The sequence below is a fragment of the Marmota flaviventris genome, chromosome 19 (genome assembly GCF_047511675.1).
Source record: "Marmota flaviventris isolate mMarFla1 chromosome 19, mMarFla1.hap1, whole genome shotgun sequence".
Taxonomy (NCBI): Eukaryota; Metazoa; Chordata; class Mammalia; order Rodentia; family Sciuridae; genus Marmota; species Marmota flaviventris.
The window spans coordinates 8006587-8073883 of NC_092516.1; the positions used below are offsets into that span (position 1 = coordinate 8006587).

General features: G+C 59.1%; 4 protein-coding genes and 1 pseudogene across 7 annotated transcripts; 4 read left to right on the forward strand and 1 right to left on the reverse strand.

The window, feature by feature from the left end:
* Positions 1–3056: 3056 nt before the first annotated feature.
* On the forward strand, positions 3057–5224 carry LOC114083942 (serine protease 29-like). Its single transcript, XM_027925220.2, has 6 exons — positions 3057–3097; positions 3194–3254; positions 3409–3589; positions 3765–4030; positions 4503–4669; positions 4743–5224. The coding sequence occupies exons 2-6, from the start codon at positions 3194–3196 to the stop codon at positions 4905–4907; spliced, it is 840 nt and encodes a 279-aa protein (XP_027781021.1). The 5' UTR covers positions 3057–3097; the 3' UTR covers positions 4908–5224.
* A 5613-nt stretch (positions 5225–10837) lies between these two features.
* On the forward strand, positions 10838–13075 carry LOC114097018 (serine protease 29-like). Its single transcript, XM_027940752.3, has 6 exons — positions 10838–10897; positions 10994–11054; positions 11209–11389; positions 11566–11831; positions 12354–12520; positions 12594–13075. Exons 2-6 carry the CDS (start codon positions 10994–10996, stop codon positions 12756–12758), a joined length of 840 nt encoding a protein of 279 aa, XP_027796553.1. The 5' UTR covers positions 10838–10897; the 3' UTR covers positions 12759–13075.
* Positions 13076–28002: 14927 nt separating this feature from the next.
* On the forward strand, positions 28003–29797 carry LOC114096902 (tryptase beta-2-like). The gene is made up of 6 exons (XM_027940594.2): positions 28003–28092; positions 28272–28332; positions 28496–28667; positions 28789–29054; positions 29197–29360; positions 29428–29797. Exons 1-6 carry the CDS (start codon positions 28048–28050, stop codon positions 29590–29592), a joined length of 873 nt encoding a protein of 290 aa, XP_027796395.1. The 5' UTR covers positions 28003–28047; the 3' UTR covers positions 29593–29797.
* Positions 29798–33453: 3656 nt separating this feature from the next.
* LOC139702965 (tryptase gamma-like) lies at positions 33454–36999 on the forward strand (annotated as a pseudogene).
* A 143-nt stretch (positions 37000–37142) lies between these two features.
* Cacna1h (calcium voltage-gated channel subunit alpha1 H) lies at positions 37143–59108 on the reverse strand. 4 transcript variants are annotated; one of them, XM_071605833.1, is made up of 33 exons: positions 59002–59108; positions 58782–58915; positions 58524–58621; positions 56749–56908; positions 55424–55733; positions 55214–55306; positions 54308–55097; positions 52475–52917; positions 51051–51202; positions 50180–50365; positions 49586–49703; positions 49343–49498; positions 49121–49211; positions 48804–49012; positions 47494–47916; positions 47004–47104; positions 46795–46918; positions 46649–46717; positions 46366–46550; positions 46050–46176; positions 45846–45971; positions 45678–45767; positions 45378–45570; positions 44763–44780; positions 43498–43649; positions 42788–42897; positions 42498–42631; positions 42197–42271; positions 40917–40991; positions 40308–40429; positions 39814–40237; positions 39529–39689; positions 37143–38882 (listed from the first exon to the last, which is right to left on the reverse strand). In XM_071605833.1, the coding sequence occupies exons 1-33, from the start codon at positions 59092–59094 to the stop codon at positions 37836–37838; spliced, it is 6789 nt and encodes a 2262-aa protein (XP_071461934.1). In that variant the 5' UTR covers positions 59095–59108; the 3' UTR covers positions 37143–37835. The 4 variants fall into 4 exon arrangements, with proteins under 4 accessions (XP_071461934.1, XP_071461933.1, XP_071461935.1 ...); XM_071605832.1 differs by lacking the exon at positions 44763–44780 and having other exon boundaries at positions 45351–45570; XM_071605834.1 differs by lacking the exon at positions 44763–44780 and having other exon boundaries at positions 37144–38882.
* Between the last annotated feature and the right edge of the window lie 8189 nt (positions 59109–67297).

Genomic DNA, 67297 nt, shown 5'->3' on the forward strand with positions numbered 1-67297 from the left:
CAAAAAATAATTTTTTTGGTTTGTTTTCAGTGTTGGGGATCAGACCCAAGACCTTGCGCATGGTAGGCAAGCAATGCAATGCTGAATTACATCCCTAGATTGTTTTAAAAAGAGCACAAAAACCTAGGCCAGCAGGGTGGCTTAGTGGTAGAGCATTTGCCTGGCATGTGTGAGATCCTGAGTTCAATCTTCAGCACTGGAAAGAAAATAAAAAATAAATAAAAAAGAGAAACTTAAAATCCAAAAATGATAAAAGGACAGCAGCGGCAAGGCCCCAAGCAATGCAGTGAGTCCCTGTCTCTAATTGAAAAACAAAACAGGGCTGGGGATGTGGCTCAGTGGCCGAGGGTCCCTGGGTTCAATCTCTGGTACCAAAAAAACAAAAACAAAAACAAACAAACAAACAAAAAAACAGATAAAAGGAAAGAATTGGTGGTTTTAACCACCTTTAAATCTAAAACTGAAAGACAAAGACTCACGTAGGGATGAGCCATACGTGGGAAGGAACATAGTGTCCAGAATATATAAAGAGTTCAGGTATTCAATAAGGGAGCAGCCGACAGGAGAAGTGCGCTGGCCACTCGGGGCTCCTAATGCCCTCTGTCCTGTGGAGGCAGGAATGTGGAAACCTCCTTTCCCAGGGTGCCCTAGCCGCAGGGCTCTGATGAGAAAGGGGCCCATCAAACACGTGTGTGGAGTGAGATTGGCAGGTGAAAGAGGCGTGGCCTCTCTCTGTACTTCTGCCGGAGATGAGGCTGGCTTTCCTGAAAAGTCCAGGGTACAAGAGAAGGAGACAATGCCCACAGTCACAGATCGCAGAGATTGTACAGAGCAGAACCCTGAGGGACAGGCTTACAGGTCCTGGCTCCATAGCAGTTACAGCGCCCAGGGAGCTGGCTGGCTCTGGGAGAGGCCCAGGCTGTCAGGAGCACACCCTGTCCCTGCCTCCACTAACTCCCCACCTGGCCCTTCTGCCTGTGGTGGGCCTCCTCAGAGCCTGGGCGGCATCTCTACGCCAGCTCCAGCACCTGCAGCCACCCCCAACTCCCTGCATCCTGTCGTCCCCATCTGAGGGGCACCAGAGGGGCAGTGGATACCACCCACCCTGACTTGTCACACCATGTGCAACAGAAAATGGTCCCAAGGATCCCAGAAACACTGGGGACAGTCTCTCGGGTCCTGGGAAGCCCCAGCCCCAGTCAAGGAAGCTGGTTTATCCTGATGGGGTTGAACTGGCCTCCAAGGCTGGGCTCCAGGCCGTTCCTCCCTGGGTTCCATGACCTTAGGCCTTCAGAGCCCTCGGCTCAGAGACACTGGTGCCCCTGTGCTGGATCCCTCTGTCCAGCCTTCTGCCCAAGCACCCCTCTTGCGACACTGCCCGGGTGGCCACATCCTTCACCTGGCCACAGCCGCTCTGGCCCCAGTCCTAACGGTCACACAACCGGAGCCCCCAGGTCCCTGGTTCTTTCTCTGATGCTATCGCTGAATGTGCTCATGGTGGCCTGGTCCTGACCCTATCAGGGTGACCAGATATCCTGTCCCAGTCCTCGATTCTTAACCATTGTCTTGTTCAAGTAGTGGGGGCCGCAGGTGGACCCCTCCATGCTGAGGGGCTCAGGCCCCATGCTTGGCATAGAAGCAGGATGTATAGTGTTTTTCTGGGGAGATGGCCCTGGTGTCACTGTCTACAGGGACCACACTGTTTCAGGAGGGCACCAAGGGCATATCCCTGGCCCCATTTCCTTCTCCACTGGTGGCAGCTGCCCTTATGGAGGGCCTGGGTGGCTGGGTGCTCCCTCCAGGTCTCTCCTGAGGCCCCAACATGTGCCCCTCTCCCTCCTCTGCTCTTGCCAGCTGGTTCTGATAGCCTGTGGGGCTCAGCCACACTGGACACCCCAGGGCTCCACCTCCTTGATGCCAGAACTCCATTGCCCCAATTCCAGCAGAGACCCTACCTGGACACAGCATGGTTCTACCGTGCTCAGTTTGGGTTTCTGCAAGCCAAGACCCAGAGCCCCCAGGCCCAGGTCATGGGGCTCTGGGGGATCACCCAGTCCTGTGCAGGGCTCTCTGCCTGCCTCAGGCCCTCAGTCCTCTGCCTCCTGGTAAGGTGGCCCTTGGTCCAGCTGTGGATCTCCACGGTCCCCTCTGCAACTGTCCCTGTTCCCAAGGCACTGCCGGCCCTGTCACTCACAGCCACTGTGACCTGCATCACCAGCCACCCTAGAGGTCTGCCTGCACCTGGAGCTCAAGGCCAGCGAGTCATGAGAGGGACAGGAATCTCTGTCCCAGGGGGGAGCAAGGAGGAGCTGGTTCCTGCTGGATGCAGAGGCCTGAGGGCCTGGGTGAGATGGCCAGAGAGGAGGTGGCCAGCTTGCTGGCTCTCCACAGAGTGGAACTGCCCACTCAGAGAGAGGTCCAGTCTGTCATGGAGTATGCAGGGGGATGGTGCATGGGGGCCTCAGGACTGACCCTGAATGTGGGGCTGTCCCTCAGGGGCCTCGGGCAGTGCACCTGCTGGGCTTTCCTATGGCCAGCAGGAAAGATTGGTGGTAAGACATTGGTCTGCACTAGCCCAGACAGAAGCAGAGCCTGGCCTGGCACAGAAGGTGCCAGAAGACAGAGGCCCAGCAGAGGAGCCTGAGCAGCAGCTCCCCAGGACGTGGTTCCTGTGCCCAGATGCTCCCAGCACAGGGAGCTTGGCCACCTGGTAGTGAGCACCTCTGTGTCTGGGGAAGGCTGCTGACCTACCCTGTCCCCTGCCAGGATGCTGAAAGACCTCAGGAGGTGCTGGCTGGCCCTTCTTTCAGCACCAACCTGAGCCAAACAGCCCTTCTCCCACCCCAGCCTCTAGTGACATTTTTCCAAGAACATGGTGAGGTCCGAGTAATCCTGACTCTGGCTGATCCAGACCCTGGCAAGGACCTAGAACCCCGTGTTTGGGTCACCAGCCCCTTTTGCATCTCAGGCCAAATGCCACTTCCTCTCTACCCCTCCTCCAAGCACAGCGCTGGACAAGCCCCCTGCCCACTTCCTGTGGCTGGAGGATAAAGGATAGAGAGGCCCAGGGAGAAGGGAGCCCAGGAGCCCTGGCAAGGTAGGGTGCTGTCCCTGCAGACTGCTGTGGCTGGCTCTGGCCTGCTCTACCCCTGGCCTCAGGTAGCCCAGCACCCTCTGTGTCTGTCCTCTGCAGATGCTGAGCCTGTGGTTTGTGACCCTTCTCTTGGTGGGGACCTCCAGTGCTGGGACCCCGGGTGAGTCCTGACCCATTTGACCCTGTCCCTTCCCCAAGGCTCCTGTGAGCAATGTCCCCATGATCTGGGGACATGTGCACGGCCTGTTTGGGCCCGAGTTGGGGATCTTGGCCTGTGTGCGCCAGGCTCCCTGACCTTCACCTGTTGCTTCTAGCACCTGTTTCTCAGAACGACCTGGTGGGCATTGTGGGTGGCCACAGTGCCCCCCAGGGGAGGTGGCCGTGGCAGGTCAGCTTGAGGGTCTACAGCTACCACTGGGCTGCATGGGTGCACATCTGTGGGGGCTCCCTCATCCACCCACAGTGGGTGCTGACTGCTGCCCACTGCATTGGCCGGTGAGTCTCCTCCCTTCTGCCCGGCTCTGGGTTGGATATGGGGGCTAAACCAGGGGGTGTGGGCAGGGCCTGGGCTGCACACATGGGGCCACTTGTTTTTCCTAGGCCTGCTGGCCTTCTGCAATGTCCAGGGGACCTAGAGTGAGTTGCCACCATGGTTTCTTTCCGACTCCAGGAAAGATGCTGACCCATCAACCTACCGAGTCCAGGCTGGAAACGTTTTCCTCTATGGGGACACGAAGCTGCTGCGTGTGAACCGAGTCATCGTCCACCCTGACTATGTGGATGCCCATTTGGGCTCAGACGTGGCCTTGCTGCGTCTGGCAAAACCTGCAGTGTGCTCTGCCAACATCAAGCCCGTCAGGCTCTACTCTCTCTCTGATAGTGTCACCCCGAGGGACCAGTGCTGGGTGACTGGCTGGGGTGCTATCAGCATGTTTGGTACATACAGAGGGTGTGGCTGGAAGGGTCTCTGTGTGGGACCTACACTTGCTCTGAGAACTACTGGAGGCCGGGTGGTGCTGGGTTTCTGGGTTGCAGCTTCAGAGGGAATCCAGGGAATGGCCGAGGAACCCAGGGCACTCCCACCTCGTCTCCCACCCACTGTGGTCTCCATGGGAGCCTCAGCACCTGCACAGGGAAAGCCTGAGCCCAGAGCTCAGTGCTCTGAGCGGGGAAACGTTTGGTTTTGAAACACCAGAAGAACACGTTGCTCATTGTCTCTCTGGTGCCCCAACTACAGGCCTGTAGAGTGCCTGTGTGGAGTGCCAAGGTTCAGGTGGACATGGTCCCTGTGAGCTGCGTTCCCACACAGTGTGTGACAGGAGGGAGCTGAGGCCAGGGATGTAGAGGGGCTTGGGCAAGGGTGGGGTTTAGCCACACCTGTGCTGCCACACCCCCTTTCCTCTCCCAGGCTTCCTGCCCCCACCCTTCCGCCTGCAGCAGGTGGAGGTGCAGGTGGTGGAGAATGCAGTCTGCGAGCAACAGTACCACAATGCTAGCAGGCACCGCCACAGGGACCGGAGGATCATCTTGGACGACATGCTGTGTGCGGGCAGTGAGGGTCGGGATTCCTGCTATGTGAGTCCTTTTCCACCTGCTCACCCCCATTTCACTTTTGGGGCCAATACCCAGTGACTCCTTTTCTTCCTAGGGTGACTCTGGAGGGCCCCTGGTGTGCAAGGTGACAGGCTCCTGGAGCTTGGTGGGAGTGGTCAGCTGGGGCATCGGCTGTGCCCTCCGCGACATTCCTGGGGTCTATGCTCGGGTCCAATCCTTTGTGCCATGGATCCAGCAGCAGATGAGGAGGTACGCCTGAGGGCAGACCACTGGCCTTCTGCTTCTGTTGGCCAAGCCATCCAAGGAGAGAGAAGCCAGCTCACCTCCCAAGCGTGCTGCTCTGGCCTCAGTCCCCACCCCTGAGCCTATGGTGCCCAGGTCCACTCTGACCCCTGGTAGCAAGCGGTTGATGGGCAGGGTGGGGCCTGGGCTTGCTGTGCAGTGTCTCTAATGAGAAGACCTGGGGAGGGGCTTGTGTTCCAGGGCACAGGTGCCCATTTTGCTTAGTGTCCAGCAGTTGAAGGACATTCGAGCTGTTTGCGCTTTGTGGCCACGATGAATAAAATGCTATATGAACATTTGCTGTCAGGGTTTTGTGTGAGCGTAATTCCTCTTTTTCTGGGAGAAATCCTCAGTGGATGTTTTGCCAAGGAGACAATGCTTGTACTTTCCCAGTGGGGCTTCGATGCCCTAGGTCTGCACACTCCAGACCTGGTGCTCCAAACTTGTCCTCGACTCTGGGCTCCTTTCATCTTGTCACTCTGTCCCCTCATGTGCAGAGCCTTCCAACTGTGTCCTGGAGCCCAGATAGGCCATGATGCACAGGGTGGGGTGGGGTGGACATGCTGAGTCTGAGCCATGTGGTGGTAAGAGATTGGCCCTCTCCAGAATCAACCAGGGACAGTGAGCTGAGGGCCAGCTCAGACCAGAACTTCCCTGTCTTCTGTCCCCCATGTTTATTCTGCTTGGGGCCTGGGACGGCTCAGCACCCAGATCATGTACTTAAGGTTATTCCTGAAGCCTTGTGGTTACCTTGAATTCCCACCAACCATCCCTTTGCCTAATGTCCTAGGGGAAGGCTGATGAAGTATGGCCTTCCCTCACTTAGGGCAATCCTGACCCTGGGCGTGCTGTGGAGGGCGGGGCTGGCCACGCTGTGCAGAACCTGGAGAGTAGGGGCTGGGTGGGAGCACCTGCATCCTTGGCCAGTCATGCAGCCCCTCCTGCAGATTCCAAGCTGGCCTGGTGAGAGAGGCAGAGGAGGCAGGCCAGCCTGCAGGACCCACTTCTTGGTCACTGCCAGGAAATGGAGTCTCTTGAAGAAGAAACTCAAGGCACAGGGGCAGTGACCATGGCGCATGCTCTATGGCATGCAGGGATCCTGTGGTCTTTGGGCCTGTCAGGAGCTAAACTAATACCAGAAGAGATTTATCCCAGGCTGCTGGGTGGGGTAAGTTGGGCCTCATGAGAGGAAGCAGCATTGGAAGGGGAGGCCTGAGTCTGGAGGGCTTCTGGCCTGCTGTGGAGGCAGGAGAGAGCTGGCCTTTCTTATCTGCAGCTGGGCAGGGCTGTGAGGGAGAAGAGGGCATTCCAGGGAGGTGGGCAGTCACCCAGTCAATGTGGCAGTCTGCCTGAACCTGGAGAACCCATGGTCCTGTCCACCTACCTGCAGGCTACCTGCACGCCCTCCATCCACAGGCAGGCTCCACCCCAGCCCAGCCCTCTCCAGCCCCAGGCTCCAGGATCCTGGCAGGACAGGTAGGGTGGGAAGCCAAGGGGAAGTCTTTATGGGAGCCCAATCCTGTGATGGCAGGCCAGGTCAGATGGCATGATGTCATCGGCAAAGGGAGGAAGCGAAGCCCCAGAGTCCTATGGGTCCCGGGGTGCTGCGGCTTTGCAGATCCTGCCCTTTCTCTCCCCATGGGTGTGATTCCCTCGATGCTTTTCATATCCCCTTCTTGGGAGAAAGGGGTGAATCCTCTGGTCCCTGACCTTCTGCGCCGTCTTGCACCCCTGGAGGAGTGACCACAGCACCTCTGTCTGGTGTCCCCAACTCCTTTGCTCCAAGGTCCCTCAGGGCTCCTTTAATAGCCCTCTCCCTGAGTTTTATGCCAGTCAGATTCTGTGAGCAAGGTCTGGGGGGGAGGGACCAAGTTCAATCCAATCTGTCTCTGAGCTCAAGACCTACCCTGCGGGACTTCTATGTGGGGCTGGCCTCGAGGCGCCTGGGATGGCATTCCAAGTCCTTCCTCTTGAAGCATTGGGCTCTCGGGCTCAGGATGAAACCTAGACACAGGACAGAGAGACAAGATTCACCAGCACGCCCAACATGCCAGAAATGGTGCTCTTGGTATGCTGCTCCTCAGAATGACAGCCAGGGACACATCCTGCCAGATGCCAGCAAGAAGACTGACTGGAGCTACTATTACAGGTGGCTGCTTAGTCCAAATTCATTCCAAGTTAACCAAAGTTAAAACTTCAGTTGCTCAGTCCCATGAGCTGCATTTCCAACAGTCAAAATCTATGTAACAGGGGTTCACTTGATGCTTTGAAACTTACAAGTTTTTTTTTCTTTTTCCCAATCTTTCTTTCCCTAAACTTCTCCTCCCTGATCTTCTCCTTCCTCATCTCTTCTCCTTAATCTCATTTTCTCTGAATCACCTCTATAAAAACACCTTGTTCCTGATGATGGACAGAATCACAGCCTTTAGGACAGGAGTCCCCTGTGTTTCTCCTTGGCTAGCAAAGCAATAAAGCTTCTTTTTCCTTTTTCTCAAAACCATGTCCTCATTATTGGATTGACAACGCGGACAAGGACTGAGATTTCCGCAACATCTACATGCTGCGGTGGCGACAAGCCTGCACAGCAGTTAAGAATGTTGCCTGTTATTGTAGAAAGTTCCACAGGGCAGCACTGGCCCAGGGATTCCAAAATATGATCCCAGTGGATAGATCTAGAGATGTAGGTGGGAGGGGATCCCCCTCCCATCCAGCCCTGGGCCCTTCATCGACAAGACGGCACCAGATTCCAGAAAAGGGGCACCAAGGTGGGCGTGCCTTGCTGGGCTGCCCACCACCTTCTGCCCTTCACCCTTCTAACGTTGCCACCATCTCTACAGCAGTGAGAGGCTGTGTTCCCAGTTCCCAAAGCCCACAGTACAGGGGCCCGGCGGCCACCCCTCATGACCCATGAGAGGATGGCACATCACCTGCAGAGTGCAGGGCCAGTGTGTCCACAGAAGCAGTTTCACCAGCCAACACTGAGTGCTGACTGGTGTCCACAGGGTCCCCAGGTGGGTCCTGCTACCCATAGGCTGGGAGGCCCAGGCTGCCCACTTCTGTAGGGCAGTGGAATGGGAAAGAGAATTTGCGGCAGGGAAGGGCCTCCAACCACACAGCCTTATGGGCTTACAACTGCCTGACAGGCACCCACTCCTACAAGCTGGGGGGGTGGTCATACCAGCTCTCCAAGGAAGGTCCAGCACTGCTCAAATCCTTTGGATTAGGGAAGAAGATGGGTTTTACTATTGGAAAATCATTGAAAATAGAAAAAAATCTAAAGAGCAAATGATTTAGAAAACACTGGAAAGGTAGAGGAGAGAAACCATCACAATTGAAAGGTGAATTCTACTTGGAGGCCCTCCACAGCCCAGAATGGCCATTCTCAGCCTAAGCCGTCCTGCCAGCCTTCCTTAGCAGAAGCAATAAGGAATACATAACTGGCTGGTCCCAAGAGCCACCTGATTCACCCTGTCCCACTCCTGTTGGTGCCAAATCCTTTGTGGCATGTTCTTGGTAGATGAGAGATGGTGACCACCACCCCTGGGGACTTCCTAGGGGTAGGCGTCATTCCAGGCACACTGGGTAGATTACTCCCTTCTCCTGGGGAGGCACCAGCATCCCACTTTCCAGCTGAGGAAAGTGGGGCAAAGAGAATGACCATCTTCCTGAGGTGGTGCCCTCAGCAGGCTGAGGAGCAGCTGTGAAGGTAACTACCCCCTACCTGTTGCTCCGCTCTCCACCTGCAGACCCCCTAAATGACAGGCGCACAGGCCCTGGCTCCACAGCAGTTACAGCACCCAGGGAGCTGGCTGGCTCTGGGAGAGGCCCAGGCTGTCAGGAGCACACCCTGTCCCTGCCTCCACTAACTCCCCACCTGGCCCTTCTGCCTGTGGTGGGCCTCCTCAGAGCCTGGGCGGCATCTCTACGCCAGCTCCAGCACCTGCAGCCACCCCCAACTCCCTGCATCCTGTCGTCCCCATCTGAGGGGCACCAGAGGGGCAGTGGATACCACCCACCCTGACTTGTCACACCATGTGCAACAGAAAATGGTCCCAAGGATCCCAGAAACACTGGGGACAGTCTCTCGGGTCCTGGGAAGCCCCAGCCCCAGTCAAGGAAGCTGGTTTATCCTGATGGGGTTGAACTGGCCTCCAAGGCTGGGCTCCAGGCCATTCCTCCCTGGGTTCCATGACCTTAGGCCTTCAGAGCCCTCGGCTCAGAGACACTGGTGCCCCTGTGCTGGATCCCTCTGTCCAGCCTTCTGCCCAAGCAGCCCTCTTGCGACACTGCCTGGGTGGCCACATCCTTCACCTGAGCCCAGGCATCCTGGCCACAGCCGCTCTGGCCCCAGTCCTAACGGTCACACAACCGGAGCCCCCAGGTCCCTGGTTCTTTCTCTGATGCTATCGCTGAATGTGCTCATGGTGGCCTGGTCCTGACCCTATCAGGGTGACCAGATATCCTGTCCCAGTCCTCGATTCTTAACCATTGTCTTGTTCAAGTAGTGGGGGCCGCAGGTGGACCCTTCCACGCTGAGCGGCCCAGGCCCTGTACCTGGCATAGATGCAGGAGGTGCAGTGTTTCTCTGGGGGAGATGGCTCTGGTGTTGCTGCCTAGGGAGCCACACTGTTTCAGGAGGGCACCAAGGACATATCCCTGGCCCCACTTCCTTCTCCACTGATGGCAGCTGCCCTTATGGAGGGCTTGGGTGGCTGGGTGCTCCCTCCAGGTCTCTCCTGCGGCTTTCCCCAACACGTGCCCCTCTCCCTCCTCTGCTCTTGCCAGCTGGTTCTGACAGCCTGTGGAGCTCAGCCTCCCTGTACACCCCAGGGCCCCACCTCCTCAATGCCAGGACTCCATTCCCCAAATTCCAGCAGAGACCCTGCCTGGACATTGTCCAGTTCTACCGTGCTCAGTGTAGGTCTCTGCAAGTCAAGATCCAGGCCCCTCAGGCCCAGGTCATTGGGCCCCTGGGGATCATCCAGTCCTGTGCAGGGCCCTCTGCCTGCCTCAGGCCTTCAGTCCTCTGCCTCCTGGTAAGGTGGCCCTTGGTCCAGCTGTGGGTCTCCACAGTCCCTTCTGCAACTGTCCCTGTTCCCCAGGCATTGCAAGCCTTGTCACTCACAGACGCTGTGACCTGCATCACCAGCCATCCTAGAGGCCTACCTGCACCTGGAGCTCGGGGCCAGCCTGTCATGAGAGGGACAGGAATCTCTGTCCCAGTCACCTAAGGGCCCATGAGATAGCCAGAGAGCAGGTGGCCAGCTTGATGGCTCCCCATGGAGTAGGACTTCCCACTCAGAGAGGGGTAGAGTCTGTGCATGGGGGCCTCAGGACTGACCCTGAATGTGGGGCTGTCCCTCAGGGGCCTCGGGCAGTGCACCTGCTGGGCTTTCCTGTGGCCAGCAGGAAAGATTGGTGGTAAGACATTGGTCTGCACTAGCCCAGACAGGAGCAGAGCCTGGCCTGGCACAGAAGGTGCTGGAAAACAGAGGCCCAGCAGAGGAGCCTGAGCAGCCACTCCCCAGGACGTGGTTCCTGTGCCCAGATGCTCCCAGCACAGGGAGCTTGGCCACCTGGTAGTGAGCACCTCTGTGTCTGGGGAAGGCTGCTGACCTACCCTGTCCCCTGCCAGGATGCTGAAAGACCTCAGGAGGTGCTGGCTGGCCCTTCTTTCAGCACCAACCCTGAGCCAACCAGCCCTTCTCCCACTCCATCCTCTAGGGATACTCTTCCAAGATCATGGTGAGGTCCGAGTAATCCTGACTCTGGCTGATCCAGACCCTGGCAAGGACCTAGAACCCCGTGTTTGGGTCACCAGCCCCTTTTGCATCTCAGGCCAAATGCCACTTCCTCTCTACCCCTCCTCCAAGCACAGCGCTGGACAAGCCCCCTGCCCACTTCCTGTGGCTGGAGGATAAAGGATAGAGAGGCCCAGGGAGAAGGGAGCCCAGGAGCCCTGGCAAGGTAGGGTGCTGTCCCTGCAGACTGCTGTGGCTGGCCCTGGCCCACTCTACCCCTGGCCTCAGGTAGCCCAGCACCCTCTGTGTCTGTCCTCTGCAGATGCTGAGCCTGTGGTTTGTGACCCTTCTCTTGGTGGGGACCTCCAGTGCTGGGACCCCGGGTGAGTCCTGACCCATTTGACCCTGTCCCTTCCCCAAGGCTCCTGTGAGCAATGTCCCCATGATCTGGGGACATGTGCACGGCCTGTTCGGGCCCGAGTTGGGGATCTTGGCCTGTGTGCGCCAGGCTCCCTGACCTTCACCTGTTGCTTCTAGCACCTGTCTCACAGAACGACCTGGTGGGCATCGTGGGTGGCCACAGTGCCCCCCAGGGGAGGTGGCCATGGCAGATCAGCTTGAGGGTCTACAGTTACCGCTGGGCTGCATGGGTGCACATCTGTGGGGGTTCCCTCATCCACCCACAGTGGGTGCTGACTGCTGCCCACTGCATTGGCCGGTGAGTCCCCTCCCTTCTGCCCGACTCTGGGTTGGATGTGGGGGCTAAGTCAGGGAGTATGGGCAAGGCCTGGGCTGCACATGTGGGGCCATTTTGTCTTCCTAGGCCTGCTGGCCTTCTGCAATGCCCCGAGGGACCTAGAGTGAGTTGCTTCCATGGTTTCTTTCCGACTCCAGGAAAGATGCTGACCCATCAGCCTACCGGGTCCAGGCTGGGAACGTTTTCCTCTATGGGGACACGAAGCTGTTGCATGTGAACCGGGTCATCGTCCACCCTGACTATGTGAATGCCTTCTTGGGCTCAGACGTGGCCTTGCTGCGTCTGGCGAAACCTGCAGTGTGCTCTGCCAACATCAAGCCCGTCAGGCTCTCCTCCCTGTCTGATAGTGTCACCCCAAGGGACCAGTGCTGGGTGACTGGCTGGGGCGCCATCAGCATGTTTGGTACTTACAGAGGGTGTGGCTGGAAGGGTTTCTGCGTGGGACCTACACTTGCTCTGAGAACTATTGGAGGCTGGGTGGTGCTGGGTTTCTGGGTTGCAGCTTCAGAGGGAATCCAGGGAATGGCCAAGGAACCCAGGGCACTCCCACCTCGTCTCCCACCCACTGCGGTCTCCATGGGAGCCTCAGCACCTGCACAGGGAAAGCCTGAGCCCAGAGCTCAGTGCTCTGAGCGGGGAAACGCTTGCTCCTCTAGTTTCTAACCTTAAAAAATGTGTTTTTGAGACACCAGAAGAACACATTGTTCATTGTCTCTCTGGTGCCCCAATTGCAGGCCTGTAGAGTGCCTGTGTGGAGTGCCAGGGTTCAGGTGGACATGGTCCCTATGAGCTGTGTCTCCACACAGTGTGTGACAGGAGGGAGCTGAGGCCAGGGATGCAGAGGGGAGGTGGCCGTGGCAGGTCAGCTTGGGCGAGGGTAGGGTCTAACCACACCTGTGCTGCTAGCCCCCCTTTTCTCCCCTAGGCTCCCTGCCTCCACCCTTCCGCCTGCAGCAGGTGGAGGTGCAGGTGGTGGAGAATGCAGTCTGCGAGCAACAGTACCACAACGCCAGCAGGCACCGCCACAGGGACCGGAGGATCATCTTGGATGACATGCTGTGTGCGGGCAGCGAGGGCCGCAGTGCCTGCTATGTAAGTCCTTTTCCACCTGCCCACCCCCATTTCACCTTTGGGGCCAATATCCAATGACTCCTTTTCCTCCTAGGGTGACTCTGGAGGGCCCCTAGTGTGCAAAGTGACAGGCTCCTGGAGGTTGGTGGGAGTGGTCAGCTGGGGCATCGGCTGTGCTCTCCGCGACATTCCTGGGGTCTATGCTCGGGTCCAGTCTTTCATGCCATGGATCCAGCAGCAGATGAGGAGGTACACCTGAGAGCAGACCACTGGCCTTCTGCTGGTCAGCCAAGCCAGCCAAGGAGAAGCCAGCTCACCTCCCAAGTGTGCTGCTTTGGCCTCAGTCCCCACCCCTGAGTCTATGGTGCCCAGGTCCTCCCTGACTCCTATCAGCAAGCAGAGTGATGGGCAGGATGGGGCCCGGGCTTGCTGTGCAGTCTCTCTAATGAGAGGACCTGAGGAGGGGCTTGTGCTCCAGGGCACAGGTGTCCATTCTGCTTAGTGTCCAGCAGTTGAAGGACATTCGAGCTTTTTGCGCTTTGTGGCCACGATGAATAAAGATACTATGAAAATTTGTATTCTGGATTTTGTGAGAGCAAAAAGTCTCCCTTTCTCTCAAGTTATCCCAATCCAGCTCTTTCTCAAGAAGAAAAGTGCCCAAGTCCTCTGAATTAGGGAAGAAGATTTTATTATTGGATAATCACTGAAACTAGTAAAAACTTTAAAGAGCAAAATGTCTTAGAACACACTGGAAAGGTAAAGGAGAGAAACCATCACAATTGAAAGGTGAATTCTACTTGGAGGCCCTCCACAGCCCAGGATGGCCATTCTCAGCCTGAGCCGTACTGCCAGCCTCCCTTAGTAGAAGCAATAAGGAATACATAACTGGCTCGTCCTAAGAGCCACCTGATTCACCCTGTCCCACTCCTGTTGGTGCCAAATCCTTTGTGGCATGTTCTTGGTAGATGAGAGATGGTGACCACCACCCCTGGGGGCTCCCTAGGGGTAGGCGTCATTCAAGGCACACTGGGTAGATTACTTCCTTCTCCTGGGGAGGCACCAGCACCCTACTTTCCAGCTGAGGAAAGTGGGGCAAAGAGAATGACCATCTTCCTGAGGTGGTGCCCTCAGCAGGCTGAATAGCCGCTGTGCAGGTGCCCACCCCCTCCACCTTCTCTCTCTGCTTGGAAGTCTGTCTCTTTGACCACATTGGGTTCTTCATGGACAAGGCTCCCAGATGAGATGGACCCACCATGTTCCAGTGATAGATACTTATCCGTGGGTTGGGCAGCATACAGGCTCCTGTAGATGAAGGCTCTGGGGTGAGCTCTCCTCTCCCTGCACAGCTTTGCTGTCCTCACTGCCCCAAGACCTGGCCTCCTCCACAGCCCAGTCAACCTCCAGACCTGTGTAATCAGCTGGGAGTGTCTATCCTGTGCCACAGTCCTCAAAGCTCCCTCTGTGTGACTGTCAGCAGCCATCTTACAACAGAGACTCATCCCAGGCGGAGGCTGTGGTGCTGTTGAGCTAGGCACCTGTGCTCTTCTCCTGTACCAGCATGCTCACCGCTCTGGCCGTGAAGGGGTCTTTCTTCCCCTTGGTCATCCCCTACTGGGTGACGTTTGTGGGACATCAGGCAGAATGGTAGGTGAGAGGCAAGGGGCTAGGGCCAGAGGGACTCACCCCAAAGTAAAGCAGAGAACACCCCAGCCTTCTCTCTGTTCTGAACTCCTCCAGTGTCCTCGTCCAGCCAATCCAGGCTACCAGTCCTCAGTATCCTCCTTACCAGGACCCTCAGCTGCAGGTCCCTGGGGAGGCGACCCACTGGGAAGGTACAGCCAGCTGCTTTCCAAAGCAGGCTCTGGTTGCTTCTGTGATGCTGACTCTGTGCTGTAGAGGCTCTGCCTGAGCCCCACAGGCTGTAGGAAGTAGATGTGCACATCATTGCCTGCAGGTGTAGACTTATGTCTGTGAGCCCATAGCCAAGGAGATGCTGTGTGCTAGCTACTTCCATGGCCATAAGGCTTTTGCAAGGGCAGCACCCTGCCCACCAAGCCCCCAATCCACAGTGGGGCCAGGGAGAGTTACTGAAACTTTAAGGCCAGTGGGGATGTGGAAGCAGAGAATTGGTGATGAACCTTTGCCATGGTTGGCCAAGCCCATCTCCTAATCCTCAGTGACCTGAGAGGCTTTAGTTTTCAGCTGGGGGGCGTGGTCTGGCTCAGGGAGGGTGCAGACTCTGCCTGTCACCTTGGTAACCTGGTGCCTAGGACTGTCTGACTGCAGCTGGTATCCATAAGTGCTGTAAGGATGAACCTAGAATTCTGAGCCAGCCGTGGGGGAGTGTGAGGAGGTGCTGCTAGGTACAGAGGAACATGGGTGACTCCCAAAGGGTGTAGCACACACCACCAAGCAAGGACAGAGCCCTGGCCTGTTCGTCACACACAACTGGAACTCCAAAGGGGTCCCCATGCATCACATTCCCTGGTGTCCAGCCCTCCCGGCTCCCTGCCCACCTCAGCCTCAGTCTGAGAGCACCTTATTCTGTAGCCTTCACCTGAGCCCTGTTCTTCCTTATTCTTCTTCTAGGATGATGATGGGGGCCTCTGGTCTGTTGACTCAGGGACAGGTGCAGGGCACAGGTGGTGATGCTGAGCTTTAGCCAGGGATGTCCAAGTCTCAGTGTCCTGGAGTGTATGCCAGGTCACTGCCTACCTGCTCTGAGTCCACATCGTGTGCTTCTGCCTCACCACTTCTCTGGGGGCTGATCCCTCCCAAACCTCCCAAACCTCTCATCTCTGGGGCTCCTTCTCTGCTCTGTCCTGCTGGGTGTCGACCCCACCGTTCCTTTCCTGTGTGGCCAGTAGATTGCTTTAGGGCAAAGGGCAGAAAAGTAAAGTTTCTGGGACTCCTGCTGAGCAAAGAGCTGGGCTAGAATGGAAGCACAATTGGGGGTTCTGAGAAGAGTAAATGCTTGGGAAACGCTTCTGGCCTGTTCACTGGATCGAGAGCAGGGGCTGCAGGACCAGAGGGGTGCGCTGTTGGTCTGGTGTGCACAGGGCCCGCTCCTCAAGCCTCTGCTGCCCTAGGCAGGATGGGCTAAGAAATTTGCATGCCACTCCTTAAAGGGCAAAAAGCTGCCTCCTCCCCTGCTTTTAAATTTTTTTTTTTTTTGGAGTCAGGACAACCTCCCGAGCAACTGGAGTAGCTGAGACTAACAGGCTTGCGCCGGCTCTTCGGGGTAGCTCTTTCCGTGGTGTTTTGCTATTTTAATGCCCATCATTCTTGGACACTGGACTCCCCCAGTTTGTGCCCCGTGCGGAGGGGCGGGAGTGGGCGCGGCAGTGGGGAGAGGAGCTCAGAGGAGCCAGACCCTTCCGCGGGAAGGTGCGGGAGGCGGCCATGCACCGCCTTGCCCAAACACCCCCGACACCGCCAAGCCGCGGAACTTCACTTACAGATGACCATGAACTCCACGACAGCGCCAAGCGCGGTCGCGCAGCCCCAGGGTCTCCAGGACCACCCCGGCAGCCAGCGCGCACCGGTCAGCGGGGGCGGACCCCACCCACCTGAGGCCCACACGACCCGCGCACACCTGGCCGCTCTTGATTGGCTGGTGGCATCAACCGGGGTGCCCACGATCGGCCGCAGGCCCTATGGCGTTAGGGGGGCGTGACCGGCAGTTCCCGGGGCCAAGCTGCAGGGTCCGCACCGCGCAGTGACCAGTCTCCTCGCCCTCCTGTCTTCCTGCAGATGCGGACCCGGAGAAGGACCCGGAGACCCCTGTGAAGGTGGGACTCCCGGCTCTCCGCATGCGGTTCCCTGCCTACGGGTAGCCCTGGGCCACCACTGGCTTGCGGGCTTCACTCCTGCGCACTGCTTCTGAGCTTGTGCGCCTTGTGCAGGAGTTCCTGGCCCTTGGGTTGTGGCAGAGTGCTGTTCCACCGAAAGGGTCGCCAGGATTTGCTGATCCATTCACAAGCGGATGAACATCTGGCTTGTTTCCACTTCAGGCTCTTATGAATAAAGTTTCTGTAAACATTTTTGTGGGAACATAAGTTTTTAATTATCTTGGGTAAACATCGAATGGAATTGCGAAGGCATACAGCAGGTTTGCATTTATGTGGTTTCCGAATTATCCTTGAAGGCGCTGCGGAGAGTGCATCCCTCTCCGCGGTGGATGGGATCAGTGTCCTTGCCAGCACCTGGGATCTGCAATCTCTGTGGCTTCAGGACTTCCGGGGAAAATGCAGTGTATCCCACCCTTTTGTTTTTCTTTCTTTTTCTTCTTTCTTCTCTCTCTCTCTCTCTCTGTTTTTTTTTTTTTTTTTTAACTGGAAATGAACCAGGAGCGTTTTACCGCTGAGCTACATCCCCAGTCCTTTACAGATTTTAGTTTTAGACAGGGCCTGTTGAGTTGCGGAGGCTGGCGTCACACTTGAGATCCTCCTGCCTCAGCCTCTTAAATTGTTGGGATTACAGGCGAGGCACCATGCTCAGCTCATGTGTTTGTAATTTGCATTTTTGCCATGGCCAACAGTATTGTGCATTTTACCACATGTTTATATTTTCTAGTTATATATCTTTAGTGAATTTTCAAATATTTCCCCCTATTTAATGTTTTAACAATTTCATAAAACTTTATACACCTCAAAATGCTTTCAACCCTGTGCCATGAAGAACTGAGATCTAATTGTACGGAGCATGATAAAGCCGGATGGTACCAAGGAGATGAAAGGCCTGAAAGACCTGACCTTCTCTCTGTTTGAAGCAGGAAGCCATGAGCCGAGGCCCAAGTGTCTGCCCACTGCAGGGACAGTGGGCAGTGAGCCCTGGACCTGTAGGGTGGTGGGGGACAGCCACACACCTGTGCCCTGGGCAGGGAGTGAGGAGGAGGAGAACAGGGCTCCACCAAAGGCCCCACCTACTCCTGTATCTCCATGTGGACACTACAGCCCAGGGAACAAGCTTAGTGACACAGAGAGACCACACAGGGACAGGATGGGACCTGGGCATCCCTGCAAACCCAGGCGGTGGATTGGGTCCTTGCCACCTTCTCCAGGAAGCCCTCCCTGGATCCTGTAGCTCACACCTCCCCAGAGAGCCTCTGGGAGCCCAGCCTTTGGGGTTCTCCTCCTGAGGCCCAGAAGCCTGGGGGAGACAGCTCAGGACTCCGTGATAACCTGCCCTCCAGGATGTCCTCACATCCGTCCTCAAGTCCCATGACTCCACCACAGATCAGATGGGCAAAGCCCCCCAACTGCCCAGACCACGCAGGGCTTCCTCTCTGGCTGGGGCCTGATGACTGAGCTGATTAGGGGCCCCGGGCCCAGCCTGAGACTTTCCCACCCCCTCCCCAGCCCCATGCACAGGCTGGGGTTGGAGGGCCCCACCAAGAACCCCAGGGCAGGACCCCTCTTAGGAGTGGGGAAACCGAGGCAGGGTGGCAGTCCTCTGATGGTGCAGCAGGCTGTGGCTCTGCGAGGCCCAAGCCCAGCCCCCCTCATGCCAGCACCTGGTCCTGGCCGAGGCTCATGGTGCATGGTCTGAGCTGGGATGGTGAGGAAGGGAGTGTGCTGGGTGGGGCCCAGCCTCCCTCAGATGGACCACACCTGGGAGGTGGTCGCTGGGGTGGGGGGTGGGACCTACCTGGTCACCACAACACAGGGAAGCAGGGTGGGGTCTAGGTGTGCCCAGCCCAGGCTGCCATACCCAGGACCCCGCAGCCTCACATTGCCCAGTGAGGGTGGGGTGCAAGGTCTTCAGGGAGCCAGATCCGCTGAGACCTGACCCCCAGGAGGGGACTTCAGGGCCCTCACCTTTCCCAGCTCCATCCTTGGGGACCCGGTCCCCCTTCACACTGCTGTCTGAAGAGCCCTTGACACCCCTGGATCCCAGGCCTGACACCCCAAATCATCCCATTGGTCCCCTTGGCACCCCTGTGACAGGTGCTGCTTCCTCTCATCTGACAGAGGAGTTCAGGGAGGGGGCGGCCATTGCCTTGGCCATGCCCCCACCTTGCAGGGTCTTCTCAGGTCCATGGAACATGGGTTGAGCCAGTCCACTATTTTGGAGCCAAGCCTGACTTGAAAGCCAGTTCTCCAGGTTTCAAAGGGGGACCTGCACTTGGGTGACTGCCCTGCGGTCACCACTCAGAAATCCACCTTTGTTTTCTGAACCAGGGTCCTGCAATTTCAGTTTGCATAAAAACCCCAAATCCTGCAGCATCGTGTACGGTGCTTTCTAGATGCACTGTTGGGGTCCTGAAGGTAGCCCCAGTGCTGCCATCTGCCAGACCAGGGTGTGCGGATGGTGGGGACCAACCCATTGCTCCATGACAAGCCAGGTTATTCAGATCCCATGTGCTTTTTCTTTTCATGCCCCTTTTCTGCTGCAGTATCAAATCCAGTCTGCCACATAAGATTGGTCATTGAGCCATCTCTGTTCCTGCTAATCTGGTATAAATGAGTCAATAGATGAGGAAAAATAAAATTTAAGACGTGCTCAATGTGATTACACACCTGTAATCCCAGTTACTCAGTATTCCTGGGTGCTGCCCAGGTCCCCTAATCTGTTCGGTCATCAGGCCCCAGGCAGAGAGAGGACGGTTGGGAAGGGCCTGCCCTGTGCCCATCTTATCTGCAGTGACCATGGGACCTGCAACGGGTGTGGCCAAAGGGTGATTGCCGAGTGTGGGTTTCCATGGGCCACTACTCAGAGGGCCAGAGCTGTCTCTGGCAGGCTTGGTCTGAGCCTTGGACTGCATTTTCATATTTCTTTTTTTCAAAAAAATACACTATTTTAATCAATTCATTTTTATTTTTCCCACTTTTTATGGGTGCATTATAGTTGTAAGCACTGGTGGGATTTGTTGTTATATATTTGTACATGCACATAATACATAATGTAATGATATAATTTAGCCAATACCACTCCTTAGCACTTTCTCCCTCCCACCCCAAATACACTATTTTAGAAAAGATTTAGATTCATAGAAAAATTATAAAGATAGAATAAGGTACCCATACTCCTTGCATCTGATTTCTGCTGTTACTAACACCATACATTGGAATGATTCATTTGTTATAATCAATGAGGTGATATGATACACTATTTAACAAAAGTCCATAGTTGATTTGGATTTCATTACTTTTCCCTGAATATCCTTTTCCTGTCCTCAGGCTCCTCTGGGCAGGACAGCTTCTAACGTCCCTGCTCTTGGCCCCAGAGGGTTTTGCAGAGTGCAGTCACGGGGTTTATAGAAGGTCCTCTGTCAGGATTTTGCCAGCTGTTTCTCTCATAGGAGTATTGTGGGTCCTGGGGGAGGACCACAGGGGTGAGTTCCCTGCTCCTCAGCTGCATCAGGGGCGTATGTGGCTGTGGAAGTCCATCTTGCTCACCTGGTGGAGAGAGTGCCCAGGTGTGTCCACTGAGCCGGCTCGCCTCCCCAGGCGAGTCTGGTCAGTACTGTGCAGAAGGAAGCCGTGAGGCGTGGCCATGCCTCACTTCTGGAGAAGCATCCCCTTGTGGAATTCTGAGGGAGACTGAGCTCTTTCTCCCAATTTGATTGTTAATTCAGTTACACATTTGTATCTGTTTGGACTCATGAACATTGAGCTTTGGGTCAGGGCCCAGCAGTCCTTCATCTGTGGCCTTGGTTGTTTTGGCCTGTCTTCAGGGGCTAGCTTGGTCTTAAAGTGTCTCTTGCATCTGGTGCGAGACGCCGTGGCTCTTGTGCATCTCCTGCCAGGGGCCCAGGGCCAGCTATCCCCTGGTTCCCTTCAGTGAGAAAGGCACTGGAAACAGAGACTGGGCCACGTGCCCCTGCTGCTAGGGGGTGTCACTGCCTCTTGGCCTTCTGCCACCAGAGCACAGTATCAGTGCCACGTGGGAAGGAGATGTGTGTCTATTTGTAGCAGCACTCCCTCTGTATGCTGTCCTGAGTCTCTCCTGGTCCAGCACCTCAGGGGCCACGCCAGCCCCTCTCCGAGCTTGCTACAAGACACCAGCCCTCCTGTGCTCCACGGATCAGTCCTAGCACCCTGTGTAGCAGCTTGGGTGCTGTGGACCTGCACCCCTGTGGGGGCTTTCTCCAGGGAGCACTGGCCCTGTGCCTGGTCCTCCCCCAGCCTCACAGCCAATGCCCCCACTGTCCAGGGCCGTCCGTGTCCCCCTCCCTGTTGTAGTTCTTCCCAGGCACGTACCATGGTTCACCCACCTGTGTCCTTCTGGTGGGCTTTGGTGTTTCCTGCTTGGGTTGTTACAATAAAGCTGAAGTGAACATTATTGTTTAAGTCTTCTCCCTGAGCTACATTTTTATTTCTCTTGGATAATTCCCTAGGGTGGAATGGCTGAGTCACAGGGAAACTTCGTTTCTGAAAGTGTAGCGGCTGCAGAGGCTGGGGAGGCCGCTCAGTGGCAGGTGCCTGACTGGCATGCATGAAGTCTGGGGTTGATCCCCAGCAATGCAAAAAAGAAAAAATAAAATTTGTTACAGACCAAAGTAGGAAAATTCCACTTACAATGGCATCCAAAAGGTTAAAACACCTAGAAATCAACATGGCCAGAAGGTGGAACACAGGCGCTGGGCTGCCTCTACGCCCTTTCCCACATTCCTGATGCTCTGGCATTTGGGAGACTGCCCCTCAGGGCTGGCTAATTCCTGGAGGTGGTGAATGAGTCTCCTGGGACTCACCTGACACCTGTCAGGTGGTGCATGAACCTTGAGAGCCTTCTGTTAAGGCCACACATGAACTGTCTGAGGTCTACTGTGGAGCTCCACTCACGGGAATTGTGCAGAACAGGTCAACCCACAGAGATGGCAGACTGGAGGAGAGTGGGGACACGGGGTCTGTTTTTTCTGGCGGGGGTGGTGGAAATGTTTGCAAGTTGCCTGGAGGTGGCTGCAGAACATGGTGTATGCACTAAACCCTTGGACTTGTTCCCTCTGAATGACAGGTGTCATCCATGCCGATTTATCCTCATTAGCAAATGTCTAAGTTGGTTGCCGAACGAAGGCAGGTTCACTGGTTCCACCGTTCCACGTAAGGAGCTCGCTTATCCACAAAAATGACTGCTGAGGTTTCCAGAGAGATTGGTCCTTCTTCACCCTCTCCCTGGCAGTCTGGCCGTTCCTCGCTTCCTGGCACTTGGTCCTGTCAGGCTTTGGTTCAATCTCAGACTCTGGGTTGCTGCAAGCTCCTCTGGGAACATAGTTTTGGACCATTTGAGAACTCCAGTGACAGGAGGGTTTTAAAGGAGAGGTACCTGCCCACAGCACCACCCCAAGCCTCCTGAACCCTGAGACAGTCACAGGCATCCTGGTGGCTCCTGTCACTGGAAGTCTACCCACTGCCCCAGGGCAGCAGGAGCAGAGGACCTGCTAAAACCCAGGGCACATCAGGTGGCTCCTCGGCTGACAGAGATGGCCCTTTGTCTCCTGGACTCTCCTGAGCCCTGGCTTCTAAGAAGTTCAGGCCAGCACCTTGCAGGGCACCCTCACGCTGGGCCATCTGATGCTTTCTCATGAGTAGACTGAAGTTCTATGCTTTTGGCAAGAATATCACAGGTAGGACTGAGTGCTGCGTCTTGTTGAGGGTGTCCAGCCTGCTGTCCACTTTCACTGCTGGATAAGGGGGGACTGCCAGGTCCCTTACTGTTTTCCCCTTAGTAACTAATACATACTTCATGGGGAGATTTAAGACTATGTAAGTAGCTGATTTCTCATCAGAATTTTAATTAATTTATTTATGACCACACAGACTCATGAGACATCCTATCTTATTCAAATCTTAATTTGTTTCTTTTTCCCAATTATAATGTGGTATGCCAGTCAGATCTGGGGATTCTGGGGGCTCATACAAATTGGCTTCCATGTCTTTTTTCTTTTTTTATTTTTTATTCACTGCTAGACATTGAGCATGGGGTGCTCTACCTCTGAGGTATATCCCCAACTCTTTTAAAATCTTTTAGGTTTTGGGATAGGGCATCACTAAGTAGCTGAGTCCAGTCTTGAACTTGTGACCCTTCTGCTTCAGCCTCCTGAGAAGCTAGGTTAGCAGCGTGCATCACCATGCACAGCTTCTAGGTCTTTTTCACAGGTCTCAATTTCTCTTGGAGTATTTCCTTGTACAAGATGACTTTCGCTCCTTTTTTACTTCCTCTGATCTGGACATTTCTGCAGGAAACCCAGTTCCTTTCAGTGGTAGATTGTATTTAGAAACCAAAATCTAGGGGTTGGGGATTTCTCATTGCTTTTGGAGTGTCTCTGCTCTCAGCCTTCTCAGGGGACATGTATGGGGTCATGCAGGTGTGCACATGTGCATTCCCACACTCCCTCCTCACCGTGTCTGCACAGGAAGCCATAAGCTCTCTGTCACCTGTGCCTGAGGCCGTGGTCCTATCCCATGGCTCATCAGGTCTGCCCCCTCTCCATCCTGGGCAGCCCCCCACCTAATTCTTCCCCCATGAGCAGCAGTCCCGCCTCCCCCAGGGCTCTCCTGCTCAGACTCTGACCTCACTCTGGGCCCTGTGGCTCCCCTGCACTGCCCGACCTGAGGCTCAGGACTGAGTCTGAGGAAAGGGGCTAGGAGAAAAAGCAGGCAGGGCTTCCCCTTTGTTACAGCTCTAGCCATTTTGGTGGTATATGGCAGGACCCCTCGGTGACTTCCCCTGCAGCTCCCTGTAGAAGGGTATCTTCATGCCTTTCTGGTGGCTCCGTGTGCCCCTCACTGTTCCTCTGCAGGATCTGCTGCCCGTCACAGAGCTGTAGAGTTCTGCTTTCCTCTTCCTTTCATGCCCTGCTTCCTGGGGTGAGGATCCAGTTCACCTAGGAATGTGGCTGTAGGCCCCAGGACAAAGGGTGCAAGTCCTTTGTCCTCCACAGGACTATTGAGGTACCTTGCTCCTGGGCTGCAGATGGCCTCTGGTTTTCCTAGTTTTCAAGTTGGGTGTGGCCCGATCTATCAAGCCTTTTCTTAGGTCCTGCTTTGAGTTCCTTCTGCGCTTAAGGCAGGGGAGGTTCTCTTTTGTGCTGTGTGACTTTGCTTGTTACTTTAGGTCTCTGATCCACTGTGAATTATGGTGTGAGGAACCAGTGGTTGAGACTCTGTCCCCTGTGCAGAAATGTAGATGTGGTCATGTCTGTTGAAAGATATCCTTTTCTTCTGTGGAACGTAGTTGGTGGTGTGTGCTGGTCTCTCTTGACTGCTGGCTGCATTGATGTGTAGGTCCCGAACCCAACACCAACTCTGTAATCACTGCAGCCTTATAGTCGGTCATCTCACATCACATGTCTGACCCAGAGCCAGTGTGTGACTGGGCCACCAGGAAGCAGGATTTGAAGGGTGTGATCCCCTCCCCCACTCTGCCACTACAGAGGTGGCCAGCTTCCCCTGAACCTGCCCCTCCCCAGAGCCTCTGTGGCCCCCAAAAAGCCTGTAGGAGGCAGAGGCCTCCATGGTGGACACAGGCTTACCCCAGCATGGATGGCAGCACCTTCAGGCCACACATGCTGTGTGCTGGGGGCTGGCATACCCTGCCAGGTGGGCCTAGGGCACAGTGGAGGGCTTGGGGCCTGGAGTACAGCAAGACTCCCCACTAACAACACTGGCCCTCACCCTGCTCTGCCCTCCAGGATGACTGGAGGCCCGCTGACCTGCCAGGTGGATGGGACCTGGTTGCAGGCTGGCGTGGTCAGCTGGGGCGAGGCTGCGTCCATCCTTACCAGCCTGGGGCCACAGCCACATACCCATGTGAACTGGATCCTCACCCCAGAATTGGGGGCCTTGGGGCTGGGAATTCTAGGGCTCCCCTGGCCCCTTATCCTGGCTGGGCTCTTCCTGCTGGTCTTCCTGCTGCTGCTGCTGGCCTCCTGCATCCTGGTGGCCAAGTGCTGGCTGCACAGAACCTGGCTTGAAGTTCCCACACTACTAAGCCCTGATCCCGATTTGCATGACCCCCTCCCTCCCCCGCCAATCCTCCTCCCTGCAGAGCAGAGAGAGGGCAAGGGCCACATCCTAGGCCTGTACGGGCTCTGTCAGCAGTTCAGTCCCTGCGCAATAATGCCTTCTTCCTGGAGGGAAACAAAGGCTGAGAAGGTGCAGTTATCTGCCAAGGTCCGGGGAGGAGGGTACACCGACCCAGGTGCTTTCTGTTCAGTCTCATCCACCCCCTCACGGCCTTTAGCAGTCCTGGAAGGCCCCCAGCACTGCCGAGGCCAAAAGACCTCGGTCAGTGGCATAACCTGGTCGTGGCAGCAGAGCCTAAAGGTGCACCTGCGCATCTGCGCCCAGCGCGTGCCCAGCGTTGACCGCCGGGCTCTCCCTCTGGTGGAGACAGGAAGAACTGCGTCGCTCCGAACATTGCTTGGCTTTGCGGAAGAAAACCACAAACTGTGAACCCCATGATTGGCGCACATAAAATCCTAAGGGTCCCACAGACGCTGGCGAAGTAGAACTTGGCAAGGCTATGGAGCATAACGAAATACAAAATGCTGTACTTTTAAATTTATTTTTTTAATATTTATTTTTTAGTTTTAGGTAGGCACAATATCTTTATTTTATTATTATGTGGTGCTAAGGATCAAACCCAGTGCCTCACCTATGCTAGGCGAGCGCCCTACCCCTGAGCCCCAGCCCCAGACCGTGTACTTTTTAATTTTTTTATTTTTGGTACCGGGGGTTGAATCCAGGGGCGCTTAACCATTGAGCCACATCCTCAGCCTTTTTTTTTTTTTTTTTAATTTAGAGACAGGGTTTAGCTGAGTTGCTGAGGCTGGCTTTGAACTCACGATCGCCCAGCCTCAGCCTCCCAAGCTGCTAGGATTATAGGCTTGCCACCACACCAGGTTCAAAACGCTGTAGTTCTGAATATTATCCACTACTAACTGGAAAATGATCTTGGAAGCCCTAGTAAGAGTGAGGCTCTGGATCAATCCACAGTACCACAATCAATCAATCAAAACTTGAAAGTCAATATAGTTTCTATCAGATTTTTTTAAAAAAATTAAATTCTAGGCATAAAGACAGCACATTGTCCTGTTTTTGTTGTTATTTTGGGTTGTCAATTATCTTTATTTTTTTTGGGGGGGGGGAGAGTTGCTGGGGATCAAACCCAGGGCCTTGCACATGCTAGGCAAGTGCTTTATCACTGAGCTACACACCTAGCCCCTCATGAACTAGGTATTTTTTGGGGTGGGGGTACCAGGGATTGAACTCAGGGTCACTCAACCACTGAGCCCCATCCCCAGCCCTATTTTGTATTTTCTTTAGAGACAGGGCCTCACTGAGTTGCTTAGCACCTTGGTTTTGCTGAGGCTGGCTTTGAACTTGCGATCCTCCTGCCTCAGCCTCCCATGCACCCATCACTAAGTTTTTGACAAAGAAATATGTCTTTCACCTTTACAGATATTTCCACTTCCAGGACTTTCCCTGGTGTTAATCTAGATTGTCACCTCTTGTGTTCTTTCTCCTGTAGAACTTCTTTCGACAATTTGGTGACAGGAGGTGCTGGTACTGGTCTTTCAGCAAGCCAACAGTTCATTTCCTTCTAGTAGTCCTTTGACGATGGCTTCCTACCGTCTGCTGACTGCCAGTTTCTGAAAACCTTCATTGATTTCCAGCCCTATGTGATGTGCCTCAGCCTGTTTTTCTTTAATTGTATTCTATTTGGTGTTCATTGAGAGTGTTAGATCTGTTTGTTTATAGTTTCATCAAATATGTAAAGTTCTGGCCATTTGCTCCTCAGACACCCCCGTATCCATCCCCTTTCTCTCCTCTGGCTTTCTGCCTCACATATTCTGCAGCCTGGGTCTGTCCCGACTGCATGTCCCAAGGCAGTGTGGGTTTCTCACCCCTACTTGTCCTGCTGTCCTGTCCCCCTCCCCGCACCTGGCTTTCTACCCATCTTGAACCTTTGCATCTGCACTACCAGTTAGTTCTGTCAACAATCCCACCTCCAGTAGAACAGCCTCCCGCAAAGGAGAGGTGAGGAGGATGAGCTCCCTCCCAGGGAACGGTGGTGGATCTGGCCTGCATCCCAGCGAGGTTCGCAGGTGTGGGGGAGAGTGACTGAGTCCCTCTCTGGGAGGGCCTCACTTCCAGTGACCCTAAGACCAGTGGCTGTCCTCCAGCGGAGGTCGATGCTTAGGGCCGGGGCAGCAGACACTGGTCACCCACCCTGCTCACTCATCCCAGCAAGTAGACCAGAGGCTCCATCACCTCTAGCCCCTGATTGGCTCAGTGACACCCAATCAGGGACCGCACCCTCACAGCTATTGACTGGTCTACCTCTCAGGCCTGAGCCAACTGGAGAATCCCTTGGAGGACAAGAGTACAGAGCCCCTGACTCAGTAGTGCCCAAAGCCCCTGCCCTCTGTGTGTCCAGCCACCCCTGTTCACACTCTCTCCCCTGTGGCCTCCTGTGGTTCCATCTTGCCAGCCCTTGACAGGGCTTGGGAGTTTGTTAGAGAATGAGTAGAAGCCAGATCGCTGAGCAGGACAAGCCCCTGCTGGTCCCATGCTGTCCTTGGGGTGTCCAGAGGGCAGGGTGGGGGCAGGGGCTGCACTGCCCTCTGCTGAGGGCCCAGAAGTAGCAGTGAGGCAGACAAAGGGCGGGGGTCCCGGAGTCCTAGGTGAGGAGGTAGCCCACCTGGGACCCCATGAGCAGCAGTGTGTCAGGAGAAGGGGCATGTGGACAGGCAGGACAGTGATCATCCCTGGACCTGGCGGGGGGTGCAGGAGAGGTTTGGGGGAGGAATGCTGGCTGCAGGCCTCTTCTGCTATCCTGCTCTGACCATGTGCCATCCGATGTGCAGATAAAGTGCAGATGGCAGAGATAATGAAGTACCCTCATTACAGTTTGATGGGGAGCAGCAGGGCCCCTTCCTGACCCAGACTCATGGTGCTGTTGATGTGACCCTCCCTCAAGTTGAGTCTCCCAGGGCTGTGCCACACCCATGGGATCAGAGAACTTGGGTGGGGTGAGTGAGAACTTGGGTGGGGTGAGAGTGCCATCCCGAGCACTGGTCCTTTGAGGGTGGCCCACAGACATGGACTTATGCCCTGCATTCAACTTGAGGAAGCTTTTTTGGTAGGACAGCAATGGTCCCTGAATGCCACTGTTCCTGAGGCCTCCTAGGGAGTCCTCTGAGCCTGGGCAGGAGGGGACAAGAGCCCAGCTGAGAGGTGTTGCCATTCTGGTGCTAGAGATCCAGCAGCTGAGAGATGGACCCCTGGGAAGTACACAGCCCATGGCAGGGCCCATCTGGGAGCCCCCATACACAGGGAACCTGGCAGACCCTGAGCAGACTGGAGCCCTCTCATCCCTACACTCCCTCTGGGGCAGAGCCTGAGAAGCCAGCATACCACCCTGGGGGTGGTTTTGTGGTTGCCTGTGCATCCCAACGTTAAGGCCTGTGGACATCAGATAGACATCTTGGTGTGGGGGCATGTGTCACATGGGTGGCCCTGGGTCTGAGTCATCTACTTCCTCCACATCTGGATTGGAGGTGGAGGGCCCTCTGACCCTAGCCTGATTTGGAAGGATAAATGGAGGGGAGCAGGCTGGGTGGAGGAGAACAGGGACTGGCCAGGGTGAGTGTCCCCCACTCAGAGCCCCTGACATCTGTGTGCCCCATCTTTGGATCCCTGAGACCTCAGACCCCTAGTCTGGACCAGTGCTCTCATCCACATGGGCCCTGGCTCCATTTTGCTGCACACTCTGCCACCCTGATCCGTCTGGGTTCACGCTGCCCCCTCCTCACTCCTTCCAGATGCTGAATCTGCTGGTGCTGGCACTGCCATTTCTGTCCAGCATGGTCCATGGGGCCCCTGGTGAGTCCTGCCCTAGGCCTGCCCTTTCCCTGCCCCCTGCCCCCTACTCCCTGCTGCACAGGCTGGGGCAGGTGGACTCTGAGAAGCCCAGCATTGTCCCAGGCAGGGGAGGGCTGATCCAGGGTGGGGCTGACCCCGGTGCTGAGGGTGCTCCCTGCCCCAGCCCCAGGCCCACCTCTGGAGCGAGTGGGCATCGTGGGAGGACGGGAGGCCCCTGAGAGCAAGTGGCCCTGGCAAGTGAGCCTGAGACTCAACATCAGATACTGGATGCATGTGTGTGGAGGCTCCCTCATCCACCCACAGTGGGTGCTGACCGCTGCTCACTGCGTGGGACCGTGAGTCTCCATGGGACTGCGGGGTGGGGTGAGGGCCTGGTTCACCCTGTGGCACCAGATGCTCTGGAGGCTCTGATGTTGGGGCCACTTCGTCCTCCTGAGCAGGACACTCCTTTCCCAGAGAAATCAGAAGCCCAGAGTTCTACCGGGTACAGCTTCGCCAACAGCACCTTTACTACCGAGACCAGCTGCTGCCCATCAGCAGGATCATCCCTCACCCCAACTACTATACTGCCCAGGACGGGGCGGACATTGCCCTGCTGGAGCTCGAGGATCCTGTGAACATCTCCAGCCATGTTCACCCCATCTCCCTGCCCCCTGCCTCGGAGACCTTCCCCTCGGGGACACCGTGCTGGGTGACAGGCTGGGGGAATGTGCATGATGGCGGTGGGTAGCTGGGACAGCTGAGGGCTTGGGCAGGGAGGCTCGAGACCACACCATGGCCCCAGCCCTGGGGGTTACCTTTGGGGAACAGGGAAGGGCGCTGATCAACCTTCTCCTGAGGCTGCTCCCTCTTCTTTCACCCCAGAGTCCCTCCCACCACCGTTTCCCCTGAAGCAGGTGAAAGTCCCGATTGTGGAAAACCACCTTTGTGACGCGCAGTACCACACAGGGCTCTACACAGGGGACAGCGTTCACATTGTCCGTGATGACATGCTGTGTGCTGGGAACAAAGGGCACGACTCCTGCCAGGTGGGCCCTTGTCCCTCACACCCCCCACGTGGACCTTGCCCCCGGCACTGACTCTTGTTCTCCCCAGGGTGACTCTGGAGGGCCCCTGGTCTGCAAGGTGAAGGGTGCCTGGCTGCAGGCGGGCGTGGTCAGCTGGGGTGAGGGCTGTGCTCATGCCAACCGGCCAGGCATCTACACCCGTCTTACCCACTACTTGGACTGGATCCACCGCTATGTCCCCAAGGTCCCCTGAGCCAGGTTGGCAGGGTTGCCACCCAGATCAGGGCATCATCAGTCCTCTCCTGCCTCAGCACACTGTTTCCTTCCCAGGTGGCATCACCCCACCTTCCCAATCCCCCTACTCCTGCCCTGTGGACCCCTCCACCTGCCTCCCAGCCTGTAGGTGGCAGGTGCTAATCCTCCTGGCTGCTGTGTCTCATTAAAGTTCAGAGAAAGCATCATGGTGGTCACTGTTTTTTTTTTTTGGCTAAGGGCATCTCTAGGGAAGAAAGGTGTCCAGGTAGCGACTGGGTGCAGCGGCTGTAGCTATGGGGTCCCTGGCCCCGAGACTTGGTCTGCGGTCATGAGTCGGGCCTCCTCACCAATGCCTGTCCCTAGGCCGGCTGCTCTTCCACACAAACTTGTTTCTTTTTTATTCTTTTTTCCAGGGGATGGGTAGCAGGGATTGAACTCAGGGGCACACTGACCCACATCCCTAGCCCTATTTTGCATTTTCTTTAGAGACAGGGTCTCACTGAGTTGCTTAGGGCCTCACTTTTGCTAAGGCTGGCTTTGAACTTGCAATCCTCCTGCCTCAGCCTCAATTACAGGTGTGCGCCACAGTGCCCTGCTCACAGGTTTGTTTCTGTGTGGTGTGGGAGGTAGAACAACGTGGGCAGCTGAAGGGAGCAAGGTAGAGGACAGAGAGCACCCGTGGCCAGGTGGAGAGAGCATGGGCAGCTGCAGAGCCCAGCCCTGCCGCAGTCTGGCTGGGCACAAAATCACGAGACACTCAAACAGGAACAAACTTTATTTTTGAAACTTCCGCCAATGCCCTGTATGCTCCCGGGTAATATGCCGACCCACACATGCAAGGGGTGTTCTCCAGGACACACACACCAACAGGAAATCCCTCCTCCGGAATTCCCTCCTACCGCACTTCCCCAACCTATGGGAACTCTCCAGGAGTCCAGTAGCAGGCGAGGTGGACAGCAGGGGTCTAATATCCATTTGAATGCAGGTCTTAACATAATCATATCATCTCAATGGCTTGCTGGCTTCACCTTTCAACCAAAAATGCCATGCATCATTACTACTTGGCTATGGCTCTTAGCACAGCCCCACCCACCTATCCACATCCTAACCCCCTGCCAGGTGCCTCTGAGTAGCTCCAGTGTTCTCTGGTCTGCTTGGAGCACCTCCAGGGCTTGCCCCTCCCTGAGTGCTGCCCCTGTGACAGCTGAGTGCAGCAGGGGTCATTCCTTCTCCCTGTCGTGCAGGACCCTGTGTGTCCAGCTGCTGCAGATGGGCTTTGGGGTTTCCAACTCCAGGCCCTCAGGACTGGGAGGCTGAGCTGTCCAGACATGCAAGGTGCCCAGCATCTGGCAGGTTTGGCGAGGGCAGTGGCTGGGCTCAGGGTGCCTTCTCCTCCTGTTGGGGCTGCAGACGTTCATGGGCATAGCAACCCACCTGTGCTTCCTCATCCTTCCGCCTTCTGTACACGCAGTGGCAGAAACCCTCCTTCGAGGTTTATTGTGTTTTTATGATTATGAAAGAGGGCAGTGCTTTCTTGCAAGGGGCCCTGTTCCACACCTGGGTCCTGGTGGGGCTGTGAGCTCCATTGTCCCCCTCTAGGTTTGGGCTGGATCCCTGAGGGCTCTGCCTTCACCCTGGACTTGTGCTCTTCCCTGTGGGTCTCCTGTTCTGCGCTGCTGTCAGGCTGGGGTGCATTTCATCCAGTCTCCTGGGATTAGGCTTCATAAGCTCAGGTTGATTCTTCCTGGCTCCTGGCCAGGCTGCAGGGTTCCCCAGACGTCCAACCCTGCCTTCTCTCCAGGCACACAGTATGTCGTGTGCAGACCATGAGCTGGCCCCTTCCTCCCACAAATAGTGCACATAAGGGAGCTCGTGGACAGATGGGGCCCAGGTTTGCCTCCTGGGAACCCTCTGTTTGGCACTGACCCTTTCCTTTGCTGGGGAGGGGCTCTGGCTTCTGACCCACTGTCCACATCAAGGTTTCAGGATAGACATGTCAGTTGAGTCCTTGGAGAGTGCTGTGGTTGCTCCCAGGCCCTGTGTGCATGGTGTATTTAGACATGCTCATGCTTGTAAAGAAGACAGTACCCTCCTTTAGGATGATTCTGAGAACTTTTGGGCAAGAAGAAACTTTTGGGGTAGGTGGTGGTACTGGCGATTGAACCTGGGGTGCCCTACTTCCAAGGTACTTCTCAAGATATTTTTATTTTTATTTTTATTTTGAGTTAGGGTCTCACAAAGTTGCTGAGGCTGGCCTTGATCTTGCATTCCTCTTGCCTCAGCCTCCCAAGGCTCTGGGATTGTAGGTGTGCACCACTACCCTTGGCAGAGAAGATATTTTCTAAAGAAACATTTGCTTCTCTCTCCTTGCAGTCATCAAATACAAAGGTGTTGGTTTAATCTGCAGAATCTCTGGAAATGATCTTTTGGGGGGATCTGAATGGCCTGCCAGTTCCTCATCTGGACCCTCCTGCTTCTGACCCTGCTCTGGTAGCCCCTCAGTCTCTTTAGGTATGAGAATCATGAGGAAGGAAGTACTAACCCTCTTTAGTGTTCCTTTTGGTTTTAATTTTCAATGACAAACTTGATGTCTGCCTATCACAAAAACAAAAGATAAACCTGGAGGTATTTTCCTCTCCACTTCCACCCCCAGGGCCCATCTCTCTTGGGGTCACCACAGGTCGGGGTTGACCTCCTTTGAGTGTTTCAGACATCCTTCAGCAAGGTTGTAGGTTGTGCACAGTGGGGGCAAGGGACCAAGGTTCCCCAGGAAAGATGACCAATGGGGGTGGGGACAGACCCAGAGAAGAGAGGTCAGGGTGGCCTTCCTCTTATCTGGCCCTGGATCCCAGCTCAGCCCAGCTCAGCCCAGCCACAGTTGACAGATAAAAGTGGGCGTTGGCCCTATCAGGGCTGCCAATCTCAGGGCCAGGCCAAGGGGTTGGGGCCCAGCCCCTGTCTTTACCATCCAGTGCTCCTCCCCAGGGACAATGTCCAGATGGTCAGCTCACTGCAGACAGATGCAGCCCAATGCCCCGCCTTCTTGGGCAGCTGACCCTTCGAGGTGGGGCATGGCCAAGGCCAGGCTTTCCCCTCCCTGAACTCCTCTGTCAGAAGAGAGGAAGCAGCACCTGTCACAGGGGTGCCAAGGGGACCAACGGGATGATTTGGGGTGTCAGGCCTGGGATCCAGGGTGTAAAGGACTCTGCAGGCAGCAGTGTGAAGGGGAACGGGGTCCCCAAATATTGAGCTGGGAAAGGTGAGGTTCCTGAAGTCCCCTCCTGGGGGTCAGGTCTCAGCGGATCTGGCTCCCTGAAGACCCTGCACCCCACCGTCACTGGGCAATGTGAGGCTGCTGTGCGCTGGGTAGGCAGCCTGGGCTGGGCACACCTGGACCCCACCCTTCTTCCCTGTGCTGTGCTGACCAGGCAGGTCCCACTCCCTGTCCCAGCGGCCACCTCCCAGGGGTGGTCCATCTGAGGGAGGCTGGGCCCCACCCAACACACTCCTTGCCTCACCATCCCAGCTCAGACCCTTACCATGCACCCTGAGCCTCAGCCAGGACCAGGTGCTGGCATGAGGGGGGCTGGGCCTGGGCCTCGCACAGCCACAGCCTGCTGCACCTTCAGACGACTGCCACCCTGCCTCGGTTTCCCCACTCCTAAGAGGGGTTCTGCCCTGGGGTTCTTGGTGGGGCCCTCCAACCCCCGCCTGTGCATGGGGCTGGGGAGGGGATGGGAAAGTCCCAGGCTGGGCCCGGGGCTTGTAGTCAGCTCAGTCATCAGGCCCCAGCCAGACAGGAAGCCCTGCGTGGTCTGTGCAGCTGGGGGGCTTTGCCCATCTGATCTGTGTTGGAGGCATGGGACCCGAGGAAGGATGTGAGGACAGGACATCCTGGAGGGCAGGTTATCATGGAGTCCTGAGCTGTCTCCCCCAGGCTTCTGGGTCTCAGGAGGAGAACCCCAAAGGCAGGGCTCCCAGAGGCTCTCTGGGGAGGTGTGAGCTGCAGGATCCAGGGAGGGCTTCGTGGAGAAGGTGGCAAGGACCCAATCCACAGTCTGGGTTTGCAGGGATGCCCGGGTCCCATCCTGTCCCTGTGTGGTCTCTCTGTGTCACTAAGCTTGTTCCCTGGGGTAGTGTCCACATGGAGATACAGTAGCAGGTGCGGCCTTTGGTGGAGCCCTGTTCTGCTCCTCCCCACTCCCTGCCCTGTACACAGGTGTGTGGCTGTCCCCCACCACCCTACAGGTCCAGGCCTCAGGGTCAACTATCCTGTCCCTGCAGTGGGCAGACACCACAGTCCTCAGACCTGTGGCCTCCTGCTGTGCCTGGTGTGTGTCCCAGCCTAGGTGTGAGGATGGTGGCATTGCTGGGGGATGTCTGCATCTTGGCTGGTGTTGGTGGACCCAGTACTCTCTGGTCACTTGGGGCTGCTGTACTTGCCACCAAACACAGAGCTAAAGCTGGTCAGCTGGGGCGAGGCTGCGTTCATCCTTACCAGCCTGGGGCCTACAGCCACATTCCTATGTGAACGGGGTCCTCACCCCAGAATTAGGGGGCTAGGGGCCGGGAAGCCCAGGACTGTCCTGGCTCCACATGCCTGGTCCTGGGGGCCCGGAGAGCCAGCAGCCCCAGCAGGAAGTGTGGTGCTTCAGGAGGCTGAGCCCTTCCTCTCAGGTCCTGGTGTGCTCCTTGGCCATCAGGCCTGGGCCAGCGCACAGGGTCAGGGGGTACTGTGTAAGTTCCCCCTTGAGGGGCACCTGGAGGGACAAGGCAGGCTGGGGCTGGGCAGTGCTGTGCCTCTCAGTTGCTGTTTATGGCCTGTGGCTGGTTTCACCCTGCCCTGGGCTTTGGAGGACAACTGGCAACCAGCCCATTTGCTCTGGCCCCACCTGCCAGGCCAGATGGATCTTGGCTTCAGCTTGGGATGGGGACTTCCACCCCAGCCTCACCCTGGGGCCTGGAGGGCATCTCTTGGGCCTGCCGTGCTGACAGCCCTTCCCTCATCACAGGCCTGTCTTCCGTTTGTCCCTAAGGTGTCCATCAGGTTCTGCAGCCAGGTATGTCCTCAAATGGTGTGTGGGGAGTGGAGGGGAGGACTGGTGGGAAAAGCTCAGGGGGGACAGGGTATTTGTCACAGGTGGTGCCTGGAGGCCCAGGGAGGCCACATGCTGGAGTATGCACTTGGGTGTCCTGGCTGAGGGGTTGCTGGGAGCTGCCCTGTGAAGGGGCCTCTCTCCCCTTGGTGGTTAGTTTGTATTTTTGGCAGATACTTTTGGCCTCACAGCACAGCTGTGGCTCAGAGGCACCACCAGCTCTGGATCAGCTACACTGTCCCCTTCCTCCTCAATGACTTTCCTGCTTGGGCAGGGGCCATTCCCACCAGCCTGCACCAGCTTCCCGTCTCACTGGTTGACCACGTTGTCATCTATTGCTGCCACTAGGTGGAAGCTCAAGTTGACCCAGAGCTGGCCAGGGAGGACCCTGCATGCTGACCTCAGGGACTTAGCCTTTACCAACATCTGAGGGGAAACTTACGCAAGAAGACTCTAACCACGATATAGCGCAGAATTTGGGGGCATTCGGCACAGTTTCCAGTTAATGTGATGCCACCTCTGTCTAGTTCTCAGCCCTGCTTGGTCAACCAGCCTTCCCTCCCTCCCCCGCTACCTGGGTCTTCCTATTTCCTATTATTCTGAGCCCCTCTTGATTCCCGGGGTGCCTGCCCTGGTCCAGCCCCCTGTCACTCCAAGGGGCCCTGCTACAATGTGTGGATCATGGTACTTAGAAACCAGCACATGGGCTTCTGGGGTGTCATTTCTCCAGGGAGGGCCCAGCAGGTGGGGAACTGAAGTTGTAAGAGGGAGACCCCCTGGAAGATGGGAGGGGCAGTGGGGAAGCGGTAGCAGGCAGGACGCTGGCCTCTGGAGAGCCAACAGCCACCCCTTCTCTTCTGGCTCAGGGTGTGGACAGTCTCAGGTTTTAGATTCAGGGACCAAATCGTGAGGGGCCATGCTGCCCAGGCTGGGGTGAGGCCATGGTAGACCAGCCTCTGCTGTGGTGGGTGCTCACTGCTGCCCACAGCTTCTCTGGGTGTGTCCAGGGTGAGTGGGGGCAGTGTGAATGTCCAGGCCTGTGGGCACACTGGCAGTGCAGAGGACTCCTCTTGACCTTTGACTCACTTCTGAGCCTGGAACCTGTCCTTGTCAGCAACAAGGGGGACTATGGTATGGCAGCAGGCAGCCCCAGGGCTCTGAGGCCTTCCTGGCCACCAGACTGGTACTGACTTTGGAAGTTTCCTGACCCTAGCCAATAGGAAGAAGCTTCTGCATGTCTATGTATACCTGGAGGGGAGAGTGGCTCCCTCTCTCCCCACTGCTGAAATCTGCAGTCTGCCCCTCTGCATATGTTCCAGCTCAGGCAGCAGGAGCCCGAGATGCCGTCAATCCTCCACACCTGAAGCCTGAGGGGGATGAGCTGGACATGGATTCTGATGGGGTGGAGTCTGGTGGGCTGGACACGGACTTCTTGCCTGTGCAGCTGGCTGCCCTCACAGGAGGGGTATCACCACACCCATCCACCCCACCCTTCCAGGTCCTTGAATACATGTGACTACCAGGTCCACCTGGGAGAGCTGAAGACCTTTGTCTCCTAATGTCTCCACCATGAGGTGAATTATCCTGTACTCCAACTCTCCTGGACCACCAGGGTCTAGAAGGGACATTGCCTTGGTGCAACTGGTCACCCTTGTGACCCCCTGCAGCCAGATCTTGCCTGCCTCCCCAAGGTCTCAGCTGACTTCCACCCTGGGATGGGTGTTGAGTGATGGGCTGGGATCACATGCAGGAGGGAGGCAAGGAGCCCCCTGACATCCTCTGGACCATGGCGGGAAGAGGGGAATTGGCCCACCAACCTTGGTGCATGTACCAAGGAACCAGCTCCTTGCCCACTCTGCAAGTGTGGGGGCTGGTGCTCCATTCTCCCCCGAACTTGCCCCATCCCCAGAGCCTCTGTGGCCCCCATACAGCCTGTAGGAGGCATGGTGGACACAGAGACCTGCAGCCAGTCCTACCCCAGCATGGATAGCAGCACTATCAGGTCAGACATGCTGTGTGCTGTGTGCTGGCATACCCTGCTAGGTGGGCCTAGGGCACAGTGGAGGGCTTGGGGCCTGGAGTCCAGCAAGACTCCCCACCAACCACCACTGGCCCTCACCTTGCTCTGCCCTCCAGGATGACCGGAGGCCTGCCAGGTGGATAGGACCTGGTTGCAGGCTGGCGTGGTCCGCTGGGGCGAGGCTGCATCCATCCTGATGGGCCTGGGCCTACAGCCACATCCCCATGTGAATTCCTCACCCCAGAATTGGGGTCCTTGGGGCTGGGAAACCCAGGACTCCCCTCTCCTGGCTGGGCTCTTTCTCCTGGTCTTCCTGGTGCTGCTGCTGGCCAAGTGCTGGCTGCACAGAACCTGGCTCGCCCCTCCCTGGTAGCTCCAGGACTTGTCTCTGACACAACAGGAAGTCTCTTAAATAAGTTAGTGTTTATTCTGCTTTGTTCCCGGCCCTCCCTTTTCCCTTAAGAAGCTGAGTTTTCTGTATCAGATTATTGCAACATTTAACCTGGATTTATAAAACAAAGGGAACAAAACAAAGGACTGAATCCCCAGGCCAAAAATCCTGGATGTACAGGGCCCAATGGGGAAGGGTCAGGTGTCTTATTGCGCGGCTTCTGTCTCCCTGGTGACGTGGCCATTCCCAGAGTCCCGGGGATGTTTCTGGAACACTCAGGGGATGGGGCAGGGAGTGACATGGGGACGGAGTGCACTGGAGGTGACAAAGGATGATAAGGACTCAGACTCTGAGCAAAGGTGGGGTTGGCTGCAGTGGCCTCAGGGTGAGAGGTCCAAGCGTGTTCCCTACACAGTCACGTGGACTGCGAGGCTAGAGCTGGGGGCCTCCGTCGAGGAGCTGCCGGTCTTTCTCCTGTCCCCAGCACCTCGGGCAGTGGTGGCAAAACTCAGGAAAACCCCAAACTGAATCTGCACGGTGGAGGCTTGTGGGACCCAGAGGCTGCTCCCCACGCGTGGAGAAGGGGTGTCCACCCTTCTCCCTGCTCTGACGTTCTTCCCAGGCCCCTCCGTCCACAGCAGGGGCAAGCTGGGGTCTGCTCACAGCCTGCTTGGGCGCCCCTCTGTGGGATGCTCCCAGTCCCAGGATCAAAGCCCTGTGTGCATCAGCCCCAGCTACACAGATCCATCTGCACTGTCACCCAGGGCAGGGGTGGCTGGGAGCAACCCTGCTTTCTTTAGCGGGGTTTGGGGAACTGTGAGGTATAGTTCCTGGTCCTTCTGTGGGGCATCTCCAGAGGGCAAGGGTGGCTCTGTTTCATGGGGTTCTAGAGATGTTGTGGCCCCTGAGAAGGAAGCTGTGGGTTCTGGGGTCCCACTGTGGTCACTGTCCAGCAAAGGGTCTCCACTGGGGCCCCCCACATTCAGTGGCTCAAAGGCAAAGCTGGGCACAGTTAGATGCTCTGATCGGCAGGCCTGGCCCCAACGCTCCGCCTTGGCTGCAGGGTCCCCTCCTGCACCTGGGCCCTCGGTGGGCTCCAGGCAGTCCCTGTGCAGGGCAGCCTCGCAGGATGGGGTCCTGCGCCGCAGGGTGCTGCTGCCACCTTCTGCTGCAGGGGGCCGGGTAGAGCTCTCATCCTCCATTGGGGGATCCACAGAAATGCAGGGGGGGCTCATCTTCTTCTTCCTGCGTGCCCCCAGGGCTGGCTCGAGCTCAGGGACCCAGGCCTTGACCTCCCTGGGATCCAGGTGGCTGTCCCCGCTACCCAGCTCCATGGAGGGCCACCTCTGCATGTCCACCCGGCCTGGTTTGTCTAGGAAACCCTGGGCGTCCACACTGCAGAACCTGCGTAGGTCTTGCGCGCTGCCTGCCACCCCTCGGGCCACAGGGGAGGTCACCGGGGAGGCTGCAAGGCTGTGAGTTGAGGCCAAGGGCCAGGGCTGGGCAGAGCTGGTGATGTGGCTGACCTCCTCGTCAGCTGGGTCTGAGGCTTCAGCCTCATCTCCACTAGGGGCCGGCAGCCGGCTGGAGATGCAACGTTGTCCGAACATGTGCTTGCGGGTGCGAATGCTGGCAGGCCGTGGGGAGCAGGGTGGGGACCGTGGGGGGCCCCCCAGGGAGTCCTGCCTGGCTGGGCTCTTCTCAAAAGACTCTGTGGATCCCGGGGCACTGTCCCCACGGCCATCAGCCTGCTCTTCCAGCGATTCTCTGCGCATGGCTTCCTGCAGAGACACCAGTTCAAGGTGAGGAATGGGACTTTGGCCAGCAGGATGAGGGGGCAGGGAGCTGCTGGTGTGAGCAGGGATTTGTGAGGCTCTGAGGGACCGGAGCCATCCATTGCAGCCACCAGTGGAGGGGAAGCCCTGGAGGCCTGAGCTCCGGAGGGCAGAGCCTGCACAGGGTCCAGGATGTGCTGAGGGGCACAGGGTGGGGCACAGGGTGGGGCCCAGGCCTCACAGCCCATCTAGACACCAGGAGGATGGGATACCCCGAGAGCTCCCAAGCAGCAAGGGGCTCTCCTGCTGGCCACAGGAGCTGGGGAGAACAGGTAGGGGCTGTGGGTCAGCCTTGGCAGGCCAGGCACAGCTAGGACCCAGGAGCCGGCACTCTGCCACCGTGAGGGCCCAAGGCTATTGCCTGAGGACGACTCTTGGGCCCTGTGACCAGCTCTGCAGTTATAAGCTGGGGTCTACCATTGTGCTACCAGAAACCACCACTGGCTTGACGCCCTGAGGTCTGCCAAGGGGCAGATGGAACAATCTGAGCCTAAGGACACAGCACCTGCTCACCCTAGGCCTCAGCACCACCTATCAAAGGGAGAAGGAACCCCATGAAGCCCCCCCAGGCCTGCGGGATGAGGGTCCCTACCTGTCTGCAGAGCAGCCGACTGAGGCTGGGGGAGTGGGGTGCGCCACGGGGGGACAGGGTACACTGAGGGTCGCTGCCCCTGGCAGGTGGGGATGTGGCTGATGGGACCTGCAGGGAGGCAGAAGGCTCCAGGGGCGGCGAGTGAGCGGAGGTGACCAAGCCTGGGGCAGGGACGCAGCTGAACCAGGTGTCCTGTGCCCCAACCCCGCCATCCCCCACCCGCGACTTGCCAACCCCATCCTCCCTTCTGCCAGCCCCGTCCTCTTGGCCCCCCAGGGGTCACACCTGAGGGGGTGCTGCCCGCGTAGGTCTCCATCCTGGCCTCCTGCAGGGGGTGGGGTTGGGGGGCCGCGGCGGGTGCCACGGGCCGGAACATGCAGCTGTCGTTGGGCAGTGAGAGTGTCCTGGACACAGACACCTTGCGCACGGCCAAGAGGGTGGGGCCATCTGGGCCTGTGTCTGGGCTTTCTGGGGGTGAGGGGCGGGCGGGGGGCCCCTGCGACATCTCCAGCTCGAGCTCGGCGTCCATCTCGGCGTCCTCGCGGGCCTCCTTGTTGCTCTCCTCCAGGTGCTTCATGAGCACGGCCACCACCACGTTGACCAGCACGAACTGGGCCACCAGCACGAAGGTGACGAAGTACAGGGGCGACAGTGCCGGCAGGTAGCCTAGGCAGTGCTTGTCCTCACGCGCACACTCCCGCAGTGTGTCCTGCGGAGGCAGCCAGTCACTGCGCTGTCCCTGGCCACCCGGGCCCCACCCAGGGCAGCTCCTGCCCTACCTTCATGATCCCATTCCAGTTGTCCCCGGTGGACACCCGGAACAGCGTGAGGAAGGCCATGCCGAAGTTGGCAAAGGTGGCGTGCCTGCTCAGGCCCTCGCAGGGGTTGTCCTCAGTGCACTCTGTCAGGGGACACCCTGCTCGTCAGCATGGAAGCCTCCACCACAGCCTCCCAGCACTGGCAGGACAGCTAGTGCAGGCTCAGCAAGGACGGGGCTGATCTGGAGGGTCCCCACTTGCCCTGGCTCGGACTGGGTCAGAGTCTTAAGTGACAATCCAGAGGACACACTGCCAGCACCTGCTTCCTGGCAGCCACAGGGGGTCAGCTGGTTGGTGTGTGCTAAGGCCCAAGTGCAGTCCTGCCTGGGGCCACCTCTGGAGGACAGAGTGAGCCACCTGTGCACGTGCTCTAGTGCTGACCTCACGGGGTGAAGGCCCAAGGGGCCAGTGGGAGAGTGGGGAAGGACACCAGGGGTCTGTGGCCTGCCTGGGTTGGGGCTAGGATCCTGAGCCAGCTGCAGGCCTGTGTGGGTGGAGGAAGAGGGAGCCTTCCTGACCCCCTGGGACTGGTGGTGCCCAGCAGGGAGTAGGTGGCGTGGCCACACTCACCTAGCCTCCCAAACAGCTCCACTCCCAGGGCAGCATAGATAAAAAACAGGAGCATGAAAAGAAGGCCAAGGTTCCCTACCTACACGAGAGAGAAGCAGAACAAGGTCAGCCCTCGGCCCAGCCCGTGGACCTGTTCCCGCACTCGGCCCAGGCAAGGTGGGGTGAGGACCCGTCCTGAGCTCTGTGACCCTCCTGGCCCTAGAGTCTCCTGGACCTCCCGTTCTGGCCCCAGGTCCAGGGCCCCTCCCGAGTTGGCCTGACCTTTCCCTGTCCCCCAGTCTCTAACCCTCCATAGCTCATGCCCACCCTGCTCGCCCAACTGTCCACCCCTGAGCCGCTGCCCTGGGGCTGTCCACCCTCTTCCTAGCATGTGCTCTTCCTGAGGCCCAGAGGGTATTGCTGAGGGCCCTTGTTTGCACTGTGCAGGGGCCACTTCTGCCTTGGGGTCCCCATGGCAGGGCCCTGGGCCAAGGCTCAGTGGACAGGAGTGCCACCAGAGGCCTTGTCCCTGCCTTCCTGGAGAATCTGTGCAGCCCCGCAGCTTCTGAACGGCTGGCACCTCAGCACCTGCTCCAGCACCCTACAAGGCTGGGTGTGGCCAGGCCTGGGCCTCCCTCCTGTCCCTATGGGTGGCTGGGCAGAGGGTAGAGCACCAACCAGCATGTCACTCAGATGGGATGAAACATGCTGCTAAAGATGGTGGGGGTGGAGGGCTGGTGGGGCGGGTGGTCGGGCACACGGTGGGGAGGTGGCTGGAAAAAGCCTGGGGAGACAGGGGAGTGGGTGGCTGCTGGCGTTGGGTGAGGAGGCAGGCAACTGGGCACTAGGTCATCAGCTGTAGGGCAGGGCACATGGGTGGATGGCCAGTAGGCTGGGCCATGGCCAGGGGGAGCAGGGGGACTGGACTCTGTGTAGACAGGGCCATGCAACTGGTACCTTTCAGCCTGAGGCCAGAAAGGACAGGTGGGACTGTGGGTACAGTATTGTGGACATTGGGCCAGTCTTCTACCCACATCAGGCTCACCGTGGTCCCCACTGGCCTCAGCCCCTCCCTGGCTCTGTGGCCCCTGACCTCTGAAAGTACACTGGTCAGGGAAGGCACTGGTCACTGCTCTTGCCGTAAGACAGGTGAAAGCAGGTGACCTGCACCCCTCCTCCAGCTCAGCTGAGCTACACACATGGATGTGAGGGAGGAGGGGGACGGTGAGCCAGGCCCTCCCCGAGGTCTTGTCCTTTGAGAGTTCACAATGCCCACCCTCAGGTAGTGCCCAGACCCTGACCTACCTGGGGCAGGGCTTGAACCACAGTGTCCAGCAGGGCCCGCATGCCTGTGGCCATCTTCAGCAGCTTCAGCACTAGGGTCAGGAGCTGAGTGTTAGCAGTCATGCTGACCCCCACCCGATGATCCAAAGACCCTGGACACCGACCCTGCGCTCCCTGTCTGGAAGACAGGACTACCCCGTTAGCTGCAGACATCTCAGGCGACTCAGACCTGTCAGTGGCCCATCCTGCTCTGTCTAGGCCTCAGAGGCCATCAGAAGGTTCTACTGACAGTCTAGGGGACCCCAGGTGGACACCTACCACGGGCGATACGGAGCACACGCATGATGCGGATGATGGTGGGGTTGATGGGTAATGCGGCATTCATTTCAATCTCCTCCAGGGCAATGCCCATGATGGACAGCAGGACGATGGCCAGGTCCAGCTGGTTCCACCTGGCCAGCAGAGGGCGCAGCTGAGCACAGCCACCACCCCAGAGCCCACTCAGGGCCAGGGCAGGAGTCTCCTGCCTGCCACCTGCACTTGTCCCAGGACAGCCAGGACTCCAAGAAAACCCAGGGTGCCTCAGGGCTGCTAGGGGACCCACCAACCTGTCCTTGAAGAACCGCCGGAACCCAAAGGCCACCAGCTTCAGCACAGCCTCAATGACAAAGACGATGGTGAACACGTAGTTGCAATACTTGAGGGCCTCGTCCAGCGACTGGGGGACAGAGGGGCAAGCTGGTTGAAGAGGCCCTGAGTCGCCCCTGCCGACTCTACCTGCTCAAGTGGCCTCCTGCGGTCATGAGGCCCCAGCCCCAGGACACCCTGCAGCATGTGCTTGGGCGGTCAGGTCTCCCATCTCTAGCACAGCACACAGTTGAAGCTTGACACAGTAAGGGCCCTCTCAGCGTGCAGGGCCTGCAACTGCGCCTGGCCACTGTGGCCCCAGCTCTGCTGACCTGGGTGCCTAAGAAGCCTGGGAAGCGTCACCCAGGTAAGGCCACTAAGTCTGGGGGGGACACAGGCCCTCGCCCCACCACGCCCTTGTGCCCAGCCTCACAGCAAGGCATGTTCCTCAGGCTAAGCTGCTTCTGTTGGAAGGCTCTGCCATTCTACACCCCAACTAGGGGCCGGAGACACAGGTGCAGGGAGCATGAGGGGCACAGGCCATCCCTTGCCAAGGACATTTATAGCCAGCCTTAGGCTGGAAGCGCTTTCCTGGGCAGGTGCTGTGGGTTTGGGCCTGGTATTTAAAGAACACCCTTGGCTGGACAGCAGCAAAGCTGGGCTGGACTTGCGGCTGTGCCACTGGGCCCACCTTGGGCTGGTCATAGTGCTCCATGGACATAGTGATGACGTTGAGGCCAATGACAAAGGTGATGAAGAGGTCTAGGTAGTGGCTGGTGCACAGAGAGTGGATGGAGCGGCGTGCCTGGGAGTAGTCAGCGTAGTAGGGCCGGCGCTGGGCCTCTGCAGGGAGAGGGGTCGTGAGCAGCCAGCACCAAGTGAGCGGGACAGCTCAAGGAGGGCCCAGCTGTCCTGGTCGGCCCCTTGGGGGCTTGCAGGAGGCCAGAGGAGGGCGTTCTCTTGGAAAGGGACCCATGCTGTAGAAAGGCAGTTCTGTGAGAGTCCATGGGCTGGGATTGCAGGGAGGCCTTGGGGTAGGTCGGCCTCCTGGACTGGGAGGTCTGGACAGCCCCCAGGAAGGGTATAGAAGTTGAGGCGGCCTTCCTGCATTCTACCCGGGTCCCTGCACCAGAACTGCCCTCCTGAAACTTCAGGCTGGCCAGCAGGAGATCTGGCCATGTTGGCCACGGACCAGCATTGGGATGAAAGGCTGGGCAGGGCAGCCCCTTATCTCCCAGTCCAGACCCCGTGGGCCTGCCTAGGTAGGGATGTACCCTGGCCACAAGTAAAGTCCCTTCCTGTGCCATCTCCCAAGGAGCACCTGGTGATAGTGGTCTGGGGTCAGCCTTCTGAGGTCAGTAGGGCTCATGACAGGAAGGCAGGACCTCCCTGGGGAGTGCCTCCTCTATGTGCCCCTGAAGGTCTGTCTGCGAAGTGCCCTGCCCACAGCAGCCCTGTAGTGCTGCCAATTCTTGCAGGAACGGTATGGGCTGCCCTGTGCCCCGGGGCCACCTTGGCACGCAACCACAAATTTGGGGCTGAAGGCCTAGGGCAAGGGAGAGCAGGTGCTGACCAGAGCGACCCCCCACCCTGGAGGCTCATGCTCCTTGGTCTAGCATGCAGTCACTAGAGAGCTCAGCTCAGCTCAGCTAAGGCAGCCAAGGGGGATGGCAGCTTGCACAGAAGACGGAGCAGCCACAGCCGTCAGAGCCAGGGGACACTTTTTGTCCCCAAGAGACAGCAGAGACACACACATGCAAGCTGCAAAGAGGGACAGGCCAGAGCGGGGGCAGCGGCATGGACACTGGAGAGCAAGCCACAGCCTCCCCCCGCCCGCTGGCACCTGGCCCTAGCCTGTGCCCACCCTGGGGGACCCCAGCGAGCCTGTGTTCCTTCCCCATGCGGCGTGACGGCCGGCCAGCGTTAGCAGGCTGAGCATGCGGGCAGGGCAGGTACCTGGGCTGGGGAAAGTGCCTGGAAAGACAAGGAGACGTCTGAGGGCCGCAGTGGGGGGCGGCATTGGGGGCCTGCCAGGGGCGGGGCATGCCTGGGGCAGGGGTAACACCAGGGCCCTGCCAGGGGTAGGGGGGACACTGGGGGCCTATCAAGGGTGGGTGTAATGCCAAGGACCTGCCAGGGGCCTGCTGGGGGAGGGGGAAATGTCAGGGGCCTGCCGGGGGTGGGGGACACAGGGAACCTGCCAGGAGTGGGGGAAATGTCAGGTGCCTGCTGGGGGTGGGGGACACTCGGGGGCCTTCTTGCTCCCAAGCCACAGGCCAAACTCTCAGGGGGCATGATGGCTCTTGTAGAGGGGACCCATGGGATGAACCTGTCCCTAGAGAGCAGGTGCAGGCTGGGGCGCCCCGTTTCCTGGGTCCCTTGAAAGGGGACCCTGCCTCCTGCCACAGTGGGCGCCCCAACTGCCCACGCCTGCTGGCCCCTCATGAGGCCGGGCCCCCATGCAAGGTGGGCCACGTGCAGAGCCATTCGGGTGGGGCTGCAGGCCCCGGGGCTGGTGCCACGGCCCTGTGTGCAGGTACCGACCCGCCACCGCCACCAGGGGCGCCTTACTCCTGCGCCGCCTCTCCAGCCGCCGTTGCCGCTTCTCCTCCCGCCGGCGCGCCTCCTCAGCCTCCTGGTGCTGCCGGCACTTGTGGAAGTTCTCTACCACCACACCCACGAACATGTTGAGCACAAAGAAGCTGACGATGAGCAGGAAGGAGATGAAGTACAGCAGCATCCAGGGGTTGTGGTTCTGCACGGGCTATGGCACACGAGGCGGTGGGTTGCCCTCCGCCCGCCACGCCCACGGCGGGAGCCCCAGGACACAAAGGGTGACTCCAGGCCTCTGTGGCCTCCCAGCCCGCGCACCTGCTGGTCAATGCCCACGGCGTCTAGTCCGTCATACATGATGTTCACCCAGCCGTCCTTGGACGATAGCACGAACAGTGACATCAGCGCCTGCGAGTGCGATGGGTCACCAACAGGGCCGCGCAGTGGTCAGCCCTGCCCTGGAGGCTCCGCACGCACCGCGCCCACCTGGCCTAAGTTGTCGAAGTTGTACTTGCGCCGCACCCAGCGGTAGTGGGCAGCCCGGCACTCAGCCTTGGTGGAGATGTTCCTGGTGTCGGCACCCTCGCAGTAGTAGAACTTCCCCTTGAAGAGCTGACCGGGCACGGCTGTCACCCGGGGCACCCGCCCAGTGGCCCCCAGACCTGTCCACCTGGGCGGCAGCCCACCCACCTGCACCCCCAGGATGCCGAAGATGATGAAGAAGGCGCAGCAGATGAGTACGATGTTCCCGATGGGCCTGAGCGATGAGATCAGCGTCTCCACCACCAGCTTGAGGCCTGGAGCCCGGCTGATGACCCTGCCCCAGTGGAGGGCACGCGTGGTTGAGCCACACAGCGGCTACCAGGTGGGGTGGGCCACGCCTCGTCCACTCTGGACACCTGTGGTGGCCCCACCCCATCCTCCCTACTCTGTCCTACCTCAAAGGCCACACCTCCACCCTTGGTGGCCCCCTGTCCTCCCATCCCTGTTCCTGTCCTTGCCCTACCTCAGAGGTCGCAGGGTCCGCAACAGGCGCAGCACGCGCAGAATGCCCAGGATCTTGGCACCACCAGCGGAGGCCATGGCCACAACGATGTCCACCAGGGACACCAGGACCAGCAACCCGTCCAGCACGTTCCAACTGCTCTGCAGGTAGGCACGCTCGCCCCACAGCAGACCCAGGGCTACCACCTGGGGATGGTACTTGGGCTAGGTGGGAGGCCCACAGGCAGGGCTGTGGGCGGGGCTTGGCAGTGGGCGGGCTAGGGCGGGGCAGTGGAGAGACCTACCTTCACCATCATTTCCACCACGAAAATGGCTGTGAAGATGTAGTTGGAGACGCTGAGGAAGGCCCGTTCCTGCAGGGAAAGTCCGGTGGGAAAGCCGCACTCTGCCCTGCCCGGCCTTGCCCCAGTGGCCTCCGACGGCAACTCACGGTGCTCCCGGGGTCGATGTCTGGCCTCTCCAGGGCGATGGTGATGCAATTGAGGAAGATGAAGACGAGGACCACGTGGTCAAACATCCGGTGCGCGATGACCTTCTGGCAGCAGGCACGCAGCCTGGGGAGGGGGCTGTGAGTGTGGCTGGCGGGCCCCACAGCAGCTGCGGCCCTGGGGTCACCCGCCAGCCCCCCTGTCCTCTCACCTGTTCTGCGGGGAGAAGAGGTAGAGGGCCCAGGACTCGCGGCTGCGGCACCACTGGGGCGTGTAGGGCTCCAGCACCTTGTGTAGGCGGAAGCAGCAGCTCTGGGGAGGGGAGGTAGCCCTCAGACCCCAGGCGTTGCCTTGTCCCTCCTGGGGGCCAGTCCACCCAGGTGCCTGTTGGGGCTGCCCCTCCCTCCTGCTGTCTGCCAGGAGCCTCACCTTCCCACACTCCCAGGCAATGGGCAGTGATTATAGCGAGTCCACTGGCCAGCTTGGTGGGGCCCCTGAGGCACCCAGCCTGGCAGACACTGCCTGCTTCACCAAGGGGGCTCCAGGCAGTGGCTGACCACAAGGGAGGGCCGGCCTTAAGGGCAGGGGGCCAATTGGGATCCCCAGAGCTGAACTCCACCCCTGGCTAGTCTGCTGCCCTGACCCACAATGGGCCCAAAACGGCACAGGGACAGCTGTGGGTCTTGCTGGGGCCCACTCACGTCTTCCACATCGTCATCCAGCTCAACTGTGTCCTCCTTGTGACTGTCAATGCGCAGGAAGAATTCACTGGGCAGGGCCACTGTCTGCCCATTACAGTCGTGGAACTTGGCTGGCAGGAGGGCGGCAGGCCGCGGGGACTGCAGGTCCAGTGTGCTGTGGTGGTCCAGGGATTCGGCGCGCCGCAGTGGGCTGGCTTGGGGCCCGGGCGAGGACCCTGGCCTGGAGCCGGTCCCTGGCCTGCCATCCTCGGCCTCATCGTCTGTGCTGCCCTTGCCGTCGCCAGACAGCAGCGATTCGCGCTCCCCACGCTGGCCGCGGTGCTTGAGGCTGGGCGCGCGGCCCAGGCTGCTCCAGCTTGAGCGCCGGCTGCTCCAGGCGCTGCTGGGGCCCCAGTGGGCACAGGGTGAGCTGCGAAGGCTGGCCTGGGGGCGGAGCAGGAGCGGGAACACGCACTGGGCCCACACCCACTGGCAGGCAGGGCCCTTCCCTGGCTGCCAGTCAATGGCTGGCACTTGTAGCAAGCTGGGTCACACATGTGAGCCACCCTGATGACTAGGGACACCATCCATGCTGTGTTCTCATGTAGACCCTGAGCCAGCTGGAGGCTCAGAAATGCCAGCGCCTGCCCAGGCGGGTGCCCCTGGCTGCTGTGTCCTGTGAGGGTCAGCAGGAGGGCCCCAGAGGGCTGGGGCCATGTGCAGCACCATTTCCCTGGGTCACTTCTGTACTTGCAGAGGGACTTGGCTGCTGTCTCAGGGCATAAAACTAGACCCACGCCTGGGGCCTCTCCTGGGCTTGCTGTGCTGCTTGACCCCCAAGCAGGAGCTGAGTCTCACTCCCCGTCTACCTCCTGGGGAGGAGTGGCTCCCCACCATCCTGTCCTAATCCTTCCCCATGTCTCTTAGCTACACACGGCCCCCTCCACTCCCTCTGCTCTCCCCTCACAGCCACGTCCACGGGGCAGCACTTCCTGGAGTTTCAAAGTGCCTGAGACACCCGGGCCACACACAGTGGATGCCTTGCTGGTGGCGACCCCTGAGTCCGACCCTAGTCCTATTTCCCAGCCCTGTTCCATTTTTCCTTCCGTGACCTCTGCTCGACCGCTTTCTCTCATTTTGAGCTGGGATAGGAACCTGCTGGGCCTTCTGCTAGCCTGCAGGGACCACGTGGAGTTTGCCTGCCTGCGCATAGAGCACAGCACTGGCCCCTCAGACTTATGTGGCCAGAGCTTTATGAGGCACATGGACTTTTGCTCGTCTCAGGGCAGGAGGTGCTACAAGGGCCTGGGCAGGGGATCAATCATCCTTACCAGAGACTTCTGGTCCCCCTGCTGGGGGTCCACAGAGCTGCTGCTCCCACGGCGTGAGTCCAGGAGGCCATGGGCCACGTCCAGATGTGGAGAGCTCTTGGGAGTGGGAATAGGCGTGGCTGCCGTATGCATGATGAGGGGAGGGGGCAGGCTCCCCCGGCCCTCCAGGTGCCCGTTGGGGGTCACCACCAGCGATGACATCTTCATCTCTGGGTGGAGTGGGCCCCGTGAGCAGCTAGATCCCAGGAACAAAAACTCCTCCCAGCCTACCACACCAGGACAGGGATGCCCCCATGCCGGTCAACACCCCCTCACACCTGAGGCTGGCAGGACCCTAAACTTGTCGAGATCCTCCTCAAAGTGGGTGGATGTCTTGTCCTCATCAGAGTCGGATCTGGTGGCATCACCCTATACCCGCCACGCACAAGGCAGACGTGAGGCTCCCTCGGTGGGCCCTCAGCCATGGAGGCTGCAGTGAGGGGGTAGGGCATGGGCAGAAGGGCCCTGAGACCGCCTGCCGAGGGTGCCCGAGCCCTCACCTCTGCCTGGAAGCCCTCCACCAGGATGGCCACCAGCAGGTTGAAGAGTACGTAGTTGCCGAAGGTCATCAGGGCCACGAAGTAGAGGGCGGCCCACGAGGAAGTGGAGGCCATGCCATTGTACAGCACCACATTCCAGTCCTCCTGTGTCAGGATCTGGGGGGACATGAGTCAGGCCTGGCACCAGCCCGTGACCCCTGGGCCCTCGGCCCATCCTTCCCACTCAGAAGCCCCTGGGTGTACCTGGAACACAGTGACGATGGCCCAAAGCAGGGAGTCAAAGTTCTTTCTGTCAGGGACAGTGTCTCCTGTGTCTGTCTTCAGGCTGAACTTGCAGCCAAACAGGTGCATGCCCAGGATGCTGAAGGCAGGAGTGGGGTGCACTGAACAGGGACCCTCCATCACCCCAGTGCCTGACCCCCCTCCTGGGCACCCACACTTGTGGCTTAGGAGGCACCTACACCCAGAACCAAGGTGGACAGTTGAGGCCACTGACTCTGGGCAGTGGCCAGGACCTGGGATACCTGTCTTATCCCTGCTTGGCCACAAGAACCAGCCTGCCTGTTCTGCCCACCCTCTCCGAGCCCTGTGCCCAGGCCAGGATGGCACATGCAGGCACTCAGCAACCCCTCCAGGAGCCTGCATGATCCACAGTCCCCACCTCATCTGCCTGGAGGCTCCACCTCCAACCCCCACCTGTGAACGGCACCCTAGCACCCGCACACAGTAGGTGCTCAGTCATGCTGCCTGAATTCAGGCAGCGGTGACAAGCTGACTCCTGAGGGCTCAGGTGGAGACAGGCATAGCTCGGCTGCCCTGGGGGAGGCCGGTGCCCACCTGAAGATGAAGATGAAGAGCATGAGCAGCATGCAGAAGGTGGCCACGTTGTCCATGGTCTTCATGAGCACCACGAGCTGCCGCCGCAGTGCCGGCAGGAAGCGTACCAGCTTCAGCACCCGCAGAAGCCGGAAGGTGCGCAGCACGGACAGGCCTCCATCCGCCTGCCCCACGATCTCCCAGACGCTGCAGGCCAGGGTGCCAGGTGGCGGATCAGTGTGGCTGTCCCGACCCCGGGCCCTCTTCCCGGAGGCAGGATGGCCTCTGCTCTACCACACATCTGGGAGCAGGCTGGGCTGCAGAGGTGCCCAGGGGCTCAGCAGCCTGACTGGCCATGGGACCTGCAGGCTGCCCAGCTCCTGAGCTCCCAGGAGACTTGGGCTCTCAGCAAGTCAGAGAAGTGTCTCAGCCTCGTGCCTCCTGTCCTGACCTCTGTGGCCAGGACTGGCTCCTCTGCTCCCAATTGCCTGTTCCTGCACTCCTGAGGTCTGCTTCCTCTATGGGAGCCGAGGTCACCCTCAGATTCCCCTGCCACTCAGTACTGAATCTTGCTACAGCAAACGCCCAGAGGTGAGCATGATGTAGCCCCAGCTGCCCTTCCTCATCGGGATGAAGGGCTACTGAGCACCCAAACTGGCCTGCGGAGACCAGCTTCTCCAGATGCTAAACACCCACCGAGATACAGCTGCCCTAATGTGTGGCCCACGGTGCCTGTGGGGAAGGGACTGTCCAAAGCCTGAGGTAACCAGGGCCCCAGCCCACCTGAACCACCACCATCAAGCTCCTTCCTGTGGATGATGCTCTGCATTTCAAGATTCTGCCTCAGAGCAGAGCTTCCCGGGTCCCTTGGCCTGAGTGGCCACGCACCCACCTGATGACCACGATGATGCCATCAAAGATGTTGTAGGGGTTCCGGATGTAGCCCAGCGGGCCACAGGCCAGCAGCTTCAGCAGCATCTCCAAGGCAAACATGCTGGTGAACACAATGTTGCTGATCTCCAGAGCATTGGTCAGCTCCTCTGGCTGCAGGCAGGGAAGAGGGTCAGGGCCTCCTGTAGTGTCCTTCTGGGCACTGAAGGACAAGCAGCTTTGGCTGCATCAAGGGCCCAAGGGACTGAGGGCTATGTATCCACTCAAGAGACTGCTCATTTGTGAGCTACAGAAACAGCACCCCAGGGGTGCCCTCCAGGTGGACAGCAGACCTGCCTAGCCTACCACAAACTCTCTGCTCCCCAGGACCTGCCCAACCTTCCTGCGATTGCGGCTCAGTGTGCAGGCTGCCACCGGCCTCCTCAGACCCTCCACAAGGCACAGGCCATGGGGAACAGAGCTGGGTGTGGGGCTGGGGGCTGTTGGGTGCAGCAAGTCAGCAGCCTGTCCACGCCCCCTGTAGAGCCCAAGGCCACACTGCTGGGGTGGGAGCCTGTGTGTGATTGTGCATGTGTGTATACAGGCAAGCCTTGCACGTGTGACCGTGGAGTGGGTGCGCACATCTGTGTGCACAGAAGCTCCTCCAGGTGGGGGCTGTGCTGCCCAGAGTCCCGCCCTCCTGGGACAGCACCCTGCCTGGGGCCTGCCTAAGGCCAACAGCGGCTGCACTTCCCCAAGTGACTCTGGGAAACAGCAACTGGACATGCCCAGATGTTAGAGGATGAGAAGACCACTCTGGCTGCTAAGGGGGATTTGGCACAGTAGCAACAGGAGCTGGCCCTGGACCCCAGGAGGACACCTGCCCTACTGGACCCATTGTTCCTGCCCTGGTGTGGCCTCAGTCCTGAGGGCAAGGGTCAGCTGTATAAGGGGCTCTGGTGCCCAGGAAGGTGAGGGGTGCTCGGTGCCCTCTGCACCCCTCCTCCTGGGCCCAGGAGTCACTTCATGGGGGCTGCTGCAGCCACCAAGGGCCCCTGCGGGTATGGCCAGGGTTTGGGCCATTTGCCTCTCCCAGAAAGCACTGAGAAGGGCTGGCTGGTTGGATATCCTTGGGCTCAGTGCCTCTGGGTGCCCTGACCTGGGGGTTTTCTGGTGGTCTCCTGGCTCCCACCCTGACTGGGAGAACCTCTGGGCTGGAGCCAGAAGTCCATGTCCACAGCTCAGCAGAGGCCTAGCCTGAGGAGTCAGGAGCATCTGACTCTTACTGCCCAAGGGACTGAGGCTATGCAGACCTCTCCTTGCTACAGAGGCCACCACACGGACCCTTGGGGCCTGAAGAGGCGCAGCCTCAAGGAGGCAGAGCTCTGAGGCTTGCTAGTGGCCATGTCCTGGCTCTGACCCCGTCCATTCCCCCGAGGGCCCCACCTGCTCATGGTACTCGACGCCCATGCTCAGTGTGTTGACCAGGATGGCCACCATGATGCCACGGTTGAAGTACTTGCTCTCTACGATGCGGCGCAGCTTGCCACTGAAGGAGGCCCAGAGACGGCCTGGCCAGCCTGGCCCGCTGGAGGCTGGTCGCCGCTGTGGCCGGCATTGCACACCACCCTGGCCTGGTGTGTCTGCTGCTGGGGGTGGCTGCATGGGATCGCGGCGGTCGCTGCGTTGCACGTCCTGTGTGAACTCGTAGACCCCATGGGCATCTGAGTCCCCGCTCTCGGAGCCACTGAACTCAAGCTCAGGGTCCTCCAGAGCACTGGCACAGTATGGGCAGTTCTTGAGTTCACAGGTGAGTGTGCCCGCCTGGGGGCTGGGCAGAGGGCAGGGCACACTCAGGCCTGAGAGACGGCTGGAAGCCCGGCCCAGTCCTGTGGGGACACAGACAGGGTCAGATTTGCACAGAGCGCCAACCCCAGGGCACCAGGGCCCCAGAAAGACTGCCCTTGTCCTGATGCTAGAGGCTGTGATGGGGCCTCATGTGGGAAGAGGCCTCTGAGGAGGCCTGGAGCAGACAGCGGAGGGGGCCCTGGACAACTGGCATCCTCAGAAGAGGGAAAACACGCATGGGAGAGTCCTGTGCAGCAGCAGGCAGGGGCTGAGGCACCACCCAGCATCCAGCCCCAGCAGCCTGTGGTGCCTGGGCCTCCAGGAGGCAGCCCACCATGCTAATGCCAGCTTCTGGCCTCCCAGAGCCCAGAGGACGTTTCTGTTGCTGTGAGCTACCCACCTGAGGCACCCTGACAGCAGCCAAAAACATAGGGCAGACGCACCTGCAGGCACACACCTGGGCACACACGTATCTGGGTGTGCACTTGCACACTCAGATATCCCTGGGGACCATCACTGTACACCTGGACACACTTGTACACCCACACGTGCACATGGGGGCATTCATGTGTACAACTGGGCACATTCTCACACACATGCAAACCTGGGAACACATGTACACCTGCACACATTTTTGCACACACACAGGTGCACTTGGGGAAGTCACAAGTTAGCTAGGCACACACGTGTACACCAGGGTGCACACATCCCCAATGGTGGCACTCCTGTCACACATTGGGGTGGGGACACTTGAGGTGGGCAAGTTTGTCCCCTCTACAGCTGCACTGCCCACGGACACCTAAGATTCCATTTGCTGACATCAGGGTACGCGGTGGCACCAGCTCCCCACCCACCCAGTCGCCCTCCTAGCTGTCGCCGTCCCCCACAGAGCAGGCAAGGCCTCCATCACTATCCTCCTTGCAGGGGCTGGAGCACGTGTCCCCTGCTGTCCCACATAGGCCCTGGTAGAGCCTCCAGGAAGGCAGGGGACCTGCTCCCCGGGAAGACCCATGTTCCCCTTGGGCTGTCTGTCCCAAGCGGGACTCTATACTCTCCTGATCCTTGGGGACCCTGCACCTTGATTTCTACTCCCACACTGCCCAAGCCTCAGTTTATCCACCAGCAAAGGAACCAGCTCCCAGCTACTAGGGGCTCCACAAGTCCTCCCAGGCCACGGCAGGCCATGGACGTGGGCACATGGTCCCCCAGGACCAGGAGGGACGTGGGAGGTGTGCCAGGCTTTCCTTGCCAAGCTGAGTGCCATCTCAGGGCAAAGACTCTGCTCCTCTGGGCCTGTCAATGGGGCTTCACGTGGGATGGAGAGATGGGGCCCCTCTTCCTCCCTGACTGGCAAGGTGCGGGGTACACAGGCCATACCCCAGGGTGCTACCAGGTGCCCTCCTCCTCCCTGGGTGGTGTTGGAGTCCTTACCATGTTCCCCAACCACGTGCTGCATCTTCTCGTAGGGGCCAGGGCCACCCAGGCTCAGGGGGCTATGCCCCATGGTCCTCGGGGGCACGGCCCGCTGGCCCTTGGGCCCGGGGCTGGTGCTGCCTTTGTTGCCAACCAGGCCTGAGGGCAGGATAGTAGGGTAGTTCATGGTGCCCAGCCCCGAGGCCAGCTTGAGGCTGGCAGCAGTGGTAGCTGCAGTGTGTGCGACCCGGGCCCTCTCCTGCGGCCCCTCCACGTGGCAGCCGGCGTGGTAGATGCTGTGCACAGACTCGGAGTCAGGCGGCCTATGGCCCAGGCAGGGCGGCGAGCGTGGCGCGCCGGCAGGCACCAGCCTAGTATCGCGGGTGCCTGGTTCAGGAGTGGGCCTGCGCGGGCTGCCATGGCTGAAGTGGTAGTGGTGGTGGTGGTGGTGGTGGTGGTGGTATACCAGGTGGTGCACGGAGGCTGCGCACCTGCCTGCTCGGCGCTGCCGCTGCCCGGGGCCCTGGCCCTGCAGGCTGCTGCTGGGGTCCACCTTCTTGCGCCAACGGCTCTGCCAGCGTGCGTAGAGGCGCAAGCCGCGGCGCTTGACCTTGCGGATGACGTGGCCCACGTACTTGAGCAGCTCCTCGTAGCAGCTGCCTGGCTCTGAGAAGCTGGCTAGTGTGCTGTCGTTGGACAGGTAGCGGGCACGCTGCTCACGCATCAGCTGGTTCTCCCGCTGCTTGGTCTCCGAGAACTGCGTGGCGATCACCACCAGGCACAGGTTGATCATGAAGAAGGAGCCCACCTGCGGCAGGGTGGGAGTGACCACCACTCCCAGGGCACGAGCTACACCCTCCCCTTAGGGGTAGGGCAGGACGCAGGGCCGCCCTGCACCCCCACCCCTCCCCAGCCCACACTCACGATGATGAGCAGGATGAAGTAGATGAAGTTGTAGAAGGAGTGGGCGTCCATGACGTAGTACATGATGTCCACCCAGCCCTCCAGCGTGATCACCTGGGGAGGGAGGCGGCTGCACCCTGGCCCATGCCTGCTCCAGCTCCCTAGCCAGCAGTCAACACCATGCCCTCCTCATGGCCCTTCCAGGGCCCTGGCCACACCCTCAGTGCCCACCTGGAAAATGGCTATCCAAGCGTAGCCGATGTTGTCGAAGTTGATGGCACCGTTGTGGGGGTTGAGGTCCCCTGAGCGGCACACGTTGTAGTACTGGTTCCAGTTGATGCAGGCGTTATGGCTGGCGCCCGCAGCCTGGGGCTGCACATAAGCCTCCCAGCCCAATGTGCACTGCATGCGCAGTTCCCGGCGGCCGGGGATGTGGGAGCACTTCTGCATGCCGTTGTCACGGCGTGAGGAGCAGATAAAGGGGTTCTCCTCGCCCTCCTCCGTCTGGTAGTACGGCCGTAGGAAGGTCAGGTTGTTGTTCCTGCAGGGCAGTGGGGCCAGAGCCCGGCTGGGTCGGTGCCTGGGTCTCACTGAGCCTGAAGCCCACTGGGACTCCCACTCCTGCCCCCAGGAGAGAGAACGCAGGGCAAGAGCCAGTGGGGTGAGCACCCAGGGCAAAGGCAGACGCCATCCATTGGCACTGCTGTGGGCATGGTCAGGACCTGGCTAGGGAACCCATGAGCCCACCTGACATAGCTCCAGAGGCCCTGGGCTGTCCTGATGCCCTCCTCCCCTTGATGGCCAGGCCTGGAAGGAGGGCCAGAGAATCTCAACCACTCTGGGGGCCACTGGAACTTCCTCGTGGGTCCCTCCTCTCTTCCTGCCAGACCTCCCCAGGGTCTCCCAGACCACTATGAAGGGCAATGAGGGGTCAGAAGCAGATAGTGGCATCTGTGGGGGACTGTCCTTCAGAAGGAGACAAGGAGGAGGCAGGATGGAGCCTGGCTGCTCCTCCAGTCAGGCCTCCTGAACTGCAGACTTCTAATGACAAATGCTTCACACCCCAGATGCAGCAAGCTCCCCTGGGGCATGGGAAAGCTGCTGTGCCCATCCTGAGCAGGGCTGGGCACTCCAGGACAAGCTGGGGGAAGCCCTCGAGGTCAGGCTCCATGGCCCTGGGCACACCAGAGAACTTGCAGGGGTCCAGGAGAGCAGGGCTGGGTGACCCACAGGTAAGTGGGAGCTCAGCCCCTGCAGGGCCTCTCTACCAGCACTCCCATGTCATGTTGGGAACGCACAGGAACAGGGAGAAGAAACAAACCCAGGCAGAAAAACAAAGAGAGAAACCCAAAGCCAGGACCTTGGTTCAACCTAGGGGGCCTCCAGGTAGGGAGCAACTCCCAGCCTCTGGCCTGCTGGGTGCAGGTCTCGCATTGGGGGTGTGGCCTGCTGGGTGGGAGGGGCCAACAGAGACGGGGCCTGATGGGTGGGAGGAGCCACTGTGAGCAGGCCTGCTGGGAGGGTGGGGCCTCACACTGGAGGCAGGGCCTGCACACCTGACAAACGTGCTGTCCAGGAAGCAGCGGTTCCGCAGCAGGCCGGCCCAGAGCTGGACACCAACAATGCCAAAGATGAAGAAGACGAAGAAGCAGAGCAGGAGGACATTCCCGAGCATGGGCAGCGTGTCCAGCAGCAGGGTGACCAGGATCCTCATGCCTGCGGGAGGCAGGGCTGCTGGTCAGCTCAGCAGAGTCCTCCTAGAGGGTCCTTGGGCCCGGGCCCTGCCTGAGCTTTGCTACTGTGAACAGTAGCAAATTCCTAAATTGCTACTAATTCCCACTGTGTCCAGTGTGCTCATGTGGGTACTCTGGGTAGCTGTGCTAGTCCCACGGTGACTGGTGTTCCCCACCTGACCTACTGCAGGCCCCGAGGGACACTCCTGGGTCACAGCCACACCAGAGAGGAGCAGGCCGCAGCTCCCCATGGGTGAGAGCTGGCCAGTTCCTGCTCCCTTCGGATGGCAGGGTCCTGGCCACATGGGCTGACCGCACACCTCTAGCATGGCACCTCAGGCTCAGGGCTGCCTCTTGGGCTCCAAGCAGGTGGAGCTCTGGCTATTCCCAGTAGGAATCGTGCTACAGCAGAGCCTCAGAGCCCCTCATCGAGGGGCACGGGGGACAGGCACAGAAGGCAGGAGGCAGGCCAGAAGCCCTAGGCCACACGAACCCAGGGCACCAGAAGGCGGGTCAGCCCAGGCCTCAGGGTCCCTTGATAGGTCCTCAGGAGGGGCAATGCCCTGTTCCTCAAGGTGTAAGCAGGGCCATGCTGAGGCTGCAGGTAGAGCCCTGGGCCATGTGGTTGGGCATGGGGAGAGGTGTCAAGGTGTCATGGAGGTCCAGGTGCAGGGGGCAATGGCAGAATGAGCCCTGGGTCTTGGGAGAGTCCAAGCCAGGAGGGACACTAAAGTCTCAAAAACAGGGAAAGGAACAGAGTCACAGTGGACAGACAGACACAGTCAGTGGGCTGTACTCTGGCCAGCAACTGGCTCAAAGTTCACACATTACCCAGGGGTCAGAGTGGACCTAGGGCAAATAGTGGAATACAGTCTTTAACACGTCCTGGGAATTGTTATGAGGAGCACACGGTCCTGTGTGCAGAGTCACCCTGTGGGACAGGTGCAAAGGCACTTGACCCAGCAGAAGCCATCTGTGGACTGAGCTGGGTCATTCGACTGCTCCCACAGGGTGGCCTGGGGAGGAGCTGCTGGCCCTGTTGAGTGGACTGAGCATGTAGAGGATGCTGTGCAGCATGCGAGGAGTCACACCTGCATCCCTCACCTTGCCACCTGGAGGGGTTCACTCTCTCCACTATTACAGTGAGAAAGAGGGGCTCTGAGAGGTTCAGTAACTTGCCCAATACCACACAGCACTGGAGTCCTATCTGACCCTGGAGGTTAGAGCAGACAAATCGGTAGAAGCCTGACCCATGGGAATTAAGGTACAACCCTGAGCCACGAGCCCTTTGGTGGGTCCTGGTGACCTTGGTTATCTAGAGGTGTTGTCCCCTACCACCACTGTCACACCCTCCTAGGGCAGGCGTACCCTTGCTGGGGCCACCAACTCCAGTCATGCCCTAGAGAGTACAGTAGTCCCTGCTACTCAGTGCTGGGACCAGGACCATGTGAACCTGCCTGCCCATCACGTCCTAGCCTGGATCTCCCCAGAAAGGAGGCAAGTCCTCAGGGCCCAGACAAGCATCAGGGTGGCCCTTCAGCTCCCAGTGCCAGGGCCTAAGTGGGATTAGAGAGCCCTGGATGGGGCCTGTCACTTACTGGGCACGCGGTTGATGGCGCGGAGGGGCCGCAGCACGCGCACGGTGCGGATGGCAGAGAGGCTCACGTTGTGTCCGTCCAGGGAGTACTCCATCATACTGGGGAAGCAGGAGACCCGAGGTTGGCAGGCAGGCCACTGGTCCTGAATCCAGCCAGAATGGGCCCTGAGGCCCATGACCCGGGCCACCCACCTCTCCTGTCCCTGGCTGCCACCCGGGGAACCCAGTACCAGCCAGCCCCGTGGCTGCGGCCACCAACCCTGCCATGACGATGAAGAAGTCCAGCCTGTTCCACGTGTCGCCCAGGTAGCACTTCTGCCCAAACAGCCCCAGGGCCACCATCTTGATCACCATCTCCACAGCGAAGAAGGCGAAGATGAAGTCATCGAAGGCCTGGTGGGAGCAGAGGTCAGGCCGGGCTGCCCCCCCCCCCCCCGCCCCCGCCCCAGGGCCCGCCCGCCCACCTGCCGCCCGCCCACCTCCAGGATGCTGCAGCGCTCCGAGCGGCACTCCAGGTCCTCGCAGGGCCGGAACATGCCCAGGGTCACACAGTTGAGCATGATGACCAGCATGCTGACGTGCTCGAACCATGTGCTGGCGTTAAGGACCACGTGCAGTGAATAGCCCCCCCTGCCCACCCGCAGGCCAGCCTGGCATATCCTGGACCCCCATGTCCCTAGCGCGGGAGGGCCACCCTGGCCACTTGGCACCAGAATGCCTGTCCATTCCAGAAGGGGCCACCAGGTGGCTCCCTGGCTCTGGAGTCCATAGTTCTGGGGAGAATCTGTTGCTGCTGCCTTGCCCCCCAGTTGACTCCTCAGGAACTCCTTGGACAGGGGCCCTGTGGCCAGCCAGCTATGCTACCTGAGGCCTCTGTGGGGGAGGCTCCCAGGGTTTCCAGGGCCTGGCCAACCTCCACAGTGGCCGGGTTGTGGGGGGCCGCAGGCAGGGTGGCCCACAGCCAGAAGGACCCAGGGTAGGGGAACCCCCACCCCAATAGCCCACCCCAGGCCTGGCCCATCCAACTTTGGTGGCTTTCCCTGTGCCCCCTACCCAGGGCCGCGACCACTAGAGAGCCAGCTAGCAGGGAGTTCCCATGGGAGACCCGGACCTAGAGTAGCTTTCTAAAAGACCACCTGCAGGACACAGTGGGGAAGCCAGGTCTCGCCTGCAGCCCCACCTCCCCAATACCGACCCCAGCCACAGGGGTTGGGCATCCACCCTCACAGCCAGGCCAGGCTCCAGATTCAGCCTGGCTTCACATCTCCTGGCAGGTAGCCACTAGCCTCTGAGCCTCAGTGTCCCTGGGCTTCCCTTGTGGGTCACTGCCCCCTGGCCTCACCCCACTGCCCCCTCACAGGTCACTGTCCCATGACCCCCTGGCCAGCCCCCCCACTTAGCCCTCATCAGCTGCTGCCCCCTGGCCACTGGACCCTGTGCTGGCTCCAAACCAGGGAACTTCCTCAAAGTCCAGGGCAGCCCTGCCCTCCTCCCTGGGTACTCTGCCCCAGCTGCACGGGGCCCGTGTGTGTGACTTGGTAGGGACAGTGGCTTCGTGAAGTAGTAGGTGGAATTGCACCAGGAAGGGTGCACCCACAGGCAGGACTGCAGTACTGACAGGAGTGCCCTTGCTGTCACACAGATGGCCAAGCCTCAGGCAGGGGGCAGGTGGCTGAAGCCACATGTCAGGCCGCCCAGCTAAGTCCTGGCTCCAGAGGCAGGTCCTCCCCATCCCCTTACACCCACATTTAGACCCAGCACCATCAGGAGCTGCTGCAGAGGGCACCCCAGACTCATAGGCCACCCTCCCTGTGCCTACCAGTGTGTGAGCAAGGGCCACCGGGAGTGACCAGAGGGTCAAAGAAGCTCCTAGGACTGTGCACAGGGGTGTCAGGACCTCCCCTGGGCAGGGCAGCCAGGTGCACATGGCCCACTTCCTGTCCTGTGAGGACAGTCCTTGTGTGTCACACCTCCCTTGATCACACTGAGGACAGGCGGCATCAACCAGCCACATCACACAGAGCCCAGTGACTTCCAGTGGCTTAATTACACAGCTGGATTTTCTGGATCTTAATTAAAATTCTGTAGGTTTTGAACCAATTTCTACAAATCAGAACCAATTTCCACTGTGGGCCAGAGAAAGCCAGGCCAATGTGTGGACAGGCGTCTGTGCTGCCCAGGGCCTGTTGCTGGAGGAGCAACCGGGGACTCAGCAGGGTGGGGATGTGGGACTGATTCAGACTGGCAGAATAAGGCGGTCTGTCCTGTGAGGGCTCCCGTAGCCCTAGGCCCTGGGCCACAAGGAGTAAGGAACTGAGAAGCCCAGAGAGGGGCTTGGAAAGGGGGCCTAGGTCCCATCCCTGCAGGCCCCTTGAGCAGTAGGTCCTGTGCATGGGGACTCCAAGTGCCCATTCTGTGGGCCGCATGCTCCAAATGTGCACCCCCAGACCCCCTGCTCCCTCTCCTCTCCCAGGGGCTCAGAGCCAGTACCCAGCTGGGAAAAAGTCCTGCCTGGGGCTTCAGGACACGGCTCCTGTCCTCAGACCCTCAGGCCTCCTGCTGCAGAGGGTCCTGGAACAAAGGCACTCCCCAAGCCTCCTTTCTGGGACAGGAAAGGCCATCCCTCTTTCCACTAGGGCTGCCAGCCCACAACGCCAGCACTCTCTCGCCTCTCAGGCCACAGCTGAGCACTTTCCAAGGAGCTGGACTCCAAAGCACCCCAGACAGACTCCCCAGATGTGGCCTCACCAGCAGGGAGGAGAGCATGATATGAGACGCTGTCCATGGTGCTGAAGCGGTCACTCCACCTGGGGCCAACCCAGGAGTGCTGGGCTGGGGAAGGCAAGGCACAGGGCGCTCCCCAGCCAGCTGGAGCCATGCAGCTCTTCCTGAAACCACACTTCAATCTGCCCCTCCCTTGGGGGAATTGAGAAGTGTGGGCATGGCTGTTTGCCACCCTGGATCCAGCCCAGGAGCCCCAGGGCACTGCCTAGGGATGGAGAGGCCAGACTCCACACCCCTCTGCTGAGCAGAGGCCACCTTCCCTGTTGATATATGGCTCAGCACAGTCCCTAGACCCGCTGCTTAGGGTCCCCACCTGCCCTCACCCTATCTAAGTGACATATCTGGGCTTGTCATATTGATGACAAGCACTCTCTGAGCAACACCAACACCATATTCCAGACACTGGGATTGATGCAGAGCCTTAAACCCATTGTGGGCTTGGACCCTCCACTGGGCACTTTCCTGTCGTAGAAAGGCAGAGACGGGGCTGCTGTTGTCCCTCACTGGGAGGGACCAGCAAGGCCTCAGAGCCTCAAGCTGGTTGCAGCTTGTCCTTGGAACCACAGGAAATGCAGCCACACTAACTGGGCCAGTGATATGGGGCTCCAAGCATGGTCAGAGTGACCCCCAAGCAAGACAAGCACCTCTGGGAATCCTAGGCAGGGACCCTGCCAGGCTGCATCATGGAAGTCAGACAGACACTGCTACACTCTGCTGCTGGAAGGATTAGGAGGTATCTAGCAGCCTCAGCCCCACCCGAAGCCCCCAGAGCAATCTGCTCAGGCAGCTAAGCTCCATTAGGCCAAATCCATAACAGCCTGCGTTCTGGCCTGGGCAGGAGGCGGGGCCTGCAGGAGTGCGGGGAGCCAGGGTGAGGCTGCCCTCCCGTGTGCTCTGCTCTCCGGTGGACCCTTAACTGGGGAAGCCCTCCCCCCCTGCTCTGCAGATGGGGCCTGCTGCTGCTGGAGCCCACATGCTGTGCTGGCCACTGCCCCGCCCGCCCTGGTTCTCAGAAGCACTCAGCCTTACTTTTCCAATTTGCTCAAGAAGAAAGGCATGTTTATTCATGGAGAAAGCCCGACCTGCAGAAGAAACAGCCCAGCCCCAGCAGGAGCCAGGGTGCTGGGGAGCCCAGGCATACCCAAGCAGTCCCCTGGAGGAGAACAGGTGGGGCAGAGGACACGGGCAGAGCCCAACGCTGACTCTCTTCTCTACTCCTGGGCTGCCCTGGCTCAGTGACCACAAGATACAAAGGGGTTCTGGCCAGTGGATGTCATTTTTTTTGTCAGCAGAGACCTTGGCCTGGTCCAGCAGAGGTCCCTGTCCTCCAGACGGGCAGTACCTGGCCATGCTCAACAGGCCAAGGGAGTCCATGGGCTTTCAGTCCTTCACAACACACCACAGCAACAGACACAATAGCCCCTTTTCTGGGCCTGGTGTGTGGACACCAGAGACGAGGGAGGGACCCCTCAGGAAGGCTCCAGCCCCACAGCAGCTCCATCGCCCCACCCATCTAGACCCCAGGACCACCCAGGACATGGCAAACCTGATCTGCAGAGCTGGGAGGAGTGACCACAGTCTGGCAGTTCCTCAAATTGACTAAGGCAGGGCTCCACAGGACCAGCAGGCCATTCCTGGGCGCACCCTGAGGCCAGGTCAGAACTTGGCATCCTCCATGGTTGCATGTCCACAGCACCCACTGCAACAGCCATAGGCGGAAACAGCTTGAATGTCCATCAACAGATGAGTAGAGGGACCACATAGGCCGTCCACGTGAGGGGCCAAGGGCCAAGCCCACGCCTGCTCTGCCACAGACCACCTGGGACCCGCCCCTGCGACGTGCAGCTGAGGCAGAGGGAGAGCACAGGCCCAGCACGGGAAGTACACCAACGTCATGTAGAGCTCACTTTAACTCCTTTAACTCGTCCTGTGGTATGCACCACACCTACCACCATCACACACCAGGTTGGCCGCTTCCCTTGAAGGACAGCTCTGGCAGGCACAGCCACGCAGAAGGGCCAACTTGCCCCACCATATCCCCGCAAGCCCCCCCAGGCACCCACCAGGAGAGCCAGCACAGGGGCCAGCAGATGAGCCCAGGACCTCGGCCAAGGCTGCAAGGCTTGGGGTAGACAGGGTGCAGCCTGGGCTGGGGGCTAAGCCTCAGCAGGGGAAGCTGGGCCCTGTGCAGAGGTGCACCAGGCTGGGCTGCCAGCCTGATAACCCTGCCTCAGGAGCCAGGCCTATTCCCTGGTGGGTCAGGGTCCCAGGGCCTCTGGTCCCCCTGCCTGGGGCAGGGCCCCACCCAAGGAGCAAGCTGGAAGCCTCCAGGAGTTGGAACTAACCCTGACCTGGAGGACTGGAGGTCCCTCTGGGCAGAAGTTGGCTAAAGAGTTCTGTGTGAGCCTCTCTGCATCCTGCGAGGCCAGTGTTCATCTCTCCACAGCATTCCCTGCATGGAGGCCAGGCCAACTCTCCTGCCCCAGCCGGGTGGCCACCTGTATGAAGCAGCAGTGCAGCCTCGGGCCAATGCACCTGCCCAGGCGTCTGAGCGTGATCATCCCCAGAAACCCTTGTTGGCTGACTGGATTAGTAGTTAAGGCACACTCTGCAAGGTCAGGAAGCTTGCCAATGTGGGGGGTCCCCAGGAATGGAATGGAGGCAGCCCCTTGGGGACGTACCAGGACATGCACAGCACTCTGCCCACTTGTGGGCTGTCTGGGCAGTGTCGGGGACAGATGCCCTGACCTCCATCGTCCCCTCATACCCATTCCAGCCTGAGAACTGATTCCCACCCGTCCATGCCAGCAGCTCATCAGTCCCCCAGACCTCAGCTTCACTCTTTAAGACCCAGGGTCCTGTCCCCAGCTCCATCTACTTGGGGCAGAGAGACCACACTACACTGTATGCCCACTGACCACTGTGTCCCAGAGATAGCCCTCCAGGAGGCCCAGCTCTGCCCTGGCTCTTACCATACCCCTTCCTGCCCTGTACTTGCTGCCTCCAGGCATCTGCCTCTCAAAAAGCTGACCAAGGCACTCCCCTGCTCAAAACTCTGCTGTGACTCCCTAGTGCCCTGGGCACAAAGTCCAAACCACAGCCCTCTGTGGCCTAGCCCCAGTGAAGCCATATCTGCTCCTACCTAGCCCTGGCTGTTGCAGGGACTGACCTTTCACTCTTCCTGTAGTGATCTCTCAGCCCACAGGATGGCCCTCCCCAGCAAGCCTGAGGTCATCATGGAGGATCTGAGCAAATGACCAGGGAGGCCTCCATCAGTGCTGGCACTTGCTGGAGCCAACGCTGGGGTCTCCAGTGGCCACCCTGATCAGGAGGCTCTGGGAAGAAGTGGGGCAGAGCAGGAGGGAACACTGGTCAGGGACTGGTCTGTGAAGGTGGACATCCTCCTGGAAGGGGCTGGCACATCTGGAAATGTGCAGGATGGAGCAGAATCTCCACCTGTGGGATGCCTGAGACCCCTGGAAAGAGCCCCAGGCTGGCAGACTGACCACACGTCCCTGTGGGTACCACCCAGGGCAACAGCCAACGGGGTGCTTGAGCTGCTATAGGCAGGGACCTTGCAGTGAACTTGCCTGGCCATGATGGCCATCCTACCTCAAGACCTGCACAAAGTACCCCCCAGCCCCAGACAAATCCCATGCCTGACCCATGAGACCTCCTGCCCTGCCACATACCCAGCCTCAAGGGGGAGGTGGTGGAGACCCTAAACCTATGGGACAGGATGGCACCTGAGGAGCTCTCAGAGCTGGCTCTGTGACCCTGGCAGCCCCGTGGGCACCTGTCCTCGGCCTCCAGGGCCTCTTGGACAGGGCAGAGCCACTCCTAGGACTCACTGATGAAAAGAAGTCTTCCCTACAGAGGCTGTTGCCATGGTGACAGTTGTGACCAGGTGCGGCCCAGCCACCCTGCCCAGTGCTGGGGCCCACAGCTCGGATCTGGGCATTGCAGGGTACATAAGAAGGCTCCATCTGTTTGGTGAAGGGGTGGGCTCCTGGGAGGGGACTGGGACAGGCAGTTGGAAATGACATGGCACCATGGGGTCAGGAGGCAGATGCGCCCCCACACTGACTCTGCACAGGGAGCATGGGGTCAGCTGGCAGCCCCAGGTTCCCACTGTCCCCAACCTGGGGGACAGAGTGCTGTCCTTGTCTGACCTGGTTCCCAGCTTCCTGGAAGCAGACTCACCTCTGCAGATCCATGCTGACCACCCCCACCCAACCCCTTCCTTCTCCAGGGCTAGCAGCCTCGAGATGGTATAGCAGGGCTGGCTGGGGCAGGGCCCAGGCCTCCCTCATGCCCACTCCATCAGCCAGGAGGTCAAGGTGTCCAGAGGCTGTGACAGGAAGGCCCAGCTGCCTGGGGCCGCTCAGCTTCCAAGGGCACTAAGGGTGGGCCCTGGGCTTGGGGCTCAGCCTGCCCACCATCACAGAGGTGGTGGGCATACCCGTCACAAGTTCCAGACTTGCCCATGGGGCAATGCTGGAGTGAGCCAGGGTGGGGTGTCCCTGCCAATTCACCACCTCCATCTAGGGACTGGGGGTCCCCGGGACACTGAGCTCTCCCAGCCTCTGTCCCCATCCTGCCCCTTGGCTTGTCCATTCTGGGAGACCCTAGGCCCTCTTCCCCTGTGGCCTGGCCCCTGCAGTGTGGCCTGAGAGCTGGGCTGCGTGACGCTCAGCTCCATCCGGCTGGGGCTGGGAGCCAGGGAGCAGCCAAAACCGGCCAAACATGGAGCTGTTTGCTCTCCAGCCGCTCAGGGTCACACAGGGGAAACGGGGGGGGGGGGGGGGGGGGGGGGGCAATCCACAGGGCAGCACGCCTCCCACAGGACGCAGGAGCCCCTCCCCACTGTGGTCCTGGGCCCAGGAGACCACTCTGAGTGGTGGGCTCCAGCTGCCAGGACGCTCTTTCTCTTCCTCAGCTTCTCCCTGTGCCAGCAGCCTCAAGCCTCAGGGCCCTCTGGAGCCTCTGCGGCAGCCTTCGCCTGAGGTGGCACCCAGGAGGCCAAGGCCTCGCGGCTGCTGTGGCCTAAACAGCACAGCAGATGCCCTGGTCCCCACTGGCAGAACTGCCAAGCTAACCAGGCCGCAGTGTTCTCACCCGGGCTGGAGCACATGCCCGGCCGCCTTGGGAGCAGGGGACTGGATGCCCCCAGAGCAGTGCCGTGCAGGCCCCACCCATGTGCACGCACACCCTCCAGGCCTCAGAACGGCCTGGTGGCAGCTCCTCTGGCCCCGTCCCCATCATCTTCCCAATGGGAAGATCTGCTGGGACACCACGGGGCCTGTGGCTCCTCTAACTGCACACTTCTCAAAGTATGCTGATTAGGACAAGTGCAGGTCTCTCAGCTCCTAACAGAGCTTGACTCAGGATGGTTCAAGGCATACCCCCTGTGGACACACCCAAGCCCACCCCTCAGGTCACGCAGCGCAGGAAGACAGACTGTGCTGGCAGAGGCGCCACATCTAGGCCCTGCCAACCACTTGGTGGCAGCATGCATGTGGCAACACCAAAGAACAGACCTACAAGCCCAGGGAATTCCTGGAAGTGGAGCCAGCCCCAGCCTGTTTCTCTCCCTCATTTCCAGACCCTCCAGGTTGATCCCACTAATATGGCTCTGGTTCAGCCCACTAGGTACACCGGGCTTGGGAACTGCCCCTAGTTAGAGACCCCCTCCCCCAGGCTGGCTTTGCCCTGGGAGCAGAAGGCAGGAGAGGCCAGCGTCATCAGGGGATATCTTCCTAGTCAGGCCCTGCCCATCTAGGTCCCCTGTAGGGGGGCTTTGCACACACTCCAGGCTGTGGAAGGAAAGGGGGGGCAGTGGGAATAGAGCTCAGGGGCCCTGGGGAAGATGAACGTCTGCCTACAAGGAAGGCTCAGGGCCTGCTTTGCTGGAATTCTCTGGGCCAGAAATAACTGCCCAAGCACCACTGCACAGCTGCCTGCGGCCCAAATTAGCGACCCCAAGGGACT

Bases quoted from the DNA above. Each gene is read 5' to 3' on its own strand.
- LOC114083942 (XM_027925220.2), top strand. From the start codon at position 3,194: ATGCTGAGCCTGTGGTTTGTGACCCTTCTCTTGGTGGGGACCTCCAGT. The intron at 3,590-3,764 runs GTGAGTCTCCTC...TTCCGACTCCAG, and splicing joins GCTGCCCACTGCATTGGCCG to GAAAGATGCTGACCCATCAA. The intron at 4,031-4,502 runs GTACATACAGAG...TTCCTCTCCCAG, and splicing joins GGGTGCTATCAGCATGTTTG to GCTTCCTGCCCCCACCCTTC.
- Cacna1h (XM_071605832.1), bottom strand. From the start codon at position 59,094: ATGCTGGTCATCATGCTCAACTGTGTGACCCTGGGCATGTTCCGGCCC. The intron at 49,212-49,342 runs GTGAGGGCTCGG...TGGCGGGTATAG, and splicing joins TGGAGGGCTTCCAGGCAGAG to GGTGATGCCACCAGATCCGA. The intron at 40,430-40,916 runs GTGAGTGTGGCC...GTCCCCTGACAG, and splicing joins GGAGCTGTTTGGGAGGCTAG to AGTGCACTGAGGACAACCCC.
- LOC114097018 (XM_027940752.3), top strand. From the start codon at position 10,994: ATGCTGAGCCTGTGGTTTGTGACCCTTCTCTTGGTGGGGACCTCCAGT. The intron at 11,055-11,208 runs GTGAGTCCTGAC...TGTTGCTTCTAG, and splicing joins CTCCAGTGCTGGGACCCCGG to CACCTGTCTCACAGAACGAC. The intron at 11,832-12,353 runs GTACTTACAGAG...TTTCTCCCCTAG, and splicing joins GGGCGCCATCAGCATGTTTG to GCTCCCTGCCTCCACCCTTC.
- LOC114096902 (XM_027940594.2), top strand. From the start codon at position 28,048: ATGGAGGGGAGCAGGCTGGGTGGAGGAGAACAGGGACTGGCCAGG. The intron at 28,093-28,271 runs GTGAGTGTCCCC...CACTCCTTCCAG, and splicing joins GAGAACAGGGACTGGCCAGG to ATGCTGAATCTGCTGGTGCT. The intron at 29,361-29,427 runs GTGGGCCCTTGT...TGTTCTCCCCAG, and splicing joins AAGGGCACGACTCCTGCCAG to GGTGACTCTGGAGGGCCCCT.